The 72,089-nt window shown below is 29.0% G+C and overlaps 1 protein-coding gene across 1 annotated transcript; it reads left to right on the top strand.

Annotated features, from left to right (window-relative positions):
- Nucleotides 1-60,282: 60,282 nt before the first annotated feature.
- Daao2 (D-amino acid oxidase 2) lies at nucleotides 60,283-62,068 on the top strand. The gene is made up of 5 exons (XM_065507209.1): nucleotides 60,283-60,549; nucleotides 60,614-60,823; nucleotides 61,254-61,550; nucleotides 61,605-61,801; nucleotides 61,867-62,068. Exons 1-5 carry the CDS (start codon nucleotides 60,353-60,355, stop codon nucleotides 61,998-62,000), a joined length of 1,035 nt encoding a protein of 344 aa, XP_065363281.1. The 5' UTR covers nucleotides 60,283-60,352; the 3' UTR covers nucleotides 62,001-62,068.
- Nucleotides 62,069-72,089: the final 10,021 nt, after the last annotated feature.

Below are 72,089 nucleotides of genomic sequence, written 5' to 3'. Positions count from 1 at the left end.
CTTATATTCCCCCCAAAATCTTCCCTTGCTTACACATGAATTTTGATTGTTAAAATTCATTTTGCAACTGTAATATTATTAGATTTTTCTGTGTTAGTTTGTTGTTGTTGTTGTTGCTCTGACCAAGATTGATGATTATGTAAATTGAGTACATTTTTGGCCCATAAATACCCGCGTTCATTCCCAAAAACAACAGCACCAACAGTGACGACAACAACAACATACGCTTACACAATGGCAAAACATAGTAAATGCGTGTTGTGGCATTTTAAACTTTGACTTGATGATGAAAATACAATGACGCATATAATTTTACGAAAATAATAAAACAAATACTCTGGATGGCAATGATGACGACGACTTTTCTCTTGAAACTAAAATTTGCACATGTTAAACCACAAAAATACTAAAATTTTAGCATTACAACACATACTCTTAACTGAAAGAAAGACAAAAAAAAAAAAAACAATATGATTTTCTTTTCTATTCAGTAGGATTTTTTTTCTTTCACCAACATTTTAAATGCGGCGACAGTTTTATAGTTGAAACTATAAATTAGAGCTTAAAAATGCATAAACTTATGTTGAAATGTTAGTTAAGTGTAAAAGAGTTGCATATGATACATGTACTTCATAGATGCTATTTAGGGAAACATTTAAATGTTGCTGGAAGTAGGGGGAGGAGTTGCTTGTAAACATAAATGTTATGGAGCGTTTTGTTATGTGACTATGTAGGGACTCTAAGGGTTTATGTAGTTTTGTATCTATAAAGTTGTTAGTTACATGCTTTGGGTGGAGTCTCTTTCATTTGTGTGCAGAAAAAAAATTAAAACATATTAAGGCTAATTGTTAAACAAAAGTTAAATAATGTTATTAAGCTTAACATTTTTTTTTTAAGTTTTGTATGTTATAAAACTTAGTTAAGTTAATGACATTAATTTAATATATTTATCTATCGTTATTTTCTTTAATATATAGAATTGAATCATATCCCACAATTTGTAGTTCTTTAGTGGCTAAAATTAATTTAGTAAACATTTTTAGTATAACAGTATAAACAACTTCTAAACAAAACAAATATTTTTTATAGAATTTGCAAGATGAAATTTAAAGGTTCGTTAAAATTGGCAATAAACTAAAAGGTGGGATGAAATTTGTATATATACATATTCTATATACGTTGCCTTAAGAGATTAGCATAGTCATTAGAAGGGCCTCGACAATCTTTATTTTTAAACATATTGTTAATAAATTGCAATATCAATATCGAATTTAACTGTCTGTAACGGTGTTTGCTGCATTCATAAACATTTCCAGTGCTCGAAACTTCTACTTATCAACAATGTTTATAACAAGCTGTTATTAATATTGTTTGCAAGTATAACAACATTAACTGTTAAATCTGCTAACATTAACATAGCTGCTAAAAGCTCTAGAAATAGAACATTCTAGTTTTGTCCGTTAGGTAGATAATACATGAAACAACTAGAAAATGACACTGTGTATATAAATAGTAACAGCAGGCTACTGATAGCCAGTTTATCATAGGCGCAGTTAGAATTAACATCAACGGCATTACCAGTGTATTCTTGTATATTATAAAGTGTGTAATATACTTGTGTGTATTAAAAGAAATTGACTACACTGTTGGTCTAAATGTCCCAAAACCAGAATACAGGAAGATAGCAATAACGTTGCAAATATGTGTTGTTTCGCCAAAAATTTGCATATGGACATTTTAAGAATCAAGCACGCGACATTCGAATACCTTTGAAGTGAAAAAATTAAGAAATCCTAACAATTTATTTTACGATAACATTTTATTGTAACTATTGGTAGTTTCCAACATATAAGAATTAAATATGGTATCAAGAACGCGACAAAAACTATTACTATATCTGCGAATTGACACATAATTTCTCATGTCGTTTATTTTAATGTCATAATGTCCCAACATTTCACGAATCGGCGGCTCGGCTTAACCGACTCTTAGGCGTTGGGCGCAGATCTCTGCGGGTTGGTTACGATATCACAATAAACATTTGCTTTAAAGAAAATAACAACATGTTTAAACCATTGTAAAATATTAGGACATTTGACAATATGACATGATAAGAGACATTGTGAATTGACCAAATATGTTTATTAAATGTGTGATTATTCTATTTATTCTCTATAATTAAATCGTCGCGGAGAACAGTTAACAAAAGATGATTCATATTCACGAACGCGACATAAGAACATGAACAATTAAATGAAAAGTACATCAATAAGCGATTTTTGTTTGGCCTCTTGTAATTTTTTTGTATTAATTTATTGCTGATAAAAATATTTTAAAATCATGATATGAATAGTAAATACTAACGCCACTAAATGTAGCTAACAGCTAGAAAAAATGTATTTTCAATTCATAACAACAACTAAGATTAGTTTCAAATACAATATTATAAAAATATAAAAATCTTATTTTATATAATTATAGAAAAAAACTTTCGGTACCATTGGAATTTTCTGTGGAAATGCCCATGTTTCAACAATTATTTTTACTTAATACTCACAATTCCAAATAACATTTTAAAACACTTTCTTAATTTTCATAAATTCTTGTAATATTAATTTAAATTCCTAGAGTATGTCCGAAAACTAGTTTTACTCGTTGTTGTAATTATCAAATACAATTTTAAAAACTTTCTCAACAAAAAAAGGAAAAATAAACTTTTACTTAAATCAATTTCTTATAGCCAACATAAAACTTTGGGACTGCAAAAGACAACTGAAAAAGTATGGTAGTAGACAACGATGAATGTAAATAATATTTTAGGCAAAATAAAGTTTCTTTATGTAAAACAAACTAAAAACTAGAGGAGAGAGTGAAAGAAAATAAACTATTACACAAAGAATTATTAAAGAAAAAGTCATTAAATTTAATATGTAGATTAGTGACAAAGAAGTGAAAAAAGGACTGTTTAATTAAGTAAATTAAGATGATCACAATGAATTTGAATACGTTTTTAAAAAGGTAAGTATTAGATATTTTAATGAAGTGTTTGTCCTAGAAACTAGATTGGAATTAAAAAAATATTTTTAATTTTTTTTATTTCTTTCATAAATACCTTATGTAATTATAATTATTTATTTATGAGTGGTTGGGTAATTATTTCGTAAGTGATTTTATTTTATTAATTGTCTATTTCTTTAATTAATTTAATATTAAATTTTAAAGTTAATTTTCCAAGTATTCATATCTAATCTTTTCAATCCCTTAAACAAGATTTTAACAGTTTAAAAATAAGTTTGCTTTTAACTTAATCAACTGCACTCAACTGTTAAAGCAAAATCCTATAATTGCTAGTAAGTGAAGTAGAATTTTTATTGAGCTTGTTAAAATTGTTTTGGGTGGTTTCGGTTTAAACATATTTGTAGTTGGCGGTTTTGTTGGTAAACAAAATACGATGAAAATAGCAACGCCACACATTGAACAAAATTAAAAGGGAGGGAAACAATTTAAGATGCTACAGCAAATGGATTATCACATTGTTATTGTACAATATGGTTTTCTAAAAACCATTTTAAACTACATATAAAAAAAATCAATTAAATTTTATTAATATCTAGGGTATAATCAAAAATTACACAAAACATCGAAATTTTTGAAATTTATGGACAGTATGACAGGGAATAGTTGATACAAAAATAAAATGATAATAAGGTTTCAATACAAAGAAGATCTGAAAATAATAATTAGTTAATTTATTTTAGAGTGAGTGAATTATGCTTAGAGATGCAAATAATTAACTTAAAATTCAGATACTTCTTAGGTCGCCGAAATCGTGAAATATTAGAATATTATGACAATATAACATGACTTTTTCGAACAATTGTCGCGAAAATCGTGGAAGAATAAAATAGAAAAAATTTTGCTTAGTTTTTCGTTCACACAATAACAATGAAAAGTTATATAATTAGTAGACCACATTAAACAATTAGTCGGTCATGTAGTCGGTTTTTGTCCGCAATTGATATATACATTTGCCATCAAAGACAATATCGTCTAATAATATTTTAATTATTTTTGTGTTTTTAGTAATGGGCAGGCTTACTAATATCAAGTTACTTTCTAACTACACATCTCATATGTATCAATTAGATATTTAAATCTTTAAAAATCTTTTAGCATTTAACTTTTGAAAGTAGTTATTTTACTTGCCAGTAGTAAATATTGCAGGTGCAATTTCACTTTGTATATCTATCTTTAATTATTTGTTTTCATTGCAAATTAGAGGCAAATTATTTCCTTCAATACAATTTATATATTTCTGGGTATATTGTCATTTTACTGTATGTTATCAAGAAATAGGTTGTGACATTTCCTTCAAAATTATATTTTACAATAATACTTTTTTCCGAAAAACTTTAGGGATGAACATGAAAAGCGCGGACATTGAATAACTATATTAGGACAAGTTGAATATTGGCGGATTATTATTAGACTGTTTGACGAGGTGTTCCAGAAGCGGAATACAAGAAGGTATCGGAAAAACAATGTAGCAAATTTGTACTCTTTTCCAAAATATTGCATATGGGCACTTCTAGTGTAAAGAATGCGACATTAAATAGAACAAAATATAAAAATCTTAACAAAATAGATATTTAATAGCTCTATGTTTTGAGAAAGATTAAAGTTTTAACGTAATGTTTTTCCTCATATATTAGCAATATACATGGGATGAAGAGCGCGAATAAAGATATAATTGTATCATAATTTCACAGAACATTATTTTTTAAAGCGAAATTTTAACTAAAATGTAATAATGTAGAATTCTGTTGATAGTTGTTATATTGAATTATTTAGCATGCGACATTTATAACGCGACATATTTTCTAGTCACGTTTGTAATTAGGATTGGTTCAAGAAATTTTAAACCAAAATTGCTTTAACTACGTTTGGTATTTATTATTTATTTTTGGTTCGACATACTTTTTATATAGTGCTTACCGGTATAAAGATAAAACTTTTAATTTTTTACGATATGTTTCCCTTTTTTCTTTCAGCAGCTTGTTTTGGGTTTTTGACAATAATCTTTTCACTGCACCTTCTTAGCTGCTTCATCGCCACGTTATTTATACATGAATAAGCTTGTTAAAACAGTTGTTACTATTGCGAACGTGACACACTTTGAAAATCAATATAAAATGTTTAGTGTGAATAATATATGAAGTAACAGTTAAAGCCACTTAATTCTGATTCGAATTAAAATGTTTACACGATCTTGGAGTATTGATTACAAACGGTGGCTTAGATACAAGAACGCGACATTACTATAAGAACAAAATCGAAATTTACCCTTGAAAGAGCTTTCTAATGTTTACAAAAACTCCTAAAATTATGGGGGTATATTGATTTTTCCAATCCGTTTTAAAAACTTCGAAATATTCGTCAAAAGTATTATATTATATTATGGGTCCTTAAAAAATTTTAACACGATCTAGCTATGTCCGTCCGTTCGTCAGTCTATTGACTGTGCCGAATATAACACTATTATCTGTTCTAATTTTAAATGTTTGTCATTAATACTTTGGCAAGTTTCATTTAAATTTAGATCCATATAAAAATTATATAGTTTCTATTATATATTTGTATAGTATTATAAGACAGATAACCAATTAATTTTCTAATTCAAAGTATTTATTATTTGTTATGTATTTAGTAAATGTTGGTAATATGCATTTGATTTTTTTGTGCACGTGTATATTAAAAATCTACAAAATTTAGAGCGAATAATATTCAATAAATAAAAGGAAAGAAATAGGACAATAAATTGGAAATCACAATACATTTATATGTGCATCCCAATATATGGCAGAATATGTCCATAAAATTATTGTTCTTGAAATATTCTCGAAAATTATTATTCGAGTTATTTATTGTAAGAAGTGTTTTTATAATTTTTTTTAAGCAAGAATCAGAATTACTTATATTAATAGCATCTTCATTTAATTATACCCAAAAATTATATATATTCTTGGTGCTCGTACGATTCTAAGACGATTTAGCTATGTCCGTCCTGCTGTCTGTCTGTTGAAAACACGATAGGAGCTAGCTGGTTGAAATTTTTCACTAACACTCTCTGTTGATAAGATTTCTTTGGTATTGAAAATGGGCAATATTGATCCATGATTTCAACCCATATAAATGTCCTCACGAAATATTGTTTCAGCGATCATAAATATATTGATTATGCTGCAATCCTAATAAAATTTTGCACAAATTAGTTCTAAGTACTCCGAAATTATACTGTAAAGTATGGCGAAAATCGGGAAACATTTATCCCTGGCCCCCATATAAGGTCCCTCTCAGAAAATGATTTGAACACTCATAATTGCCTTATAATAATTAAACGTTCCAGAATATCATTAATATATTTTTAAACTCTACAAATCTTCTATCTATTTGTATTGATAAGATGTTTGGAAAGCCTATCAGATAAAAGATATCAATGAATTCCTCAGCCATCTTACGGTCTCAAAATATAATTTTCTATGCCATCAAGGATTTCTACAAATGGCCAGTAGCTCCTTTTACATTTTCCAACTCAAAGAAGTAAGAAAGTATATGATACCCTAAACCGAGTAGAGGATTATAAACAGGTTTCTTTTGATATGAAACTTATTTATATCGAATCTTATTTGAATACCATCATTTTATGATATTTATGCTCGATAAAGTGGTTTTCGGAAGTGAGCCGTATATGGGAGCAATGACTAATTATGGACTGATCATCTCAAAACTTGGTGGGATGATTTGCGTATATATGAAACATATGTGTGTTGAATTTTATTTGGATACTAACATATTTCAGAGATTTGTGCACATTAATGAAATTTTCGAGAACGATTCTTATTTGGTATTTTTGGATATTGTGGACCGATCCATACAAAAAATTGGTAGACGAGTTCAGCTTACATAAAAATTTATTTGTGCTGAATTTGGTTATGATATGTTTATAATTAACATATTTATGAGAGCTTAACTATTTTGGCTTAGTTCTTGGGGAAATATAAAAGCTTGTAATAAATTTTACAAGGTTTACATGGACGGAAAGACGGAAAAATTTTGTACAGGATTTTTATAAAGATCATTTGAAACAAATATAATTTATGCACAGATCATTAGTAGTTAAAAAATCTATATTCTCGATCATTACCAATCTGATAAAATATCCTAGGAAGTATTTTTCTAGCTATCCTAAGGTAATATAATGGAGTTTGTATAATTATAGTCTCGATTTATTGGGTACTAACAAATAACAGAATTCTGTATAAATAGATTTTAGTAACATGATTTTATGATTTTTACCACAATTACATGCAACATATTTAGCTGTAATTATTTAAATGATCCCAAAAAACCAACAATAAATTTAAACAAATACAATAAATTAAAACTAAATAAAATTGAAGATTTTTAAATTTAAAATGGATTTAAAAAACCAATACCTAAAACCGATTTTTTTTAAATATGATTACACTTTGATTGCTATAAAACCATTTACGGTTTGGTCATCCATTGTTTCAATTTAACAAATATTACTGTTTATTAAATGCCAATAAAAAAACACACTAGAAGCAACCCATTATTGCACTAAAGTTAAGTCAAACGGAAATCAATATGTGGTTGTTAAAAATATTTCACAGAAAAAAAAAACTGAGGGATTTTAAAAAACAAATTTCAAAGAACATGAATATTTGTTTATTTTTTCATTTGTTAAAACCTTTTTTATGTTGCCTTCCATAAAAATGTTAACATGAAATATGAATATAAAAAAATGTGTGTATAAAAATATTTCATAGATGGTTTGTTTTTTTTTTCGGAATATTGGCAAAAAATAAAAAAATAAAAAAATCAAGAAAAATAAACGAACTAATATAAAAATTCCAATAACAAACTACAAACAATATATGTATGTATATAAAAATGTTGGGATGCAGGAGTATGTTGGATGTATGTATGAAAAATGCCAGGAAACAGTAACGAACTGTAAAAATAAAAATTTTAACCCAAATAATCTCTAATAAGTAATATAGTCATACACAGATATAAACTACATACAAACGTACAACTAAACACATATAAAACTACCGGATTACATACATGTATTTATTTGTTTATATGTATGTCTGTATATTCAGTGTTAAAAATCCTAATGCCTGAGCTAAATGCAGAGAAGGGAAACATGTAATTTTAGCTATCATTGGGATAACCAAAGGCTAATCTCCGCAGTACATTAGTAACAATTGAATCTTAAATAGAGTTTAATGTAACTACACCGTAGATTACTTAGAGACACTAAAGTAACAATCGACTTCACGCTAGATTACCTGTGACGTATAAAGTAATCAATTGACAACTCTGCAATATATAGTGCACATTCGTGTCAAAAGACCCAAAAATACACAAGGAAAAATTACTGTCTAAAAATTATACATTGACTTATTTTGTAGTCAATGCTGAATATATTAATTTTATTTCAAGAAAACTCAAAAAAATAAAAATAGTACACAGAGAAAACAAATTCGTGATAGCAACCAAATTTGTAGCCAATCGAATGATTGTAACCATAGATGGGCACTTTGCAGTACCAGTAAAATTTCAGTAAAAATAGATTTTTACTGATTACTGAAAAAATTTTCAGTATTCAGTAAAGTTTTACTGATTACTGAAAAAAAACAGTGTTCAGTAAATTTTTACTGAATACTGAAAAAAAAATCAGTAATCAGTAATTTTTTACTCTTCTTAATAGATATGTTATTAGTAATTTTTACCTAAAGCCGTAGCCCACTGGAATTGTAAATCGTTCTAGAAGACATAAACTAAGTGACGCAAATTTTGAAATGTTGGTGTTAAGAAAAGCTATCGGTAGAAAATAAGACTTATGTATTTGAAAACAGAACTTTTTTTCATCAAAAATATTTTTTTAACAATAAATAAAATAAATATTATAAATTCTTTTTTAGGTCTGTTCATTTACTTTCCTAGTAAGAGTGAGTCGAAAATCCTCAAATACATATTAACATGTAATTCATAAAATTTTACCGGTAATGCATAATAGACTTCAATTTAATGATACTGATTTTTTTCAGTAATCAGTAAAATTTTTCTGGTAATGCAATCTAAATTTCATTACCAGTAAAAATTTACTGAATACTACAATGCTTAATGCATTAGAAATATAATGCAGTGTGCTCATGTATGATTGTACCTTAGTGACCGAATTTTACAGTTGTGGCTACAAAATTTTAGAAGAAGTATGTCTATATCTGCAACCGAATCATTAGATTGGCAAGAAATTATGTTGCTACTACGAATCTGTTTTCTCTTTGTAAATACCTATTCAGTAAAAGCTATCTAATGATATACATATCTTTAATGTTATACACATTTTCTATTACCTTGTACATACTGTCTGAATTATTTAGAAGTATCTTAATAATGTGGGACTTCCGAACTTTGACGGTTGTTAGCTGTCAGACTGTTGAGCTACATCTGTCGATTTAGCTGTAATTTATTCAGTTTGTTATGCCAAATCACTATGGATGAATATAGTGTTCAATTACAGGTGGAAATTGGAAAATTGTTTTACCAAAATTGGTGTTCTGTTCGGTCAACGTTCATCCTACCGAGAGGACTATTCGCAGTGTGGTGCATAAACAAAAAAACGCAAGACCTGTGGAAAACATCGCCGCTGACAGTGACAGTGTGTAGAAGAATCCGAGGCAGTCGATTTCGCGTTGCTCTCTGGAACTCGAATTTTTGCAGACAATTTAGTGAATTTTAAGTCGTGACTTGAGCCTGTAAGCGTTCAAAATTCAACTGACCCAGGAGCTGAAGGTAAACGAGTGTTTACTGAATGGGCCCTGAAGCAGTTCAGGAGGAATCTGATCCTCCTTTTCATTAAAAAAAATGTCGAATTTGGGACGATCAGTTTACATTTCTTTTAGAACGATGTTTGCCAGGTCATATAGGTCGATAATTAACAACTTCTTTAGGCCTGAATTGGATGATAAGGACATCAACAATATATGTTATCAACAGGATGGTGCTACGTGCCACACAGCTCATATTACGTTGGACATTCTGTACAAGCGATTTGAGGTCGTGGTCATCTCACGTGGAGGTCACCGAGATCGTGTGATTTGAACCCGTTAGACTTTTTCTTGTGGGGCTTTCTTAAGTCGCAGGTCTATGCAAATAAGTCACAAACCACATCATCCCTCAAATCCAACATAATCCACGCCATCGGTCAAATTAAGCCTGATTTATGCACCAAACTCATGCAAATTTGGACATTTCAGATGCGCGACACCCAGCGAAGCCGATGTGGACATTTACCATTCCATATATAATGGCATCGATAGGCATTTCAAACTCGACAAAGTCGATGTTTTCACTACTGAATGGATTACCAGTAGATCTAATGGCCAGGAAGCTGGTACAGTAGTTTTGACTTACCTGCCTTTCACTTAAGAGCATTTTGCATATAAGTGCACAAAACTTGTGCTTTGCCAAACTCCATATAAATTCGGTAATTTAAGTGCATTGTTCATACCTGCACATTTAAGATAATACAAAATTAAATCAAAACAAAATAAGGAAAATACGATTTTGAAAAAATGAGAAGTTTGCAACTTCTTAATAATTTGAAACGTAGCAAAAATAACAAATTTGTCGTTATGTTTAGACGGAAAAATCACAAAGCTTCATGTAAATTATTTGCCGTTAGCAGCTTTTTTGGGCAGTAAACTTAAATGCACTTACCAGCATCAATGAGCACGTAAGTGCATTAAGATTAACTGCATTTTTATCTTACCTGCACAAAATATCGTGCAATGTTGGTTGTGCAGGTAAGTCAAAATTACTGTACTGAACACTGGAAGTTGATCTTCTCGATCATATTGATTACTGCACTTCCAGACGATATTTCTTGAGGAACATCGGTTTTTAAATCCCGTCCAGTATGGAACTAGATGGTCTCTCCCTTGATATAATGGGACTAACCTTCTATACGGATGGATCCAAAAAGGGAGACAGAGTGGGCGGTGATTTATACAATGGATGTAGTATTCTTCAGGCTGAGGCAATGGATAAATAATGCCTATTATGAACTTGCTCAGACAAGATGTGGAACAACGAACATGACTTAGCAATATGGAGGGGGTGATCACCGGTCATTTCACTTTTGGTACCCATGATTTAACTATGATTTCTGTAGGAATTGTCAAAATGAGGAAGAGGAAGTTATCATTTAACAATTATTTTGTAATTGTCCGGCACTACGTGATCTGCGTGCCAGGTTTTTTGGGAAACGCTCCTTTATCAACCTCTCCAAGTTATCAGGGAAGGAATTAAGATGCATAGATGTCTTCATTAGAAAAATTAGGTGCTTAGTAAGACCGTTTATGCAACCTCACTCTTTTTTCTTTTCTTTATTTTCATCTTTTTTCAGTTAATATAAATGGAACAATCAAATGGATCTACATGAGCTGTATATACCTGTTAACCTAATGTACATTAGTATTTTAATGCATTACTTGGTTATTAAGGTTTACTTTATTAATATCTATTCCAATCTATATAATTGGGACAACAAGGGATTGAACTTCTAACAACTAAGTTTACCAAGTACCTAAGTTTAGACTAATCAGTATTATCTAATTCATATACCTAAATACTAGGTGTGTGGGAATGTGTGTACTAACATACAGCTACATATGTATCTGAATGTTAACATTGTGTTTTAGCTGAGTATAAAACGGTGATGATGTGTAAACATTTGCATGACGTGCTTCAATTTTTTTCATAATAAATTTTTCATTTTAGGTTTTATTTTTGTATATGAAACAAAAAAATTAAGTAATATATGTTTTGATATTGATTCACATGTAGGCACAATTGATATCCTGTTCCGACCGAAAATAAAAAAAATAAAATAACGTAAAGTAAATATCAAGAGAGAAAGCAAGGAAAACAAAAAAAATAAAAAATAAACCAAATTCTACTCTCGCAAAACTAAAGGCACTGAAAACATAGAGGAAACGTGTATCAAAGTATTTGCATAAAAATTCCATGTATTGTTTATCCATGAAATTTACAAGTGAAAATAATAATAATAAAAAAAGAAACAACAATGTTTCTGAATAATATAAAAATTAAATCTAAAACAAGGGATACACACAAAAAGGGAAACAAGGGACCCAAGGAAACGGAAATCAATTGATTAGTTAGAATAACAATATTTCATATAAAAAATTCTATATAACTTAAACTTAAAGCTAAAACAATTATGATGATTACCCTCATCTTTCATTCAATTTAAATTGACATTAAAGTCTGTTGAAGAGCCTTGGAGTGAGCCAGCAGTGCTTCCTCCTCCTTCTCAAGTTTTACAATTTTATTGCTTGTTTATGACTTTGTTGTTATTGTCACTTTTTTTCTTGATGCTCTGGCTTGGCTTATCTTTTATTTTTATTTACACACATACTTATAAATCCCCTTTGCTTTCCCTAGCTTAGCTTTTACTCTGTGTATGTCCTTTCCATGCTAAAGATTCCATTGTCGTTGTCGTTATTATTATTATTACGCTCACACATGTCGTGTACTACTTACTTACTTTGTGGCTGTGTCAAATGTGTGGGTGTTGTCCAATGTATAGATGAAGAAACTTTTTATGAGCATGTAATCGAAAAAGTTTTTCCTTCAAACACACAGATACATACATACATATGTATCAAATACTCTTACAATATCTACTCATGTATGTGTTTAGAACACATAGAAAGTCACACACATAAAAAAGGCTATAGAGGAGGATGTACGAGTCTTGCTTAACTTTATTGTCAACTTTTGCAAACCAATATTTTTGTTACAAAAAAAGAAGAAGGCCAAGTAATGTAATTTGAGAAAAGTTAGGAGGACTTTGAAATACACTACATCTAAACTAAAACCAAATACTAAAAATCCAAATGTTTCGCAGACTTTAGACAACTGCAAGTATTTATGAAAATTTTGGAATTATTATTCCCCTCACCAAATTATACTTTCAAATACACATTTTAAATATTTTTAGTGAAATAAACTAATTTTTTAATTTTTTTTAAATTTTTTAGTGGAAAACATTTTAAAACAAAAAACTTTTTTTGGGGAAAAAAATGCGGTTTAGAAAATAGTTTTCTCAATTTTTACTCATTGTAGGTTTGACTTACTATGGCGTTATATATGTCGTTGCAAGGGCCTTTGAAATATCTATCATCAGATATCCATATAGTCTATATTAGTGACTTAGTAATTTAGATATAGGTAGAAAATCTAGGTTGTCCTTGTTTTTTCTTTATATCTCAGCCATTTGTGGGCCGATTTTCTCGATTTTAAATAGCAACCGAACCGGGTCTATAGCGGATATATTGATGTACTAATTATTTGAGGGCTACATAAAGTAGATTTCAACATACAGAGGGACAGATGGCTATATAAAACTTATATATACCCTTGCTACTCATGGTGAACGGTTTCAGCATGAAAAACTGCTTTTCATTAGAAAAGAAGTTTTGTGAAGATGGTTTCAGACACCTAAAACACTGTATTAGCTCCACCCGGTCCATTCGTGAAGTCGATTTTCGAATTTGCCCATACAAAGATTTTTCCCAATTTTTAACTTTTTGATATTAGTACTTTAAGGGGATAAGCCGGGAGAAAATCGAGTTTTCGTACTTTTTTTGTATCTCATATACAATGGATGTTAGCACATTATTTAAATTTGAACATATAAGGGATCAAATCGATCTCTTTTTTGGTACCTTTTAACGAAATTTTATTTGTTATGTAGGTAAAAAAAAACTTGTTATAAGATCCCTCCATTAATAAATAATTTTTAGCGTAGTGACACACGCCGGGTTTTCGCTAGTTTAATTATAAATATAGTTGAAAATGTTAACTAACTAATCTGGAATTCATTTAACTAGTTGCTCTACGTCGATTGGCACACTCTCCATAATACATCACTATTAAATTCAATAGTACTAATACTTCTGTATTTAAAAAAAATTAAAATAATTTGTCAGAGAGTGGAATTGAAGTCATACTCATATCAACAATTTTCAAATTTGCTTTCATTTAAGTTATTTAATGTAAAGTCAGCTTTTAAAAAAGTATAAATTCTTAATACATCTTCCTAGAATTTTTTTAGATAACTTAAAAAGAAAAGAAGTTAATTATTCCCAAAAACTATCGAAAAATAGATTTTTTGTAGTTCTCGATGAGGAGATTTTATATGTGTAATTTTTTGAAAACGGAACGCAAACGAAGAAATAGTATCGTTTAAAAAATGTAACATATCTCAGGTGTCCTACTTTGGGGACCCCTGGCCGCACCACTGATGGGCCCAAGCGGTTATAATTCAAAACTTAAACTCGTTCTTCTTCTGTCAAATTTCATTTAAATCGGACTAAGGGTTTAGAAGTTACAGTTTTATTTCCCTCTTTTTTATACCCTTCACCTTCGTGAGAAGGGTATATATAAGTTTGTCATTCCGTTTGTATTTTCTACATTTTTCATTTCCGACCCTATAAAGTATATATATTCTGGATCCTTATAGATAGCGGAGTCGATTAAGCCATGTCCATCTGTCTGTCTGTCCGTCTGTCTGTTGAAATCAATTTTCTGAAGACCTCAGATATCTTCGGGATCCAAATCTTCAATAATTCTGTCAGACATGCTTTCGAGAATTTTGCTATTTAAAATCAGCAAAATCGGTCCACAAATGGCTGAGATATGAGGAAAAAACCAAGACAACCTAGATTTTTGACCTATTTTTGACCTATATCTAGATTACTAAGTCATTAATATAGATATCTAATGATAGATATTTCAAAGACATTTTCAACGACGTATATAAGATCATAGTAAATTGGACCTACAATGGGTCAAAATCGGAAAAAAAAATTTTTAACCCGATTTTTTTTTTCAAAAAAAAAAAGTTGAAAAAACCAAAAAAAAATTTTTTAAATTTAAAAAAAAAAATTTAAATAATCGAAAAACAAATTTTTCAAAAAAATGAAAAAAACAACTGGTAAAAAAATAAAATTTTGTTTACCTAAAAATATTTAAAATTTTGAAGTATAATTTGGTGAAGGGTATATAAGATTCGGCACAGCCGAATATAGCACTCTTACTTGTTTTCTATACTACTGTGTGGCGTTTTTATCAAATTGTGAAACTTTTCACTATATTATGTATTGGATAATAGTTTCAGACTTACCATTGAAAAAATAATAATGAAAAACGTTGGAAACTTACCTGAAATGAAAAAGAGAAAGGTTGGAATCAAATTATTTTATAAAATTAAAAATTTATAAAAAGATATAAACTATTAACTAGAATTTACTACAGTAACTATAGAAAAAATCGACAAAGAAGAAAGTATGATATTCTGCAACTATATATAAAAACAAAATAGACCAACTTTCATAAATATTTATATTAGATTTGAATTAACAAACATGTAACCATTCAAAGGTTGAATGAATTTTATTATGAATTTATTCTGAATTTCGTGAACAACTTATTATATATTAGATTATATGTGGAGCCGCAGAACAAAAGGTACTTTTTCGCATATTTAAAATTTTTGGGAAATTGAGTTTTATTTATTTTGCCCCCTTAAAAAACAGCATGAACCTGGAAATGGTAACAAGTTTCTTACTTATCAATTGATACGTCTAAGTGCTATAAGTTACATTAAATGTTAAGGAAGTTTGATATAATACCATTTTAATATCGGAAAAAGAACCTTTTGTTAAAAAATAAAGAAAAAAAGTACGTTTTGTTAAAAACAAAATTAAAAAGTATGTTTTTTATGCGTTGTTTTTTAACGATAATATTTTAAATGAATGTTTTTAATCCTGATCTAATATATAAACAAATTACACATTGAAATTAAATAAATTTTTTTTGGGTTTTATACTAGTGTTGTACGTTTTATTAAGCCCAAATGTTTTTTAGAATCCATTTACTTAGTAAAAAATTTAAAAATTTTTCTGACTTGATTGTTTCTAGAAGATTTCAACCCAAATATTATAAAAATACCAAAAACCCAATTTTTGATAAGATGCGAAAAAGTAACTTTTGTTCTGCGGCTCCTCATATGTAACACATTACAAAACTACTTCTAAGTAATGCAAGTGGTATGAAGTTGTCATTGAAGAGTAAGTTGTTAAGTAATTTTAAGTCATTACCAAGTTGAAATAGTTTCTTTTAACAAGTATATATGCGAACTTAGTGCAATGTTGCAAACCAATGGGCCTGAGTAAATAGACCAAATTCCATGGTATGTCAAATTATATAAAAGAACTCATCGATTGTTGTTGTACAAGGGTTGTTAGCTTGTATTGTTAAATTTGGAAGGTCGTTATTGTTAAAAAGGTTAGATGACTACGTTCTGAAGCTGTTGTTGTTGGTTGTCGCTTTCAATAACTTTTTCTGCATAGATTTTCTAATGCGTATATTGTGTGATTGTATGCTTGTTTAAAGGCATAGACAAAGTTGTATGTATATGGATTTGTATTTCTATGTAGATGACACTTTGGGGTTTTACAAAAATATCGGTTAAAAGAACAAACTTTTGTTTGTTAGTTAAAACAAACTATTGGTTTTTATCACAACTAATCACACAGTTGTTGTTCTAACATGTTTTGTGTAGCTGGGTTAATCTTTTTTTTTTGTTTCAACTTAAGTTGTTAAAAATAACAGATCAATATGATATTGAACTTTAAAAAAAAGACTGCTTAAAAAGTAATAATTAAGTGTATAGATGTATGAAATAAATAAACTTTATAGAATTTAAAATGAATGATATTTTTAAACCAGGAAATACAAATACGTAGAAAATGTAATTATTACTGCTCATATCATTTTATGTTCATCAATTTATAAAATTGTTTATTGATTGTAGTAGTAGTAGTCGTAGCAGCTTAACCACAAATTTAATTATGACAGCATATTGTTTATAATTTTTAACACACTCTCATTCTCATGAATACACATTTGTAGTTTTTGATATCCATACATACATATATGTAGGTATATACGCCACCACCGACATTTACTCGGTATAGTAAATATATATCTATAAATATTTACAATAGGGGTTGCCATTTGAAGGAAATGATATCCAAATTTCGATATATATACCTTTTATAAATAAAACTGTGCACGAATTTTACACTTTTTTTCTGGGTACGCTACATATCCCACTCACATCCCCTTAAGCGACTAAATAGGTCTTAAAGCAATTTAAAAAAAAAAAAATTGTAAAAAAGAGCCCATATTGGAAAAAAATCGATTTTGCAAAAAAAATTACAAAAATTGTTTGACTTGCGTTACAAAATATTTATTTTGATAGATATCCCACTCGCATCCTACTAAGGGACCAAAAATATCTTAAAGGGATGGACATAAGCTTTCTTTTGAGCAAAAAAATTTAAAAAAGGGACCATTTTGAAAAAAAGTTAAATTTTGAAAAAAAGACAAAAATTGTATGTCTTGAGTTACAAAATATATATTTTGATAGATATCCCACTCGCATCCCACTAAGCGACCAAAAGGATCTACAAGGAAAATATCTAAACTTTTGTTTGAGCTAAAAAAAAAATTAAAAAAGGCCCATAAAAAGTGTTTTGATTTCGATATCTATAATTTATTTTGATAGATATCGAATTCTCATCCCACTAAGAGACCAAATAAGTCTTCAAGGAAAATATCTAAGCTTTATTTTAAGAAAAAAGGGCCCATTTTGAAAAAAAAAATTCAAAAAAGTTTTTGATTTCGGAAAAAAATATTAAACTTTTTTTTATTTTTTTTTTAAATATTTTTTTCGAAATATTGAAAAAAGAGCTATCTAAACTATTTGGGCACATTTTGCTAAGAAGAATAGGTAATAAGTTATATGGATAAGAAAAAACACGTGACTGGCCAAAATGTAAAATTTTGACCCCCTTTAACTCAGAGAGTTCTCAACCGATCTTGTTGAAAAATTTTGTCTGAATTACTATATAATAGAACTAATCTTGTTTTCATGCCGATCGGAAAACATCGATTTCAAAAGTTGGTTCACTTGACATGAAATGCCCCATATATATATATATTATTTTTCGAAAAATATGGAAATTTTTACTTATTTTTATTATCTTGAGATAACTGTATGGTCTGAATTGTTGTGTGTTGTTAATCACACAATGGCTTATAAATGAGGAAAATCTTTAGAAAATAAAATATATCTATTTTGAGATATCCTTTGTTCAATATTTCCTGTGCAAAATAAAAGTATTTTTGCGGCAATATATTGAAAATTTTTGTTACTCCCGAAAACAATAATTTATTTTCTATTATCAAATTGGAAAAATGTAATGCAATGGGTTATGTTTGGCTGCCCAATTAATTTTAAATCAAATTATAAATTAAATTCTAAATGAAATTAAGTATTAATATATAAAATAATTTACTTGTGTAATAGCTATAATAAAGACAATGGCAATACTAACCACCAATGTATAGCCTCATATTTGTATAAATCTATAAAACATTATTTAAAAGCAATATCCCTCCCCAATGTCACCACTATCATCGTCTGTCGACGGCAGTGATTTTTTGCCATGATAATATTTATACGATTTTTTGCCTTCAATATTATTCTATTAATTAAATTTATTACAATGTGGTCATGTACAATTAAGTGTTGCAGAGTAAAAAAAGCTTCCAAAATTACAAAAACAGCAAATTGCCGGGATGAGTAAAACCTTGTGTTCCTACAAAAGAGGCTCCACTACAGTTTTCAGGCATTCAGTAAATGACATTCATCATCTCTCTAGCACTAATAGTTGGCAGCCACAAGAATTATGACAAACACAAAAGGTGGCAAGGTTGGTAGTATGAATTTTATGATAAAACCATGGAATATATACAAACATACTTTTATTCACAGATACACACATACATACATACACATGTATGTTTGTGTTGTGTAAAAATTAATAAATGAACTGAACGAACTGAGAGAACAAAATCGAAACTGAGCTGAACTGAAATGAATTGAATTGAAGTGAGGTTTTAAACAAATGCAATTTATAAAAGCACTCAACGGGATAAAAGCACTTTGTGACATTATTAAAAATTTGATCAAATTATTAAGCATTTACTATGGTAGATTGTTTGAATCAATGATTGTGTGTGAGTAGGTTTATTTCCAAGCTTCATTAACTGGAACAATAGAATACAAGTGGTTTTGGGTGAAACTATAATTTTATTTTTGGGCTATAGTTTTTATGTAAATAATTATAATATTTAAGAATATTTATTTATATTTTTACATAGATCTATAATTTGTTCACAAAATATTCTGAAATAAGTTGAAAGGTATTTCAAAATAACAGCTATACGTAGACAATTTTTTATCTTTTTAGTATAATTTTATCAAAAATAGAAGTAAAATTATTGGAAATATTAGAGCCACTCACAGACAAAAATGTTGATTTACCCTTCCAAAAACACAGAAAAAATTATATTTCAATTCAAATATTTGTCACATATTGAACTGGTTTCAATTATTTCATAATTAAATCATGTATTCATTTGCTCAAAAACAAAATTTCTTGATATTTTCTATTGAATTTTGAGTTTTGAAATTGATTATTTTGACAATTGAATATTTATTTTGTGTGTTTCAATTACGAAAATTATCTATTCAATAATTTTTGTATTTGAAATTCAACCAATAACGAAAATTATATATTCAATTGTCAAAATAATCAAATTCAAAACTCAAAATTCAATAGAAAATATCAAGAAATTTTGTTTTTGAGCAAATGAATACTTGATTTAATTATGAAATAATTGATACCAGTTTAATATGTGACAAATATTTGAATTGAAACGGTTTAAGAAATAGTTTTTTCTGTGAACAAACATGGAATTGTTCTATGACGTTTATCAGATAATTTTCGTGAGCTGGGCCGTTTCTAAAATAAACATTTCTTTTACATTCTACAATATGAAATAGGGCAAAATAAAAATATTTTGGAAATAAATCCGTAATTTATTACTGGCTTACGTGATTGACGTGATTGAAACTTCACATATGCGTAATAAAGCAGAGAAGTATTCTTACTCGTCTTATTTATTTTTAAAAGTTAGCGAGTTATACGCTTTAGAAATTTCTAATTTAAGAATTTCACCGTACCATGTTCCGGTTTTTTTTTTTAAATGACAGACACCTTTTTTGACCAATTACATTGAAATTCTGTTTGTTAGTTTAACAAAAAATAGATAAATCATTTACAGCGATATATTTTACGAGTTTAAAAATAATCTATTTTAAATTTGAAAATTTAAAATTGAGAAAATTTTTAATTATATTTTTTCACCGAAAAAACGTATGAATATTATGTTCTTAATGAAAATACCTTAAATAAACTGACGGGGGAATAGTGGGGTTAACCGAATAAAATTTGATAAATATTCTTCTAAAATACTGGTCCGATTGTAAAATAATGTACGAACGGATCATAGAGCAGGACAAAAAATTGATCCCATAAATTGTACAAATGTCAATTCCTTTCAGTTATCTCTTGTACTTCAAAATATATTTAAGTTTAAATTTTGAATTGTATTTATTTTGTTTATCGCAAATTTCTTCGGTAATAGTTGTCCAATTGTCTTAAAATATCCAAATATTTCCAATAAATTCAAACTAGCATGTAAACTGTTTTGTCCAATATCTAAATTCATCATTCGTTACATAACACTTTAACATAAAAATTTAAATTATTTTTAGGTAAAATAACACTGTACAACACAATAAAAAATTACAAGGTCTGACCAATAAATTTTAAAGAGGAGACTAAAAAAAATCGGCGTTTGAAAGTTTAAATCTGTATTTCGTTTGAAGGGGGGTTAAAGTTTCCCAAATCTGGCACATTATTATTGTTAGTCGGCATAAGAAACAATGTGATCCTTACATTTTAAGTATAAAATGTGTTCAGCAAATTTATGTAAAATGTTACGGAGAACATTTTTGTAGAATATGTTTACCCTTCTTTAAAAAAGAGCAAAAACCACCACTAAAGCAGGGATTTAAGGAGTTAAAATGTTCCGCAAAAATATTATCTGTGAAATTTTACTATAAGTCCCTGAATACACCAAAACGGAAAATTAAACCAGAAAGTCAGAAATAAGACACAACAAAAGAGTGCTTAGGGTTAATTTCGCATTTATTAAGAACTTTATTTTAAAGTACCCCAAAAATTTAGAATGAAAAAAAATAGTTCAAATTTAACTAAAAGTCACTAATATCTCTATTATTTTAACTTAGATAGCAAATTTGGATAGGAAGTATTCATTAATTACATTTTTTTAGCTCTAGCCAATTCCACTTCATTATCATACAATGTCCTACACGTGTTTTTTTTCCTCTATCAAAATTTATTGGTTGGACCTTGTAATTTTGGAAAAAATTTGATTTTGTTGTGTTATTAATGAAAATAATTTTATGGCAAACAAATTTTTTTTGGTGAAAAAACTCGTGTTAAAAAATATTTTTCTCGATTTTAAATAGTAAACGAACTGGGTCTATTGTGGATATATTGATATATGAATCATGAATGTAAGTTATTTGGGAGCTACGGAAAGTTGATTTCAACATACAGACGGATATATCGATTTCACTATCCATAACGATCCAGAATATATTTACACCCCACAGAGTGTATATCGTTACATTAAATGCAAACGGAAGTAACTACAAACAAATTCAAAATCGAGTTTTTGACATGCTCACGCAAATTTTTAGACCCCTGCGATCCAAAATGACAACTTTATTAAAGAAATTCGAACGGAAGTTTGACTTTATATTATTGATTGTATAACGTTTTTTGCTTCTTCTATTAAAAAAATAAAAGTGTAGTTACGTCCGTTTGCATTTTAGGTGATGATATATATTCCAAATCGTTAATGAAAAATATAGAAATTTCAAATGGAATGACAAAGTTATATATACCCCTGCGACTCATGGTGAACGTTATAAAAATTACTTTTTTTGGATTGTAAATTGATCTCGACGATTTTTTTGGTTTTTTTGGCAAATGCTCGCATCAAACGAATCAGTTGCGTTCTGTATAGGTACCCCGTAATGGTCTGGCCAGATTTCAGCAGCTTAGAATATATTGGACCCTTTTGCTCCCACCAAATACAGAGCATTACTTTAGCTCCATGGATGTTTGGCTTTAGTGTCGATTCGGCTGGTTGGCCGAACTTCATATACGATCTTTTACGCTTCAGGTTATCGTAATGGATCCATTTTTCATCGCAAGTAATGATTCGGTGTAAAAATGATTTTCTTTTGTAGCGTTTAAGCATCATTTCAGATGTCCAAAATCGTCTTTCATGGTCTCTTAGCTTCATTTCGTATGGTACCCAATTTCCTTGCTTGTGGATGAATCCTGCTGCTTGCAAGCTCTTGTTGAGTTTGACAACAATCTTCATGGAGTAATTATACGAACCAGCTTTAGAAATTACCCCCGCTAGGTTTTAAATAGGCACTTCCGAATTAACATATTTTTATTCTAAATTTATGATTGGCTCATAATTAACAATAAGTCCCATATAAAGCCTACTTCTATTAAAGGTCCAACTTTAATTTGTATATTTCAGAATTTGTTTAGTTTATACAAAAACATTTTTGGTGCTAAATTATTTATTTCATTTCCTCATAACTCAGCCACTTATGAAACGATTTTGTTGATTTTCAATGGAGGAAATCAAGAAGGTTTATCTACACTAGGGTGGTGCCAATTTTGCTCCCAAGGTGTAAATGAAATAAAAAAAATGTTTAATTAGATTTACAACATTAACATTTTCGTTTTCATATATTTCTACTTTGACCCAAAACTGGAATTGTTGAACATTATTTTATTTTGCTAAAATTTTCAGCATTTGGTTTTTATATGACGGAGAACAACTTGAGACCTTGGGAGCTTCGAAAATCTAAGAAGTTTAACATAAGGTCCTCCCTAATGTACACAAATATGTATGAAATGACAAATTTATAAATATTCTTTCACTTACTCAGTAAGTTATCTACAAACACTGGCCATAAGAATATTAAAGAAACTTTTTGAACTCCTCAATATTGAGCACTTCTTTTCCAATTTAATTTGTTTCCCTATTTCATCACACACTTCTTAAAATCCTTAAATCCTTTTTAAATTTTCTTATCCTCTGCTATAAAATTCTACATCTTTGCAAAAAAATTACAAGAAAAAAAACCTGATGCCAACACCAAAAAGTTGAAAGTATAAAAAAACTTTCCGCTTGATTTTCCGCACAAACTTTAGAAAATTGATAAAAAAATGAAGCCAACAAAACTGAAGAAAAAAGTTTTGTACAGTTTAGGTTTTTATTGATTTCAGGGAGTGTTGTGGTAACATGCCTTAACAAAGACTTTAATACCAGCAGCATCTATCTATAAACTCTAAAGAAAACAAAAAAAAAAACTAAAAGAAAAGAAGATTGTAATTAAAAATCTTAAGATTGGCATTAAACTTTATAAGAATTTTCTTCTACCCTCAAACCTACAACAATAGCTATATTTTAAAAAGTAACAACAAAATACATAAATATTTTCCTGCAACACCACCAATATCTACTCTACATAGAAAATCTAGAGCAACCATAAAATCTTGCAGAAACCACTTGAGAATCTCAAAGAAATTAAGAAAATAAAGTTGGTAATTTTTATACAATACTTACTCCCATGTTTCTAGCTAGCTGCCACCAAAAAAATGCAGTTAATTTTCTATAAAACATAAATTATGTACAAAATAAAATAAAAAAATAATAATAAAAACCTCTGCCATAGAAGAAAATTATTAAACAAAAATTGTTAACAAAAAACTATTTGTGTTTTAAAGAAGGCACCAACTATAAAACTTTCAACAAGTTTTTCACCCTCCCTTTCCCCACCAACTTTTTCCTAAAAGGGTGCAGCAATAAAATTGTAAGAAAAAGTAATGAAATAAAAAAAAAATTACTTTGTGAAATTTAGAACAAATATTTGTAAAATAGATTTTTCTCCTCATTTTATTTTCACTTTACGAAAAAGTACCAACCAAGAAGTAACTTGAGAAAGTGATAAAGTGAGAAAATTAATCACAGACAGTTTTCGTATTAAATGACACTCTTGTGTGTGCATGAGACAAAATGTCATTTGCATAAATGGTGTCTGTTAAACAAAAATAAACTTTTTTTTAAGCTTTTTCTGCACTTTTTTTGCCAACTCTGTTTTCATTTCGTATCATGAAAATTGATTTTTAATAGAAGTTTGGCAAATATTTGTTGCAGCTGAAAGTAAAAAAGTCGAAATTACACAAAATATAAAATTAAATTCTTTTTGCCATTTCGCACAGGCAATAAATAAAGGGAATATTTAAATGAGTTGAAGGAAAATGATTGCTAAATTGTCAAAATAATATTTAAGTGGAAGGGGCAAATATAGACCAGTTGCGGGGTCACCCCTACATTAATTTGCTTAAAATGCTAATATATATAACTCTTCACTACATTGACATTTTAACTCATTATTTTAACACGAGCATGTCATTGAAGGCAGTCATACCACAAACACATACAAATAAGAAATTAAATAAGTCATCTTTATTAAATTTATCACAAATTGTCTTTAAAATATGATACTTCATATAAAAAAACAAATTTAATGAAAAAATATTTAAAATCATTATGGTTTTTATATAAGTTTTAAATATGTAACTATTGGAATGAATTTTATTATAAATTAATTCCGAAATTCGTAAACAAGTACTTATATATCAGATTAAATGTCATGCATTACCAAACTACTTCCAAGTAATGCATAAAGTATGATGTAGTCATTGAAATTGTTGTTCAGTAATTGCAAGTCATTGCCAAGTTTTTTTACGTCATTTATATCTGTTTCATATTTTTTACGTAAAATAATATTAATTTTTTATTCTACTTTCCTGATAAAATACTTGTATTCGAATACATTTAAGTTTCCATTGTAATTTTATTACTTTGTTCCTTATAAAAGTAACCCATTATTCTTTTATAATAATTTAATGGTTTTTTCTACCTCACTTTCTATAGGTTACAATAATGTATTTTAAGTAGTTTTTGGTATTTTTTTTTTCAACTATAAATAAAAATTGACTAAAATGCTTTTAACCACACTTTTTGTTTGATTTTCTTTTAGTCTTTTTATGGAAAATACTAATATAATTATGAATATCTTGCCTGTCATCATTATAAATGACGGCCAAAATTATATATAAAAGCACTATGCTACAGTTATGGTTGAGGTAGGAGAAAACTCACTATTATTTTGGTGGTGTAAGGGAAATCTATAAAAAAAACTTGAATTATTGAAAGTTTTTTTTAGAATATTTGAAGTAGATATGTTAAAATTTATTTCTTTGGTTAGAAAAATGTGGCACCAAAAATTAATCAAGTTAATAAATGCTGTATCAGTTATAAACCCACATATTATATGTTACATTTCCGACTGCTAGAGAACATATAATAACAATATATGAATGTTTACCATTTTAACTCCAAGGGAAAATAATTACCCCACTCTATATATATATTTCTTTGGAGATTCCCGGAATTTAGAACAATATCCAAAATTTACACATAAAATTAATTAAATGTGTCAGGAACTGTAAAGGACCGTAACTATTATGAAATTGGACATATTTGTTTTTAATTTGGAATGATAATACTGAAACAAATAAAATTCAAAATGTTGGTAATATTTTTGGATTCGTACAAAATATTGATTTGATTTGTTTTTCGTTTGATCAAAAATAGAAATTTCTAAATAAAAAGGTAAATTTTAGTATATGAGCAATTCCATATCATCGTACGTGACATTTATATGCCTATAGAGTGGAATAGATTTTGCAAAAATAAGAGTATATTAAAAAAAAATTTGGTTTTTATGTTCCATTCAGAGGGTAATATATATTAAAATAATAAAAAATTCTTTCGAAATATTGTTGTCCATAATATTGAGCGAAATAAGGGTATATCGTACGTGACATAAAACGGAACTCATTTTGAGGTACATGTAGAAATAATCAAAAATATTCGAATCGTGAGAGGCGTTATGCTTTCTTTTAATGTCTTACACTAAACGAAATATATTTCCTTTACAATCCATCATCTTATATAAGGAGTGAGATCGAAAAATTCTTAACACACGTTTTTCATTACATTTTTTAACCCAAGTATTATTTGAATTTTTTTTTGATCAAGTTACCTTTGAAAAACATGTCAGTTATTATGTGTAATGTCAATTATATTAATTTTTTTGTTAATCTGATTAAAATGAGTGACCAGAAAAAAGTGCGTACTGAAATTATTAAATATTTTCAACAAAACCCAACTTGGTCTTACAAAAAGTTGGCCAAGCATACAAAGGTCTGCCGTCAAACTGTTTCCAATGTTATTAAACAGTACCGGGAGAACTTGTCAGTTGATAGAAAACCTGGTTCAGGTAGAAGGAATGGTCCACATGATGTTTCTAAAGCCAAAAAAATAGAACGCATTTTCAAAAGAGCTCCCAACACATCCGGTAGGAAAGCAGCCCGGTTAGCTCAGTGCTCGGACTATTTGGTACGAAAAGTTAAAGCTAATGCAGGTTTAAAAACATACAAGGCTCAAAAAGTTCCTGACAGGAACGCTACTAAAAATTTAGAGGCCAAAAACAGAGCACGGAAATTGAAGTCAAGTTTTATAAAAAAATATTCTTGCTGCATAATGGATGACGAAACGTATGTTCTGGCAGATTTTTCGCAACTTCCAGGTCAAAAATTTTATGTTGCTGATGCTCGAGGGAATGTTGAAGAAAAGTTTAGGACCCAAAAGCAGACAAAATTCCCCAGAAAGTTCTTGGTATGGCAAGCAATATGCAGTTGCGGCAAAAGAAGCCACTCATTTGTTACAACGGGCTCTATAAATACCGAAATTTACATCAAGGAATGTTTACAAAAAAGGCTGCTTCCATTCATAAGACTTCATAATGTGTCCACTTATTTTTGGCCTGACTTGGCATCCTGTCACTATGGCAAACAAGCCCTTGAGTGGTACAAGAACAATAATGTGGTATTTGTACCAAGAGAGGCAAATCCTCCAAACTGCCCGGAGCTAAGGCCAGTGGAGAGATATTGGGCTCTTGTTAAAAGAGAATTGAAGAGTACAAAAAAGGTGTCCAAAAGTGTGGTAGATTTTAAACAGAGATGGACTACATGTTCGAGCAAAGTGACAGAAAGCACTATAAAAACGTTAATGGAAGGGTTTCCGAAAAAGGTTCAAAATTTCATCACTAGTGATTAAAACTATAAAAATAATTTTTTTTGTAAATTGTAATAATAATTTCAATCAAATAAAAAAAAATTAAAGCTGTAAGTTTAGTGGTTTCTTTTTTATAAACATATATGTATGTTAAGAATTTTTCGATCTCACTCCTTATAAAAAGAAATGTACATTTTGATGTCACCACTAACTGCGAAAACGGGTCGACCGATTTCAACCAGAATTTCAGAGTACGTTGTGAATAGTCAGCAGATGGTTTATGTGAAGTTTGCACGAAGTCGGCATAGTGGTTCCGGAGATATGGCTGGACCGATTTTTATCAAATTTTCAGTGAATCTTCAGATTTTAGAAAATTTTGCAAATAAAAAAATTCGGAAAAGTGCAATTTTGATACCAAAAAATTATGATGTCAACAACCTCAATGAGCGAATTAATTGAAACTGACTGGCGAAACAATGAAATACAAATCGATTGACATAGTAATGAACGAAGAACAAGTATCAATTATGCTACTGAAACATTGAAGGTTGGATCACAAATAATGTTTCTCCGTAACATAAACGCGCCAAAATTATGCAACGGAACACGATTGACCATCAAAAAAGTAATGAATTCACGAATACCAAAGATTTCCAACGACAAAGCATAAGGCCAATCGTTGACTATTGCTGGCTTACATTTGGAAAATTCATGTTTAGTATGTGGTTTGCTTCCGAGTAAATAAAAAAAAGTAAGGTATATCCCCTGTCCTTAAGATGAATTCATAAATATAATATCCCATTTGCCTTAAATACATTCGTTTCTTTTTTTAAGGGTATATCATGCCACTGTACTTATAGATATCTGTGTTTCGGGTGCGATGTCAGGTCGGTGAAGTCCGTGCTTTTTTTTGTCCGACACTGTATATTCAAATCGAGATGCAATATAAAACAGAATTATTGTAAGGGCCAGCAACGCGGACCGGGTTCAGCTAGTATTTAAATAAAAACAATCTTTGGATGATTTTATAATAAATAAAATTTAATATCGTATCTGTCGTGGAATTGCCCATATGTTGGTATAACCATGTATTTGGTCTGGTGCTTGTAAAATAATAACTTGGTTGATTGGGAATACATACTACATCATAGTATTTAAAACAGTTGTGTGTTTTGGAATCTCAGCATTGGAATTTTTCGGCTGGTTTAAAGTTGTATCATGTTTCTCAACCTTTCTATTTCTGGAGACTTCTAATTGTGGACAATGTTGCTTAACGGCAGTTAACATAACTGTGGACATTATTAATATATCTGTGGATATTATTAGCATAGCTTTGCCTTGATCATTGCAGAACATATTTTATACATCGCAGCTCCTGAGGGGACTGTGTCTATATTGTGTCTATTGACGTAGATGACCATAGCAACATATTTTTGAAAGACAAATTAATCAATGTTGTTGACGGCCAAAATCCATCAACTATATATTTTTGTGGATGCATTGCCATCTGTTGAAGCTCGTGGAGTTTACAGCTTTTTGGCTTGTAACATAGTCATTCATTCATAAATTGTACTTGTTGCCTCTAATGAACACTCATTTTGATAATAAAGTTTTAACAAAATGATTTGAATAATAAACATAAAAGCTGGGGTGTATACATATTGTTCAATTGATTATCATTGATCTCTAGCACAGGTAAGAGAGTAACTTCATCAATCCCAACCATATAATAACCTACACAGAGTAAATGAGTAAAAACATTTTTCGGAAGTGGGCCTTAGATGGGAGCTATGACCAATAATAGACCGATCATCACGAAATTGGATCGCATGATTAGTTTCCATATGAAACTAAATTATGTTAAATTTTTAATGCGATTTATTTGTATATAAAACTTATTTGTGGAAAACGTTCTGTGGCCGGAAAGTGGAAAAAGCACTTATGACCGATGCACTCCTATTTCGGGAGGGCAATGTATGGGAGCTAGGTGAAATAATAGACCGTTTTTTTTTACCAGTTTTACTATTCGTCCTTGAGTTTAAAATAATACATGTGTCAAAGTTTATAGAAATATCATCAAAATTGCTATCTATACATTCACCACTATAGCGAATCAATATTTCACATTAAATTATTTCCTTTTTCCTTGTTTCGTTCATCAACTTCAGATGGAATTTTGTAAACAATAAACAACTGTTAATAACAAAATGACTATTGTGAATGAACAATGAACAGTTTTACGAACCAAATTAACTATTGTGATTGGTTTCCCTTCGAGGGAAATGGATATTTCATGGGAACAAAATTTCACATGTTATTGCCGATAGGGGTGATTAACAGTCAGCTAGCCAGACGGATGGACGGACATCGTTAAATCGACTCAAAAAATTATTCTATGTCGATCGGTATACTTTAATGGGCGTTATAAACAGCAGCACAAAATATATAACTTACTGACTGTTCCACGATGTCGAAAGAAAAATGAGTCGAAAAAATTTGTATGAAAAACACTCAGTTTTTATAATTCTTTCGAATAGTTTTCTTACAAATTTGTTCGAATAATTTTTTTTCGACATCGTGAAACAGGCATTTAAATTGAAAAATTAAGAATGATTATAAATGTAAACAGAATATTTAAAATTTCATCTCATAATTGATTGAACATTTGATAAGCTCTTAGTTTCTAAAATCAGATTTTAAATTTTCGATCACATCTATAACATCTACTAACCTGCTAATTCAGAAACACGAACAGAAAACATTTTTAAATTTTTTTTAGTGAAAACTAAGTAATTTTATTACAATTTTTTTTTTAAATACAGTTCCTGTGTTTGTGAATTACTTAGGTGTACTATTTATCGCAGTACCACTGCTTAATTATCTCTTAAACTATATAAAAGCTAGCAATCCTACAATCTAAAATCTCAATTGTTGCTTTCACTTTTCTTTCATCTTAACTAGCTACAATATTGTCGATGTTTTACAAAAAAAAAACAAAAAATATTTTTTAATATTTATATTTTAGTCTAAGTATTGAAAAACTCCAACAACAACAAAGCAAATCCCACAACGGTAAAAATAAATAATCTGCCATAACTTCAACTGTCAAAACTGACAAATTCTATGTTTTATGAGCATAAGTAAGTAAGACTATGAGAGTGAGTGATTATGTATGAAGTGTGCTGTTGTAGTTGTTGTTGTGAAAATGTAATTTGTTTTTATGCTGTTGTTGTATGCGAGTGGTTGTTTAACGGAAATTTATATCCTTCAAAGTAGCACCTTCAAGCAATCTATAAGTATATTTATAGTAAAAATACAATGATTTCTTTTTCTACAGTCTTCCTTTGGAAAAATATATATGTATGTATGGATATGTAAGAGTATATATGTGTGTGTATTTGTATAGTTTTTTCAATTGTTATTATTATTGTTGTTGTTTAAATCCCAACACATAAGCTGTGTTCTTTTATCCATAAAATGGTTTATAACTAAAAACAAGTCAGGCAGTCAGACAGTCAGGCAGTCAAATAGCAAACCGTAAGACCATCAAAATGTTCTACAAGCATGTTGTACAACAATTTCTTAGTATAAATATCGAGTCAATACACCACACAGTGTTATAAACTACTGGTATTTACAACACACGTAGAACATAACTATACATATATATGTACTTACCATAAGTAAAGTCATTCATTCATTCTTACGTACAAATAAACCTGTTTAAAAAGGGACGTTCATATTCATTTTTAGGACATTTTTATGTATCAGGGATAAAATTGTACTTTTGGAATAATTCACTCTCAAATAGATCCAAAATGGCTTCACGTGCAAAGCAACTGTGAATTTCTTACATAATCCATGAAATAGTGGAATTAAGATAAACGAAAAACTTTTCTTTTCACCAATTTACTTAAACTTAATTTCAAATATTTTCTAACCACCGTACTTTTTGGGTTATAAGTGTCCCAGAACGGTATTACAAATCTTTGTATTTCAAGCGCTACAAGTACTTTTTGAAATTCAAAAAAGTAAATAATAAATGGATGAGTTATTTTTGGTCTATGAGTTTATGATAATTCTATTGAGTTCATTTGAACCTGCCACTCAGAAATGACCAGGAATGTTTCCTCTGATGCAATATCAATGCATTTCACACCCTTCGGCTCTAGGTCAGGTATTCCCACGGAATGGTTTTTAAACACCGGTAACAAACCAAGAAATCACTCCCGCCTTTCATTTTATTATTTTTTTCCATGGTTTTCCAAAATTGAAAATAAAATAAGTTTTAGAGGCTTAAAGGTTTATGATATCCTCATATTTTTTTATTTATGGAGAAATGCTATATTTTTCAAAAATGTTAAAGGTAAATGGTATTATTAGGAAAAAATACATATATAAACCACTGAGTTGCGAGAAAATATAAGTAAATTTTTGCTTAACACATGCATTGACTTTACTTAAATTTTTTAAAAATAAAATTTAATTTTTCTTAAAACATTTCATCTTTAAACATTTCTCTACAAAACTGCATCATTTGATTTTTGAAATTGAGTGATCGAAAAATATGGTTTTTGACAACGAAATCCCTCTGTGAGCCGTATTGAGTATGTATTGCTGATATGGCCAAACCACTCAGAACAGTTAAATACCTTTCTGATAAACAATGTTGCATTAAATGAAGTAGAAACCTTCTCATATCGTACTAAAAATCGAACTTCAGATATTGATAGCCCACAAAAAGGACACAGAAACTTTTGGTCAGCTTACTAAAGTCTTGAAATCGTTATCATATCACATCGTGTTAAAATTAATATTTTTAATTTCAATGTAAATTTATCAGTGGTTTACAGTTATGAAACTTGGATCGCTACCTACCGAAATATAAACTCTTGGCAAGTCTTCGCAAATAAATGTCTTCGAAGAAATCTAAGATTTGTTTTGCCTCCAATTACCATCATTATGTAAAACAAATCAAATACTAATGTGCATAGAAATTCTGAGAAGTAAGTGGATTGGAAATACATTCCCAAAGCAATCATCTGATATTGCCAGACATGCAATTGAGAGCAGTGGAAGAATAGATCGACCAGATCACACATAACGAAGCCACCGAAAAATTACTCACAAATGAAATAACTCATCATGAAATTATTCCCAACAAAAATTAACTAATTCCCAACCTTAAAAATTATATAATTGCTAAAGGGTAAATTGAAATTAAAGTTTTATAATAATAAAAATATTAGTGCCAGAAATGTGAAATAATGTGAATTCAGAACCATAGTTTTTCTTAATGTTTACAAAAACAGTTAAGGTTTTATCCTCAAGGGTGTATAAAAACCGGCTTCATTCAGTAAAGATTTATTTTTTCATTGCGGGCCTTCGATCGGACGCAAAAGGTTTCTCTGGGGTAGAAAGCCATGGCCAGATCTGAATGGACGACCTTATAAAGTTCGACCTTATAAATTAAAAATAATATATGGATACTTATCAGTTAATTAAGTATCAATAAATTTAAACCAGTTGCGTGATCTATTTTCAACGATTTTTAAAATCAAGCAATTTTCACAAATTTCTAGCTAGAAAGCAGTATTGAAGGTACACGTTGGGAAAAATATGGTTGTACATGTTAACCATAATCATTAAAACAGTTTAACAATATTATGGTCACTGTAATTATTTATATGATTGTGTTAACCATAATATATTTATGTTACCATTCATAACGTAATAGTAATTATATATATGATTGTAGTAAATACATATTTTTTTATTGCAATCATGTTCATGATGAATCATTATATCATAATATCGCATTGGTTCCTCTAAAGAGAGTCAAATCAAAATTTATCAATTTTCACTTTTTGCAAGAAATCGATGTACAGTGGTTATATCTACCCACTGTAAAAATATTACTTCATTTTCTAATTTTCTACTCTTTTACCAAAAAATACAGTTGTATCCGTCTTCAACTTTCATTGTAATGTATTAAAAACAAAGACCGAAAATAACGGGTTCACTTCATTTCAATGGTAAATTCTCATTCGCAGGCATTTAAAAGTAATTTTTTGTGATATATCACTGAGAGAGTGATTTATTCGAGAACATTTTAGGTTTGGGGTTGAGAGAAACAGAAAAGAAACAAACACAAATAATCTGGATGAGTGATTTATAATTTATTTTTTTCGTAAAGATGAAAAACTTGAAAAATAAATGGCAAAAATGCATTTGATGCGCTTAAATATATAAAATTTATCAAAAGATTAATAAAAAATTAAACAAAATTCTCATTTCTGTTACTCAGACTTCATTACTTCATATTTATCATATTATTTCCATAATTTTTTAAAAATTACTAACAATATGTTATTGTATGTAAATAAAAGAGAAAGTAACAGTTATTAAGAAGAATAATTGAATTGTTTATCTCACATCAAACCATTAAAAAACAGCAAAAACAAATAAAAGACATACCAAATCATTTAAATAAAAATTATTTCATAACTGTTATTTTCAGTGATTTATTTTTATCACAAAAATATAAATCACAATTTGAGATTTTTGGTATATGGACGAGTTATTTTCGATCTCTGATTAAAAACAGTTTTTTGCCTATACTAAAAATGTTTAAATTTCGAGTTGACTCTCTTTAGAGGAACCGAGAACAACACAATATGGTCAAGTACTATTACACAATAGTTGCCCAAACATATTCTTATTTACTACAATAATATATATGATTTCTACAATCATGTGAATGGTTAGCTGATGGTATGGTTACCGAAATCATATATATATAATTATAGTGACCATACTATTGTTAAAAAAAAACTAGTAAAAATGTTGAAATGGTTATGGTTAACATATCCATTCCTCTGCGTGTATATAGTTTGTTAGATAGACGTTATAGTATAATTTTTCAATTTCATTGGTACATTTTTAAGGTACTTTTTACATTTGTTATCCCTGCACTATATACTAGAATATTTTCAGTATATATATTGTATATTGTTCATACAATATTATTAATGGTTTTTGAAGTTATTGTTGAAGTAGCTATTAAATATTCTACAATAATATAAAGTTTATATAAGCAATATGTATGGCTGTCTGTCGGTCTGTCGGTTTATATTATTGTGTATTTCTGTGTGTCTGAGTTTGTAAATTTTATTGCTTGATTTTTGTTGTTTGTGGGTTAGAAAAGTCAAGAAGTCAATAATAATATTGGTCTTTGTGGGTTCTGTGTGTTTTTTTTTTGTATAAATATTTCAAACATTTGATGTTTAAACTATTGAAACCTTTTACAATGTATAAGGTTTAGGTAAGAGTTTCAGTTGTGTGTGTTGTATTGTTGTGTCAAATGTGTGAGTTTTTTTGTTTTTATAACAATAGTAAATGTATTTTGTATGGTTGACTGAAAATTGTTTACTCTACTTTGAGTGTAGAAGTAATACAGGCTTATAAATCCTTAGGAAAATGTTTTAAAATAATATATTTATTTTTAGTTTAAATTTATGGATATATGTAGCATGTTAATTTGTGTGTTGGTCTATAACATCTAGTGTTAGTTAGATGCTTTCTTAACTCACATACAGACAAATTTAACAAGTTTTTCTGAACGATTTCTGGATAAATTCATATTTTCGAAATATAACTAAATAATATTACTCATACCAACCGTAGTCCACATAGATTATTTGTAAATGATTTTCAAATAGGGACTTTCGAACTTTGACAGCGGTCATATTGTTGAAGCTACATCTGTGGAATTGGCTGTCATTTATTCAGTTTGTTTTTCCTGATAACAGTTGATATAGCGTTCAACAACTCTTGCAATTGATAAAATTGTTTTACAAAATCGTTGTTCTCTTTGGGCAACGATCCGCGCCATTTAATATAAAATGCATAATTTAAGTTTTTTTCATGAAGTGTAAATTCCAATTCGTCATTGCCTATTAAAACAAATACACACATTTGTTGTTTTGATGGTGTTGCTCGTTTGGCTGGCTGTTATTGAAGTGCGAATTAAAAACTTCCATGTCAATAGATGCGTATAAATGTCAGTTTGCCAATCATTTACTCACCATTTGAGTTCACGTTCATGTGTTAGGATGTAAGTAAGAGTTTTTGAACTGGGTGCTAAACCACTTGTCAAAATTGTGTTTTATACACTACAGGTGATTTCAACATGAAAATGGTTGGCTGAACAAAAGGTTTAGGATGGGAAGGGTTTTTAAATTAAGGAAAACTCAAATCCAATAGTATAAGCTTAAATTATAGCTTGTTCATTGTTAATATAGTTTTTTGTTAAGAATTTTGGATTTTATTAAAATGAAATTCCTTTTAAAACATTCTTTGAACTCTTTCAGTGAAGTATTTTTCTTTTATTCTGAATTTCCTAAACACCTCATGACTGTACGTACGGTAACAGCAGGTAAAATTTAATTATTCTTTTAAAAACGAATTTCTATTTCATTTTACTCATTTGCTCAATTGCATTATTGCATTGTAACCTGATTTGAAACTTAATTTGAATAAATGTTCAAAAATACAACTTTTGATTTGTACTCTTCATTTGTACTACTACTACTATATTGTGACATTTTCCAAAATACATACTACTGAGTATAAAATGTGTGTTTTTGCAAACGTTATTGTGCAACTTTTAAAAACATTTACATTTACAATTGTATTAGAATTTAGGTCATTGCACATTGCATTCGTTCACACAATGGTGTGTATTCATTATGAAAACTTTTGAAAATTTTGTTCACTATTTGAGTTTGGTTTTTAGAAAATGTTTTTATTTGGAAAAGCAAACACTCAATAGAATTGTAAACAGTTTTGGTTTATTAAACAAATATTTAAATAAGAAATTTTGAAATAACTAATATAATTGCTAGTTGTCTTTAATAATTAGTTTTAAAACCAGTAACCAAGTGAGATTTTTTGGAGGGGTAATTAAGGAAATTTGCCCTATTCACAATTATTGTCGTAGAGTTGTAGCATTGTATGTCATAAATATTTTTCAAACAAAATTTTCGAAACAAAAACAAAACATTAATAAAACAAGTAAGAAAGTATGGTCGGTCAAGCCCGACCATATAAAAGTAAAAGAGCAAAAACATTTTTCTTTTAAAATTTCAATAATTTATATTTTGAGTGATTTTTGGAAGTGCGCCTAGGGCTAGGACCAATTATGGACCGATCACCATGAAATTAGGTCGTGTGATTTATATCTCTATGAAAGTTTACTATGTTGAATTTTGTGAGCGATTTATGCACGTTAAAGTGATTTTCGGAAGCGGGTCTATATGGGAGCTATGAGTAATTGTGGACCGATCGTAACAAAATTTGGTGACATGAATTTCGTATATATAAAACTTATTTGGAGCGCAATTTGTTGAGATACATTTATAAATTAAACATTTATGACCGATAAAGTCCAATTTCGGAAGGACATTTGTATGGAGCTAGGTGAAATAATGGACCGATTTCAGCCAGTTTCAATAGGCTTGGTCCTTGGGCCGAAAAAATAACATGTACCAAATTTGATCGAAATATCTGCAAAATTGCGACCTGTACCCTGCGCACAAGGTTACATGGACAGCCAGCCAGTCAACCGACCAGACAGACGGACGGACGGACATCGTTTAATCGACTCAGAAAGTGATTCTAAGTCGATCGGTATACTTTAAGGTGGGTGTTAGACTAATATTTTTGGGCGTTACAAACATCTGCACAAACGCATAATACCTTCCCCACTATGGTGGTGTAGGGTATAAAAATTACGACATACAATGATACAACACTACGACACCAATTGTGAAATATTTACAGACAACAATACTGACTATTATTGGATGTATGACTTAAAAATGAGACATTTTTTCAAATGTTTAGCTTTTATTTTGAAACATTTGTACAAGATAAATTTATTCAAAGTATTGGCAATTGTTAGCTATGATCTTTTCCCATCTTTCTGGCTACATATGGATTCCGAGGCCAAAGAACCGCTCATCTTTTGAGGCCAAGAATGAATCAAGCCAGTATCGGATACTCTGTTTCAAAGTGAAGCGTATCCCTGTGAAAGCGTTCGGCCAATAGTTGCTTCAAACAAATCAGTTGTATTCGGTACAGGTTCCCTGTGATGGTCTGGTCAAATTTCAGACGCTCATAATAGATAGACCCGGTTCAGTTGCTATATAAAATCCAGAAAATCAGTCTTCAAATGGCTGAGATATAAGGAAAAACAAGGACAACCTCGATTATTATAATTATATTACAGATATTTCAAAGTATAATGCAACGACGTATATAAGTTGGACCTACAATGGGTCAAAATCGGGAAAAATATATTTTAACCCGAATTTTTGTTCATTAAAAAATTGTTTTTTCTCATAAATTGTTTCACTAATAAATTCCAATTTTTTTTTTTTAATTTTTGATAAAAAATATAAAAAAAAATGTTGAAAAATTAAATATTTTTTAATTCTGTTTACCTAAAAATATTAAAAAAATTTTATTTGAAAGTACAATTTGGTGAAGGTTTTATGCTCTTTTTAATAAAAAAACACGATTTTCAAATGTTAACTGATGCCATTGAATGAAAATATATATGTATGTAAACAAAATTTGAGAAAGCATCTGAAATTATGCTGTGTAAATTTATGTTTTAAAATTTACAAAAAAAACTTGTGCTGGGTTTTGTATATTCAAAAATCATTACAAATGATTTGTGTACACACAATATTCTCATAAATCTTGTATTATTTAAGATAACAAAATAAATACGAACGTTGTTCACTCATTCATTTATTTCTGCAGGAAATAAATGGTCATAAATAATGTTTACATTCAAATACAACACCAGCAGCAATAATTATTAATATTATATGTACTTATTTACAAAATATTAACAAAAATTTAATAAAACTCTTGAACTTACAATAATACATTCACATTTATGTACATGCGAAACGAATTGAAACAATTACTTTGTTTCAACGAGTGACATTTTCTAAAGAAACAAATATTTGTTACACCAACAAACATAACTAATGAGTTCTCTCTCTCCTATTTCCTTTACAACTACATAGTTGTCGTAATTGTTGCAAAATACTGTGAAAAGAATTTCACTCAACTAAACTGAACGAACTCTACTGTGTGAAAAATTAACGTTGCTGCTTTGTGATGTAAAACGAAATACACAATAAAAAAAATAATAAAATTAACTACAAAACAAAACTGTCAATTAATATGCTTATGGCGTGTGTACGTAAATATTTGAATGTTTCCTTCTTAATGTTATTGTAGCTTTCTTTCCTTTTTTAATACTTCTATTACTCTTTAATACTATACTCCCCCCCACTCATTTGACTCAACCCACATCCATGCAATTTGTAATTTACAGTCAAGTCTGAAAAACAATTTAAATTTTCAGTGTTAGAAACTACCAAAAGGATTGTAAGTAATAAGTGAATGTGTTTGTGTGTCGGAGAGTACGTGTGAATTTGTTCAGAGGAAATGAAGGGGTATAAACTCATTTTAGTTTTGCGTATGAGCTTATATATTTATGTGTGTACATTAGTGTGGTACTTATTTAGCACTTTTACGATTTTGCAAAAATCTTATATTTTCTGACATTAATAACTCATTTTAATTTGATTCCAAAACAAGTAAGAGGGCTATATTCGGCTATGCAGAATCTGATATGTCCTTCAACAATGGAAAATGAAAATGTCTGTTTTTAAACATAAACATTTTTACGCTTTTACCTTTAAAAAACGATGGTATATTTCCTTTAAAAAAACCGGATACTCTTGATTGTAAATAAAATAAAAATTGTAACGACTCTTTATTTATTTAAATTTACACAACATTTTAAATAGTCACTGTCTTTTAATGTACACTAGACCGTACCTCAAAAAATGTCCCTGTACACCACCTATTATGATGTATTTCATTAAGGCACGCTACTATTACACACATTAAAACACACTTAACAATGTACAAGTATACAGATGTGTCTAAGATTTACATGGGTAACAGCATAGGCCTAAACCACACGATGGTGTTAACACCAAATAGAAACAATGCCTATCACCGCCATTGAGTGACTTGAAAAGAGCACTCAATTGGCAAAATCTTGAACATTGACTGCACAGATCAAAGCTCCTTGCTTGAGATCTCGGGCTATCTATTCCCAGTCGATAAAAGTCAAAATGAGCGTACTATAACACACACTTTCGACCTCTACCGAGAACCAAGTCTAACGACCAATACATCACGAATGCTACCACACGTACGTTTTCTGAGAACAACGTCAATTTCTATCTGCTACTTTCAATGACTCTGATTTATCGGCAGCAGCATCTAGTAAGATACATTTGGTGGCCCGAAATTTGTAACTAGCCCAAATATTAGTCTTTTAACCAACGATCTTCTACATGTTTTGGATTTTAAACCATAGCCACCATGTGCTCACAGAAGTGATCTCACCAATTATCCTACATGACCGAAGTCCTGGGGCCATAGGATCCCCGTGGTTATAGAAAAGACTCTAGTCAGCTGCGAATTTAATAAATTAAATAAATGAGGTCCGTGCACCTCGGATCCCCGGTTTCACTCCATATTTCCTCTCGAGGTACAACAGCAAGGTGGTGTACAAGTATACATTGGTAATACAGTTGATGTTACTATTAACAGCGCCTATGATAAACTCACTACCTAATGCAAGTGTTTCCAGTACACAGCGCCATCTTCGTTCAAGTAGCTTCATGATAGTTCTATTTCTACAATGATCCACTAAAAGATTTTATTCAATATTGTATGTATGTTCCAAATATTCTGGACATTGTATGGTAATGAAGTGCAATTGCCCAGAGCAATTAATTAATACTCCCTATCCAAATTTGATATCGAAGGTAAAATAATAGAGATATTATTGATTTTTAGTTAAATTTGAACTATTTTTTTTTCATGCTAAATTTTTGGGGTACTTTAAAATAAAATTCTTAAAAAATTCTAAATTAACCCTAAGCTCTCTTATGTTGTGTCTTATTTCTGACTTTCTGGTTGAACTTTCAGTTTTGATGTATTCAGGGACTTATAGTAAAATTTCACGGATAATTTTTTTGCGGAACATTTTAACCCCTTAAATCCCTGTTTTTTTCCTATTTTATAAAAGAAGGTCAAACAAGACCCATGCCTTGAGGATTTAGAGGGTTAACATATTCTACAAAAATGTTCTCCGTAACATTTTACATAAATTTGCTGAACACATTTTATACCTAAAATGTAAGGTTTCTTATGCCGATGAACAATAAGAATGTGCTAGAGTTGGGAAACTTTAACCAACCCTCAAATGAAATTCAGATGTAAACTTTCAAAACCCTGATAGACGTGTCTTTTTTTTTGTCTCCTCTATCAAAATTTATTTGTCGGACCTTGTATTTTTTTTTGATGTTGTACAGTGTAATCATTTTCAATCTTTTCAGCTTATATCTCAGCCATTTGTGGGCAATTTTAAATATCAACCGAACCGGAAATTTATGCAAGTATTTGGGGACTTGGGGACAGACTGACGGGTATGGCTATATCGATTCCGCTATCTACCAATATAAGCATCCTTATCGGATTTTTTATTAAACATCTATTGTTGAATAAAAAGAAAATAATTTTTTAATGAATTTTTTTTCCAACATTTTTTTTTTTTTAAATATTTCTAATTTGACTCTAAATTCGAAATTTCAAAGAAAATTTTGAAACCTTTAAACACTAATTTTTATGATTTCGGATGACGGAGAATAATTTTATACCTTGGGAGCATTGAAAAACCAAAAATTTTAAATAAGGGCCAGCCTAATATGTTTGTATGTATATAAATATTTTGTGTGTAAAATAATAATCATTTAAATATTTACCCAGTTATTGCGTGCATTTTAAACAGTATAATGAACATTTGTTTATTTTAACGTCAACGTTTCTACTAAAAAGAGTTATTACAAAATGTTTTTTGCAGTAATGGCAACTGTAGGTGTATTCAGCAGAGAGTATTTACTGTGTGTGGATAAGTTTATAGTGGTACAAATAATACTTCATACTATCTTTAAAATGATTGATTGTTTAATGCCAAAATTTCAATTACAAATAATTATAATTTATTTAAACATTCAATTAGAATTAACGAATTTAAAAAGAAGAAATTATACAAAAATAATGAATAAGATATATAATATTGCGAGTGCATGTTTTCTCTCCAGCTGAATATTTTAACTTTATGTGTAACATTTTGTATGTCACATGTTGGAAACTAATATTTGAAAATTGTAATTATGATTTCAAAATACATATTTATTTATTTAGATATTAATGCTGTATATTTGAACTAAATACACACGCACTAAATTTTAATACAAAATTTTGGAAATATAAAATATTTGATATTGGTACTAAGCTTTTTAGTTGTAAACGATAACTTCAATGTGTTAAAAATTAAATGCAATATGAACAAAAATGTATCACTCCATCGGAAGATGTAATAACTATAGCAAATAGCGGTAACTCTCACTTTTGTTTTCAAATTAGTGAAGTTAACGAAAAATCTGTAACGGCATATTTCTCAATATACTTTTCTTTGGCCACTGGATGATTTCACCTACTTTTAAATCCAATTTCAAAGGATAAACAATTTTCAAACATTTAAACAAAATTATTGAATTAATTACTATTGAAGCTGGTTGATATCGGTCCATATTCTTTCAATAAGTCCGCATACAAGTGTCCTCACTCTGGTTTATATAGGTATTCATACAAATTCCTCTTCAAATAAGTTTTATATAAAAGGAAATAAAACTTATAATAATTTTGCGAATCAATCCATAATTGACCAAACTCCTATATAAATAAGGCAGTGTCGATTCCTCATTGAGGTCTCAAAATGTTTGTAATTGTTTTGTATACATTTTTTATACAGCCCAATTATGAAGTAAGAAAGTATTTTCGGTCAAGTCCGCCCATATAATACCCTGCACCAAGTAAATGAGCAAAAACATTATTGTTTCAAAATATCAATAATGTATATTCGTGAGTGATTTTCGGAGTGGGCCTTATATGGGAGCTATGATCAATTATGGACCGATCACCATAAAATTAGGTCGTTTGATTTATGTCAATATGAAACATCGTAACAAAATTTGGTAAAATGAATTTCGTATATGGGGCATTTCATGTCAAGTGAACCAACTTGTTATTTGTTGACTTTTTTTTTTCATAATGGACCCTTTTTTAATATTTTTTTTTTTTAGCTCAAACAAATTTTCCTTGAAGACCCTTTTGGTCGCTTAGTGGAATGCGAGTGGGATATCTATCAAAATAAATATTTTGTAACTCAAAAAATACAATTTTTGAAATTGTTTTGCAAAATCGAAATTTCTTTCCTTTCTTAAAAAAAAATATTTTTTTGCTTAAAAGAAAGCTTAATTCTTTTTCTTTAAGATCTATTTGGTCGCATAGTGGAATGCGAGTTGCTGGAAATTTCATCACGATCGGAAGACATCGATTTCAAAAGTTGGTTCACTTGACATGAAACGCCCCATATAAACCTTATTTGGAGCTAAATTTATGGAGATACATATGAGCAATTCCACTACCACGACTGAAAAAACAAAAAACCATTGAAACTTTTTTTCAAGATGATTTGAATAGAAGAAACTAATAAAATGTTACTATTTGAAAGTATTTAGATAATATTATAACATTTTAAAGACAAAAATAATAGTCTAACTGATTATATTTAATTTTTTAATGTTTTAGTCTAAAATTGTGGCGAAAGCTAGGCTCTGAATTAGCTTGCAGTATGAAATGAATTTGACTCTGATTGTGTTTTTGCTATTGTCAAATTGTTTATTGAAACCGAATGTATATTTTCTATTCATTTTTTAGGATATATATTGTTTTATTATAAGAGAAAAATCTGTCACGTATGGTATGTCACGTACGATATTAAATTTTATTTATTATAAAATCATCCAAAGATTGTTTTTATTTAACTGTGACGGATTGTAAAGGAAAAATATAATATTTTGGAAAAATATTTCATTTAGTGTAAGGAATTAAAAGAAAACATAACGCCTTTCACGATTCGAATATTTTCGTATATTTCTACATATACCTAAAAATGAGTACCGCTTTATGTCACGTACGATATACACTTATTTCGCTCAATATTTTGGACAACGATATTTCGAAAGAACTTTTTATTATTTTAAAATGGAACATAAAGACCAAATTATTATACCCTTCACCATGAATGGCAAGGGTATATATAAGTTTGTCTTTCCGTTTGTAATTTCCACATTTTTCATTTGCGACTCCATAAAGTATATATATTCTGGATCGTTATAGATAGCCATGTCCGTCTGTCCGTCTGTGTGTTGAAATCAACTTTCCGAAGCCCCCAATTAACTTACATACACGATTCATACATCAATATCTCCGAAATTTTACCGGCTCGGTCGCTATTTAAAATCGAGAAAATCGGTACACAAATGTCTGAGATATAAGGAAAAAAACTAGGACAACCTAGATTTTTGACCTATTTTTGACCTATATCTGGATTACTAAGTCATTAATATAGACAATATGGATATCTAATGATAGATATTTCAAAGACCTTTGCAATGACGTATATAAGACCATAGTAAATTGGACATAAAATGGGTCAAAATCGGAAAAAATATTTTTTAACCCGAATTTTTTTTCATCAAAAACTTTTTTTTTGTCATAAATTCTTTTTCCAAAAAAATTAATTAAAGAAATTTAAAAAAAAAATTTGGAAAAAACTTTTTTTAAAAAAAAATAAAAACAATTTGGAAAAAAAAAAGTTTTTTTTAAAAAATTTTAAAACATAAAAAAAAAAAATTTGATTTTGTTTAAATAAAAATATTTTTAAGCATAATTTGGTGAAGGGTATATAAGATTCGGCACAGCCGAATATAGCTCTCTTACTAGTTTTTCAGATACTCTTATTTTTACGAAATGTATTCCACTCTATAGGCGTACAAATGTCACGTACGATGATATGGAATTTACCATATATCAATTAAACATAAAGTCCAATTTCGGGAGGACATTTGTATGGGGGCTAGGTGAAATAATGGTCCGATTTCAGCCTTGGTCCTGCATCGAACTAATTATATGTACCAAAGTTGATCAAAATATCTTCAAAACTGCGACCTGTACTTTGCACACAAGGTTTACATGGACAGACAGCCAGCCAGCCAGCCAGCCAGCCAGCCAACCAGCCAGACGGACGGACATTGTTTAATCGATTCAGAAAGTGATTCCAAGTCGATCGGTATACTTTATGGTGGGTGTTAGACCAATATTGTGTTACAAACATCTGTACAAACGCCCCACTATGGTGGTGTAGGGTATAAAAAAGAAAAGGGAAAAAACTCCCGGTGAATTTTTTTTCATAATTGGGCTGATAGTTAATGTAACGTTTCGTATTTAAAATTAAATTTTCTCAAATTTTTAGGATCTTCGAAATTCAGAGTCGATGCGACAAAATTATCTAATCAACCTAATATTTTGTAGTGTTTTTGCAATTAAAATAAGACTTCTAGAGAGATTAGAGATCACAATTCTCAAATTAATACCTTTGGAGTTGTCTAGTTAACGTTAGCGTTTAAGAAATTTAATTTTATATATTGGAGCAACATTTAAAGATTTAAAAAATTTTTGGGAAATTTAATTTTTATATAATCTCTTACATTGTAGTACTAGTACTTTAGTAAGTACATACACTTTAATTGATTTTTGTGCATAGTCTTTTTAAACAACATTTTATTGGCCCATATTTATGAAAATTTCTCTAAGCACAAATATTTATATAAACAGCACAGAAGACAGCAATTTAATTTTCCCTAAATTTGTATACCTCCACCAAATGTTTATTTAACAAAAATTAAATGAAAAGTCAAAAAACATTTAATAATACGACGAGTAATAAACTCTCCTTTGATAATTTACATTACAAGCAGGCCATAAAAGCAACAACATCCACTCATATCTATGAAGTACAAATACTACAACAACAATAATTTACTAAAACTGCTAAAAAGCAGCCGCTCAGTGTCTGCAATAACAACAACAATAGCTGAAACTAAATGTTGAACTCTTTGCTTTACTGGTTTAACTTTTTCCGGCATTGAGTTATTAGCGCAACAGCGGAAGTAACGATAACACCAACAACAACAAAAAGGAAATGAACTGTTTTTTTTTTTTTGGGGAAAGTGATGGGGGCTAGTAAAATTTAACAAAAAATATGAGAATAAACTAAAATAAAAAAAACACACTTTGCTACAACAACTTCGAATGCTTTGCTACTTTGTCTTTACTATTCCTTGAGCTGAAATTAAAAGAAAAACTGGTGGTTTTATTTAACAGACTCCTCTTCTTACTTTTGTAATTGTTGTTGTTGTTGCTGCTGTAGTTATTTCAAAGGCAATATTAGCAGGAATTGCAAGAGCGATACGAGGCAGCAGCAACATTTTCAACTGTGGCAGAGAAACTTTGTTCAACACACAGAGCGTGTATAAAGTTCATTGAAGCAAATGGGAATATAAAGTGGCAGTAATGATGGTGGTAAAAGCATTGAAAACGAAGGCGTTTTATGCCGCTTAAATGCGAAAACACGTGAACATTTTAAAAGGCTGAAGGGAAATGAATTAAATGAAAAATGTATTTAAAATTAAAAGCTTTTTATAACGAAATTTCTGCCAAATAACTATTGTAAATAGTCTGTCTTTAAATTTAAAAGGGAAAATTTAATTTAATGATGGTTGTTAATGAACTGAGCAATGTTGTGGATTAAGTAATTATTTCGATTACTGAATTTGATTAATTTTTTTCTTCTTAATTTTTCTGGTGCCAGATTAGATGAACTTATCGAATAATTTGTATAACTTGTTTTATTATTACATAATTGTACGCACTATAGTACATACAGGAATTAATCTAAACGAATAAATTTCATATATGGGGGATTTATGTCAAGTGTCAAGGTCTTCCGATCGGGATGAATTTTGCACCAACATTGATAGTAATTCAGACACAATTTTTTAACAAGATCGGTCAAGAACTATCTGAGTTAGATGGGGTCAAAATTTTGCATTTTGGACAAACAAGTGTTTTGTCTTGTTGATGTAACTTATTACATATTGTTCTTAGCTAAACTTTTAGGCAGTTTATGTTTAGAATAGTTTAGACAGCTATTTCTTTAACTTTTCGAGAACAAAAATTTAAATTATAATAAGGACTGAGATCGAAAAATTGTTAACATATATATATGTAGTTAATAAAAATTAAACCATTAATTTTTTAGTTTTGAATATTTTTAATTTGATTGAAATTATTGTTACAATTTGCAAAACAAAAAAAAATATTTTTATGGTTCTAATGACTACACAGAGAAAGCAGATTCGTGATAGCAACCGAATTTATTGCCAATCGAATGATTATATCTTAGTGACCGAATTTTACAGTTGTGGCTACAATATTTTGGAAGTGGTAACTAAAGTTGGGTCGTCTCGGCTGAAATTCTTCTTTATCAACTGACTTTCTGTTGTTAGTACTGAAAAATTTTATGTGTGCAACCGAATCATTCGATTGGCAACAAATTCGGTTGCTATCACGAATCTGTTTTCTCTGTGTAATGATGAAATTTTGAACCTTTTTCGAAAACCCTTTCATTATGGTTTTTATAGAGCTTTAGTCACTTTGTTCGAACAATTTTGGACACATTTTTTGTGCTCTTCATTCAATTTTAACAAGAGCACAATATCTCTCCACTGGCCTCAGCCCAAGGCAGTTTGGTGGAATTGCCTCTCTTGGTACAAATACCATATTATTGTTCTTGTACAACTCAAGACCATTGTTACCATAGTGACAGATGCCAAATCGGGCCAAAAATAAGTGGACACATTAAGAAGTCTTATAAGTGGAAGCATCTTTTTTTGTAAACACTCCTTGATGTAAATTTCGGTATTTATAGAGCCCTTTGTAAGAAATGTTTGGCTTTTTTGACGCAACTGCATATTGCTTGCCATACCAAGAACTTTTTGGGAAATTTTGTCTGCTTTTGGGTTCTAAACTTTTCTTCAACATTCCCTTGAGCATCTGCAACATAAAAATTGACCCAGAAGCAGCGAGAAATTTTCTACACGTACATTTGGATGGATGACGCATTATGCAGCAGGTATATTTATACCCTTCACCATGAGTGGCAAGGGTATATATAAGTTTGTCATTACATTTTTCATTTGCGACCCCACAAAGTATACATATATATTCTGAATAGTTATAGATAGCGGAGTCGACATAGCCATGTCCGTCTGTCCGTCTGTGTGTTGAAATCGACTTTCTGACGGTCCCAAATAACTTACATACACGAATGATACATCAATATCTCCGAAATTCTTCCGGCTCGGTTGCTATTTAAAATCGATAAAATCGGTCCACAAATGGCTGAGGAAAAAACCAGGACAACCTCGATTTTTTACCTATTTTTGACCCATATCTGGATTACTAAATCATTAATATAGACAATATGGATATCTAATGATAGATATTTCAAAGACCTGTGCAACGACGTATATAAAACCATAGTAAAATCGGAAAAAATATTTTTTAACCCGAATTTTTTTTTTTTCACTAATTATAAAAAAATAAAAAATTTAAAAACTAAAAAAATTTTTTTTTTTAAAATTAAAAAAAAAATTACTAAATTTAAAAAAAAAATTTTAAAATTTAAAAAAAAAAAATTAAAAAACAACTGGAAAAGAAATTAAATTTTGTTTACCTAAAAATATTTAAAATTTTTATTTTAAAGTATATTTTGGTGAAGGCTATATAAAATTATATAGCTCTCTAACTTGTTTTTGTATAAAATTTTACTTGAATTTTTAGCAGAGTTCCTGTCAGGAACTTTTTGTGCCTTGTATGCTTTTAAACCTGCATTGGCTTTAAATTTTCGTACCAAATAGTCCGAGTACTGACCTAACCGGGCTGCTTTCCTACCGGAGGTATTGGGAATTCTGTTCAAAATGCTTTCTATTTTTTTGGCTTTAGAAACATCATGTGAACCTTTCCTTCTATCTGAACCAGATAATATTAGAAACAGTTTGATAGCAGATATTTGATTATTTGGCCAACTTTTTGTAGGACCAAGTTAGGTTTTGTTGAAAATGTTTAATAATTTTAGTACGCACTTTTTTCTGGTCACTCATTTTAATCAGATTAACAACAAATGAACATAATTGACATTAAACATAATAACTGACATGCTTTACAAAGGTAACTTAATAATAAAAAATCAAATAATACTTGGGTTAAAACTTATAATGAAAAACGTGTGTTAAGAATTTTACGATCTCAGTCCTTATGACTCATGTCGGATTATGGTAACCACAATCAGGTTTTTTTAGCATGAAAATAATTTATTAGATATGATTAAGCAAATGGCTCTTAATCGTATTTATTATCTTTGTTATGAAACTTCTTGATTCTCCTAAATCATTAAATTAGCTAAATTTTCAAGACTTAATTATATTTAACTTTGTATTTAATTTCCCTCAAAAATTCATTAAAGTAGTTTTAAACAACAGGTTGAATGAACTTCTTAAAAAATCTGTCATTTGTAACTTTTTGCCTTAAACAATAATGTATTCATACATTCATAATAAATGTGATGACAATAAGTTTCGAAACATGTCTTTTCCGTGAGATTCAGCTCTACCATCTTGTCTCTACCAACGCCACTATCATGCCCGGCAGCAGCAAAAACTTTTCAATGAGCACAATAAAAACGACAAAATCCGTATTAAAATAGAAAAACTTGCCAGTTTTTGTATGTATTTAAACTAATTTGCATTTTGTGTGCGGAAGAAAAAAAAATTTTAATTAACTATTATACATTTAATGAGTGTCATGCATTATGAATTCATAAAAACTATTTTTGTGTTTTTGTGTTTTTGGTTTTATTTTTTATTTTTTTGCTACAGCAGAGAAATAAGGTTGACATAAAAGATGACAATGTAAAGACGACATAGAAAAATTGTTTCACATACAGATAGATACATTCATAGGAGTTTATTCCAATTTTTTTATTTCAAACAAACTTTCCTTTTTGGTGGAATGAATTTAAATAGAGACAGTTTTGTCAAAATATATGTATATATTATATAAGGAGTGAGATCGAAAAATTCTTAACATACATATATGTTTATAAAAAAGAAACCACTAAACTTACAGCTTTAATTTTTTTTTATTTGATTGAAATTATTATTACAATTTACAAAAAAAATTATTTTTATAGTTTTAATCACTAGTGATGAAATTTTGAACCTTTTTCGGAAACCCTTCCATTAACGTTTTTATAGTGCTTTCTGTCACTTTGCTCGAACATGTAGTCCATCTCCGTTTAAAATCTACCACACTTTTGGACACCTTTTTTGTACTCTTCAATTCTCTTTTAACAAGAGCCCAATATCTCTCCACTGGCCTTAGCTCCGGGCAGTTTGGAGGATTTGCCTCTCTTGGTACAAATACCACATTATTGTTCTTGTACCACTCAAGGGCTTGTTTGCCATAGTGACAGGATGCCAAGTCAGGCCAAAAATAAGTGGACACATTATGAAGTCTTATGAATGGAAGCAGCCTTTTTTGTAAACATTCCTTGATGTAAATTTCGGTATTTATAGAGCCCGTTGTAACAAATGAGTGGCTTCTTTTGCCGCAACTGCATATTGCTTGCCATACCAAGAACTTTCTGGGAAATTTTGTCTGCTTTTGGGTCCTAAACTTTTCTTCAACATTCCCTCGAGCATCAGCAACATAAAATTTTTGACCTGGAAGTTGCGAAAAATCTGCCAGAACATACGTTTCGTCATCCATTATGCAGCAAGAATATTTTTTTATAAAACTTGACTTCAATTTCCGTGCTCTGTTTTTGGCCTCTAAATTTTTAGTAGCGTTCCTGTCAGGAACTTTTTGAGCCTTGTATGTTTTTAAACCTGCATTAGCTTTAACTTTTCGTACCAAATAGTCCGAGCACTGAGCTAACCGGGCTGCTTTCCTACCGGATGTGTTGGGAGCTCTTTTGAAAATGCGTTCTATTTTTTTGGCTTTAGAAACATCATGTGGACCATTCCTTCTACCTGAACCAGGTTTTCTATCAACTGACAAGTTCTCCCGGTACTGTTTAATAACATTGGAAACAGTTTGACGGCAGACCTTTGTATGCTTGGCCAACTTTTTGTAAGACCAAGTTGGGTTTTGTTGAAAATATTTAATAATTTCAGTACGCACTTTTTTCTGGTCACTCATTTTAATCAGATTAACAAAAAAAATTAATATAATTGACATTACACATAATAACTGACATGTTTTTCAAAGGTAACTTGATCAAAAAAAAATTCAAATAATACTTGGGTTAAAAAATGTAATGAAAAACGTGTGTTAAGAATTTTTCGATCTCACTCCTTATTTAGGTTAAAATAATTAAATAGAAAACTTTAAATATAATTGAAATATATGACGAGTGTGTGTATAACTTTTTAAACAATTATGAATTAAATGTGATTTGTTTCTATATTTAAATTCTCATTGAATTTTTTGCTAAATACTTTTGAAAGGAAATGAGATGTTGTATTTGTTTCTCGTCGTCATAAATACTATTAATGATATTTTAGTGTAAACAGTTCGTTTAAATCATTTTATTTATAAATCCTTTATTTTGTTACATTCAGCGCTAATCCTGTTCTTGGTTTTAAACCACATACTTTCATTATGTTTGTAATAGGATCGCTGTATCTTGAAATCACCTTTCCGTGATCCCCAAAACACTTACTTACATGATTCATAATCAATATATCCGCTTTAGTTCCGGTTGTACTGGTACTTAAAATCGTGGAAATCGCCTTAAACATGTTTGAGATATAAGCCACGACTACCTTAATTTTTTATCTATATCTGGATTAGTCATTAATATAGACAATCAGGCCTGTCAAACATTTTGTTCGGAATGGTTTCAATTCCGTAGATTTTATTCCGATGGATTTCGTTTTAGGTTCTTCAGATTTCGTGTAATTTGTTAATTTAAAAAATGTTTAATAATTCTGTATTTCAGATTTTAATTTGATATCGTTTTTTATATTAAAAAAAGTAAAGTTTTTGGTACAGAAATTGATTAAAATTTTAAGAAAATCAAATAAATACAATCAAATATCAATTCCACTTTGAAAACTGAAAGTGGTTTCATTCCGAAAGAAATTTTCGTTTTACTTTTTGTGAAGAAGTAAATTACGGAATTAATTCCACTTTCGATCGGAATGGAATTCTGTGACAGTCCTGAATATAACCAAAACCATTCCAATGGCTTTTATAACGCCATAGTAATTCGAACCTACAATGGGTCAAAATAGGCAAAAATATTTTTTACGTCGAGTTTTTTTTCAGCAAAAAAATTCAACAATTTTTTTTCACTAACAAATTTTTTTCAGCAAAAAAATTAAAAAAAAAATTCGTGAGGAAATATTTTCAATCTTTATCTTTGGTGAAGGGTATATATATATATATATATATATATATATATATATATATATATATATATATATATATATATATATATATATATATATATATATATATATATAAGATTCGGCACAGTTGAAAAAGGTCTGTTACTTGTTTTTTTGAGCTTATAAAAACTATTGATGTGTAGTTTCCCCAATAAAGCTGATCATATTGATATTTGTTAATGTAACACAGATTATTTTAATTCCATTGAAAAAAACGATTTTATACACATTTAAAATTGTATTTATTGAGAAAATTATAGAAAAAAATCGATTAAAAATTAAGCGAAAGAAATATAGAAACTAGTGGCTTCTCATTTACATTAACAGAAAATTCAGAATACATATTATAACAAAATATAACAATGGCAATGTGCACAACCTATCTATTAGTTAAATTGGTTTAGCACCCTGCGGTTTTCGAAAATGAAAAATTTAATTTCTGTGATTTTATTTAAACACCTTATTATACCCTTCACCAATTGTATTTTATTTTGCTCCATATTATTATTACCACTGTAGCTGTGTATATTGTATTTTTTTGTAATTGTATCAATAGTTGCCCATTGTATATAAACTATTTACTTAATTAGTTTTATTTACCGTATACTTTTTCCAACAATTAAAAAAAGGTCTAATCAGCTTTAAAATAATAAACCACAATTCAAATGAATGACCGCAAATAAAATTTGAATTGAAATTATTAATGAAAAAAAAAAAACAAAATAGACAACTAATTTGTACGACTAATAATTTAATTATTACTACTTACATACATATATATGTATATGTTGTTATAAATAATAATCTCAGTGTTTAGTAATCATAGTAAATAACTATATAAAGTAAGTAGGGATTAGTTATTTATGGTTGAAAATTTTTAAAATTTTATTTTATTAAAGTTTGAAAATTTAAAAGGAATTAAATATTTATGTTTAATTTTGTTAAAGTTTGTATATTTCATTAAGATATTTTGTATTAAAATATACTTGGTTAAAACAATTCAACCATAGAAACGATTAATTTCAATTATAATCAAAAGTTGTAAGTAAATAATAAAGAATACGGGATAGTTTAAATCAGTTATCGGTACCAGGGGCTATCACGATCATATCACGGTCATATATTTGTAAACAAAACGAATGTCAACGAAGTTCAATCAAATTATCAAATAATAAACAAAAAAAAAAAAGAAATCAATTGACAGAAGTGTGGATGATTTTTTATACCCTTCACCATGAGTGGCAAGGTTATATCGTCCCCTCGATGAAACAAAAGTGTATTAGCATATACACCATTATTGCATAATAAGAATCTACATAACTGATTCTATATGTTATCAAAATTTGGTGAAATTCTACTTCCACAAAGTTGGTCAAAAGATCAATTGGAATATTAATTTTGTTCTAGATGTCTACTAACACAAATATTTTAAACTCAATTATTTCGAAATGGAAAAAAAAAATTAGACTCTATTGTTTTATTAATGGGATGATATATAAGTTTGTCATTTCTACATTTTTCATTTACGACCCCACAAAGTATAGATATTCTGTTGAAATCAACTTTCCATAGCCCCCAAATAATCTACATTCATGATTCATAAATCAATATATCCGCTATAACCAGGTTCAGTTGCTATTTAAAATCGAGAAAATCAGCCCACAAATAGCATTTTTTTATATCTAATGATAGATATTTGAAAGACCTTTGTAACAACGTATATAACGCCATAGTAAGTTGGACCTACAATGGCTTAAAATCGGGAATAAAATATTTTAAACAATTTTTTCAAAAAAAAAAAAATTTGTTTGCCATACATTTTTTTTCAGTAATAAATTAAAGAAAGATTTAAAAATGTCTTCCTTTATTTTCCTTTATATCTTGAATTTTTATTTTAAAATTAGCGACAGCCGAATATAGTTTTCTTACTTGTTTTATTTTCTCTTCGTTAAGTCGTATCGTCCAAAGCAATAATATCCAAACTCAGCCCTGATGCATGAAGATAAAACGGCTTTTTACGTAAACATATCATGAACTCTTTTTGGTTGACTCTGGTCTAAAGCGAGCTTTAAAATTTTGTAAGTTTTTTAAGACAATAAATTTACATAAATTTATCATTCATTTTAGTACAATCACATCTCTAGTGTTCTAGGATATTCCATTGAAACTAGTTCCTAAAGTTCTACATTAAAGATCCATTCGGAAAAAACTCATTCACACTATTCCAGCCAAAAGTTATCCTTGGTCTAACAAATAATTATTTTTTTAATCACGTTAGCTTTTAAAAATATATCAGATATTATCTTTTCAAAATGGTTACCGGAAAAAAAGTACGTGAAAAAATAATTAAAACTTTTCAAAAAAATCCAATTTGAAGGTTCATGACCACACGGTTTCAAATGCCATTAAACAGTTAAGGACGACATGATCATTGAAAGAAAATCTGGATCAGGAAGAAAAGAAGGTCTAATAGATATTGGTAAGGCAAAAGAAGAACATTTTCGAAGAGCATATGATGACACTTCTATCAGAAAAGCAGCTCCTAAAGTTATTTAATTGATCTGATCCTATTGTGCGCAGAGCCAATGCTAATGCTGGGTTGAAGTCGTATAAAGTTCAGAAAGTTCCAGATCCCAATGCCGTAAAGAACATAGAAGCAAAAGAACTAGCGAAAAAATCTAAGTCAAATTTTATAAAAAATTATACCTGTTGTATGATGGATGATAAAACTTATGAACTGGCAGACTATTCACAACTTCCGGGTCAAGATATTTATGTGGCCGATGGACGAGGTTCAAGAACAATAACGGACAAAAAAAATTCAACAAAATTCCAAAAACGTTTTTTACCTTTCTTAAAACAGCGCAGAGTTTTTTCATATTTTTGGCCCGATTTGGCATCAAGCCACTATGAAAAAAGGCCCTTGAGTGGTATTCAAACAATAACATGAATTTTGTACCACGGGAGATAAATCCATCCAACTGTCCAGAACTTGGGCCTGTGGAAAGCTATTGGGCTCTTGTTTAAAAGGAATTAAAGAACACAGGAAAGTTATCCCAGGAATTATCCGATTTTAAGCGTAAGTGGACCTCTTCGTCCAAAAGGGTAACGGAAGCAACTATAAAATCTTAAAGGGAGAATTTCCGGAAAAAGTAGATAAATTTATAAATACCGAGTAATATGTCAACATGTTAATGTTTCATGAATTTGTACAATACTTGAATAAATTTACGTGTTTATGAGAATTTTTATATTGGGAGGATCCATGTGAAAGCGGACAGCAGTCGGATTTAGCATCTCCGATTTTAATGAAATTTACCACATACTTAATATATCCAATATGTTCCTTATATCAGTGACTTTCTCAATGGAAACTCATTCCTATGTAAAAATATCGCGATTTGAAATTTGAAAAATTTTTTAAAATTGTCTAAAAGTATATACACTTAATTGTCTATAACTTTGAAACTACTCAAAGACCAGCATCATTTTTGACTCCATTTTAAAGCCAAAGATATTGTCCTTAAAATGGTGTGAATAAAATTGTTTACTTCCAAAAGGTTAAAGGTAAATTTTCGGAGTATATATTGCAATGTAAAAAATATCAAAAATCGCGGTGTTAAAAAATAATAAAGAACGCGATATGAGGATAACTAAACTCTCTACTATATTCGTACAGAGAAATTTCGATGGAGACTCGATTAGTTCAGGAGTAATAAAGAAAAACGTTACTAAAAGTAAGTTTTTTCATATGTGGTAAATTTTATTAATATCGAAGATGTTAAATCCTAAACTGTTAATAGCAGTTTTCTGTCCGTTTTGATATGGATTCTGCCTATTGAATTTTTGTATTATTTAACTTTATTAAAGTATAGGGAAGAAGGGGGATCATTCGCCATAGGGGCACAGCTGCCAACACCGAATAACTTAAAAACCGAGTAACCGATTTTGTTACATTATCATGTTATGTTTTCGTTTATCAATTATTTACCATCCCTGAAAGTTGGAAAGTTGAATTTTAAAGTTACATATTATAAAATTATATAAATATTTGCTTTATCTAATTTCTATAATGCATGAGAGTTTAATCATATACTGACTGCAAATATATAACATGCAAGATTTTGCATTTTTTATATGGGTCAACTGCACTTCATTCAATATCCCTTTTCTCTTGAAAAGCGGAATCCAAATTCGCGATGCTGTGTTTTTTTATAAAAGTTGAATTTCAGTTATTGCAAATTTTTTTATTTTAGTTTGCAATATAAAATACTACATAATCCTTTTGATAAATTAGAAAATATTTGAAATTGTTTCTTTATGTTTCATTAAAAATACAAAAACGACAACAATAATGGCAACAGCGAATATAGAATAACAAAAGCAATAACATATTTATGTCAAACCTCAATCATAGTTACTGCCAGTACAATGAGACTATGAACGAACAACAACAACAACATTTGCAAAAAAAAAACAATAACAACAACAGATCGGTATCAAAATCAAACTACAAAATATTTGATGTTGCTTGATATTAATGCTGCCTCTTGTTCATTTTTATACTTTTTTTTTCTTATACCAAACCAAATTTAGTTGAGTTTTTTTTTTTAGATTTTCCGTATGCATGTATTATTGTTGTTGCTGCTGCTGTTGTTGTTCATTTTAATTTCCGCATAACAATGCAAGTTATTAAAATTTTTCTGCAGTTTATACTGTCTTCTTTTTAGTTTTGTTCTTTTTTACATATTCTGCCATTTTGATGTTTTTTTTTCGTTTGTTTTGCATTCATTTTTTATTGTTTTGGTTATTATTGTTTTTGGTTTTTATTTTATTGTTGTTGTTGTTACTGTTGGTGGCGATGCTTCTCTTTGTTGTTATTGTTGTTTACATAGTAATGCCTCTGGGTGATAAAATTCTTTAAAATGAATGAGTTTCTTCTCTGTGCTCTTATGCATGCAAATGCACACTGGCAACGAAATGAGAGTGAAATGAAAAATGATCTGGTCGATTACAAGGTAAATGGATAAAGATCAGAATATAATATTCCAAAGTTTACCATTCCTGACAAGACATTTGCATTTTTGAATTTTTTTAGACAACAAACTAAAACCAAAAAATAGATGAAGATATTTCATTTTCCAAAAATTTACTCATTGATTTTCCGATGTTAGTGTAACTCCATGGCTCAATAGAAACATACAATTCAACATATAGAAAACATGGTATTTTATTATTGTTTTTATTTTTAATTCTTTATTTCTTTTGCATTATTTTTGTATAAACTGAATGTTTTTCACACTTTCATATTGTTGTTGTTTTATTCATAGTGAGATTGTAGTAGCTGTAATTCTTTTCGTTTCTTATACATATACTACATATTTTTTTGGGCTAGTTTAGTAGAACAATTCATCACAGCATTCTTGGCATATTACGAGCAGTTAGGCAAGCAGGCACACTGCAGTTGTAAAACATTTTCAGTTCAAACAAAATACTGTGTTCTTGAGTTCGGTTTTCTTTTTTTTTTCTTTTTTGTTGCATCCACTAAAACAATTTGGTCAACAGTGCAAAACCGAAAAACCCAAAAATATGCATTTGTTTATGGGTCAGCGCATATTTTGCTCTCAACAAATTAAATTTAATTAATTTGAATTCTTAGAAAATAGAAATATTCTGAATTTTGAGAAAGAAATGCTGAAGAAATTTATAAAAAAGCTAAAGCAAAAAACTGCAGTTTTAGCAACATGATGAAAATATTGTTTAATAGAGAGAAGATTGTTTGTGCAGTGGTTTAATTTGTTGATGAAAGTTTTGTGATATTATGTATTAATAGAACAATTTTCTGTGTTCTTTAAATTTGTTTATAACGGATTTAATTTATGGCAGTTTATATTAAATTATGTTTTCTAATTAACCACAAATTTAGTTTCATGATTAAAGATGTGCCCGTAAAAATAATTTTCTATTAGAAATTCAATAAAAAATAGTATTTTCTGTTGGAAATTTTTATTTGACTATAGAAAAGTTATCAGAAAATTTGGTTTTCTATATCAAAATTATAGATTACTTTTACTTCTATAGTAAAGTTATCGATAACTATAGAGAATTTATCGATATTAAATATTTTTTAAAGAGTGAGCCTAAGTTAAATGAAACTTAAACCGTTCAATATAAAAATTCTCAGAAATACGTAAAATTATTGAAATTATCAGAAAATTCATTAAATATTAAAATTTTGGTATATTACTCGGTATTTATTAATTTATACAGTTTTTCCGGAAATCGACCCATTAAAGATTTTAAAGTTTCTTCCGTTATCATTTTGGACGAGGTGGTCCACTTACGCTTAAAATGGGACTTGTCCTGCGATACCAATTCTGTGGTCTTTAATTATTTTTTTTTAACAAGAGCCCAATATCTTTCCCCAGGACGAAGTTCTGGACAGTTGGGTGGATTTGCCTGCCGTGGTACAAAATCTAATCGGGACAGAAATATGAAGGCACTCTGTGCTGTTTTAAGAAATGTAAAAGCCGTTTTTGTTGACACTCCTTAAAATTTTGTTCGGTGCTCTTCAAAAGAGTTGTTTGACGTCTTTGCCTTCCAATATCTGATAGACCTTTTTTTCTTCCTGACTCGGGTTTTTCTTCAATGTTCAAGCCTTGCTAATACTGTTTAATGGCTTTCGAAACAGTGTGACAATGAACCTTGAAATATTTTTATATTTTTTTTGAACGTACATATTGGATTTTTTTGAAAAGTTTTCATTATTTTTCCACGAACTTTTTTTCGGTGAACATTTTGATCGCAATAACAGTTGTAATTTTTTTTTGGCTGGAATTGTGTGTATATGTTTTTTGGACTCACTCTTTAAAAATGTAATCGTCAACTTTAATTTTTTGTAGAAAACTTTTTTTTTTACGTTTTGTTAAACAAATACTTTTGGATTATTTAAATTGTTTATTAAAAAATATGTTGAATTGCCAAATTATGTTAAAATAATATTAAGATTATAGATGTGATAAGATTTATTTCTAGAGTAAAACTATCGATAACTTAAATTTTCTATAGAAAAGTTATCGATATCTTTTATTTTCCATAAACATATATCGATAACTTAGTTTTCTATAGAAAACTTAAATTTTCCCTAGAAAATGTAATCGATAACTTTAATTTTCTATAGAAACGTTATCGATAACTTTAATTTTCTTTAGAAAAGCAATCGATAACTTTTATTTTCTACTGATAAGTTATTGATAACATTAAATTTCAATATAAAGGCCATCGATAACTTTTATATTCTATAGAAAAGTTATCGATAAGTTTTTTTTTTTTAGAGAAAAGCATTCGATAATTTACATTTTCTATATAAAAGTTATTGATAAATTTATTTTTCTATATTAAAGTTATCGATAACTTTAATTTTCTATGAAAAAGAAATCGATAACTGCAATTTTCATTAGGAAAGCAGGTAATAACTTTTATTTTTATAGAAAAGTTATCAATAATTTAATTTTATACTGATAAGTTATTGATAACTTTTATTTTCTATCGAAAAGTTTTATTTTCTAAATTTTGTATAGAAACGTTATCGATAAATTTATTTTTCTATATAAAAGTTATCAGTAACTTTAACTATTTACATAAAAGTTATCGATAACTTTAATTTTTTCGATTTTCGATATATTTTATTTTCCATTTGGTAAGTAAAAATAACTTTTGTTATCGATATCAATTATTTTCCAATAAAAAAGTTATAGATAACTTTGGTTATTCTATTATAATTCTATGAATTATTTATATTAATTTTAAATTTCTGTAGATATCTGTAAAAATTATTGACTCTACTACAAAATTTAAAATTTATTTTTAACATACTATAGCACAGACATATAACACCCCATAGGGTGAATATTACAAAGCAAACGTGCAAGTTTCAATTATGATCTTTATCTCACAAATGCGATTAAATATAATTTTTTTATACTCAATGTTTAGTTCTTACAGTAACTAAACAATAACACAAATACTAAACAGCTGTCTTATCAGCATTGAGTGACTGAAATGAATGGAAAAATATTTGTATTTTAATTGAAGTATTAAATATTTGATTATTGGCTGCAGTTTGTTGTTATAATTTGTTTAAACTGATAACAAAAATTATAAAAAATAAAAAAACTATTCTGAGATTAAAAACACACAACAAATACTCAATCAGTAGTAATCGGACTTTTGCATTAAGAGGTTGTATTGAAATTTAAATCATCATATTTAAAATGCATGTTTGTATTTTGGGAGGTGGCATCAATGGCTTCTGCTGTGCCGTAAGAATCTTGGAATTCTACAAAAAGCAACAGAAACCAATTGAGGTAACTTTAATTTCTGATAAATTTACACCTAATACCACAGGTGATGGTTCGGCCGGTTTATGGGGTCCCTATTTATTGGGCGGAACACCTACTTCCAAAGTGCAGTAAGTGAAATTTAGGAAATTAATAAAACTTTATGCATTAATATGATATTGTTATTATTAAAAGCAAATGGTCTAAAGGCATGCATGATTTCTTGGAAGGATTATGGCTGTCAGAAGATGCCGGTGAGGCTGGCATTTGTCTAATTCCAGTCGTACGTTTGACAACAGCTGATACGCCTGTAGATGACTTTTGGAAAGATATTGTTTATGGCTGTGAACCAATGTGCGATAAGCTGTTGGCTGAGTACAATGTAAACAGAGCAACAAAATATACGTGAGTTTATTTTTTTTTTGTTTTGGATGACTTGATTAAATTTTTTATTCCTAAGACATTTTTGAGTGCTTTAAATAGTAAAGTGTTTAGAAGCGATTGGCTGTTATCAATTGAAGTAAAATGTTTATGACAAATTGAGATTAGACAAAAAAAAAAAGATTTTCGATTAAAATTTTGATTATACATAAAATAACGGTTCTTTATCTGAATTTATTGAGATATTATTTTGAAAAAGTTTTATTGTTTTTCTCAATTAAAAATTCAAATTATTGTAATTTTTAATTTAACTTATAAAAGATGTTTCAGAAAGAGGAATATTCAAATTTGATTGTTCAGATTATGACAAGAAATTAATTTTTTGTTTTAATATATTTTAAGAATATTAAGTCACATCTTATTAATTAAAATATGTCTGTATATCTCGTTACAGCTCCGGATTACATTTCGTCACCTACACCTCGGAACCCCGATTATTACTTCCCTATTTAATTAAGCGTTTTAGAAAACAAGGAGGCCAAATTCTTAATGAAAAAATTGAGAATCTACAACAATTCATTGAGACCACTAAATACGATGTGGTCATCAATTGCACCGGATTGGGTTCACAAGAATTATTAGGAGACAAAAGCATGTTCCCCGTACGTGGTCAAGTTGCCAGAGTAAAAGCACCCTGGCTGTACTATGTGGTTTTGGATGAAAGTGATGTAGGCAACTATATTATACCAAAGTAAGTGTTTAACAATACATTAAATATCAATATAAAAGCTGAATTTAATTTTAGCATGGAATCTGTGGTTTTGGGAGGCACTCACCAGGAAAACGATTTCAATACCAAAGTCTGTCCCGTGGATAAAAAATTCATTGTTGATGGTTGCCGTGAAATTGTGCCACCTTTGCATCAAGCCAAACACATGTATGATTGGGTGGGTTTAAGGCCTGGCAGAACCAATTTGCGTTTGGAACCTGAGCAAATAAAAGGTATTATTCTAATTTTTAATGTTTAATGTTCCCGTTACTTACATAAGTTTTATTTAAAATTTAAGGTAATAAAATATTAATCCACAATTATGGTCATGGCGGCAGTGGTGTCACTTTAGCTTGGGGTTGTGCTGAAGATGTTATTGAGATATTGGAGAAGTCGTTGGAACAAAAACATAAAATTCCCGCCAAATTGTAACACAATAATGTAAAAATTACTTAAACACAGTTAATAAATTAAGAAGAAGTAAAATGTTATTAAAAAAATTACTGTACTCATTCCGAAATGTTTATAAACATATGAATGTTGCCGTTTATGTTGCCAGCAACATGAAATGTTTGCCTTGTTTATATGAATTTCTTTTGGGGTTGTTGTGTATAACTTCGTTTTTTCGACTAGTTCTTGTTGTTGTTAAACTCAATGTTTTGATAACACTCTTTAGTATGCCATCGGCTTTTGTGGATAAATGTTGGCAAAGGATAACGAACGCTAAATATAGCTGGTTTTTATAGTGCTTATTTTCAAATATTTAACGAATTCTTGAAGAAACTCAAAGTCGGAGTTTATATATTTAATTTATGATGAATAATCTCAATAAAATTTGAGAGTGTAGTTTATTATGAACATGTTTTGAAAAAAGAAAATAAATAATTGAAATCGAGCCAAAATAGAATGATAAGTTTGATCGTTAATAAACGAATTGTATTTATAGAGAGCATTAAACTTCTACAGTGAGGTGTTGAATATAAGACTTCACGATCTCGAGTGGGAATTAGGCAACGAATATTTGAATTTTTGTTTTTGGTCGGTGACTTTATTTTGGTATTTACAATTATTTTCTAAGAAATTATTTCAATAATATTTTTTGAAATTGTCTTTATTCACCTCAATGTTCAAATTCTTTAGAGTCAATATGTAAAAATAACTCTAATTTGCTGTAATTTTTTACCTTATTGTTTCAGATTTTAAGACTAATGGTAAACAAATTTGTTCCTGCTCACAAAAATATTTAAGGAAATGAAAACTTAATTTTTGTACCTTGGAAAGTACCATATGTCTAGTATAGGATCAAATGGTGAATTTTTTATTTTCGAAAATCCAAGCTTTTTTAATTTGGAAGAAAGTATTTTAAAATAATCTATCACACGCTGGTATAAAAGTCGAAAAAGTCGATTAACTAAAGAGTCGACTTTTCATAAATTACCAAAAGTCGAAAGTTCGAAAAGTCGACTTTTTAAAATCGGAAAAATTCGAAAGGTCGACTTTTTGTTTTAGCTATATAACCCTAGTACATATCTATATCGACTAAAATTTTTCTTATTAGTATTTTTCGAAGCTTGCTCTTATCAAATATGTAATAATAATACAAAGTCTTTCAAAAACCTTTGAGAAATATTAAAAACAATAAAGTTCCATTTTTGTCAAAATTTAGCTATTTGATTATTTTTTACGACTAGGCTGATTGAAATACAAAACATTTTACGTTTATTAGAAATAAGAGGATATTTTTAGAAAATATTTGAACATCCGAAATTACCATTGTCATTAAAGTACAGTTGCTGAAATAATCCAAATTGGCGATCTGAAATAATTCGAATCGGTAACCAACCTTGGTAATAATTTAAAGAATACATTGAAATTGTAATTTAAAAACTTAGATGACTGAAACAAATTTTCTGTACCACTACGCGTATTTAATTGTCTATGATTTATTGTAATCAATTTAGTGTCCAAAAATCCATACTAAATTGGAATTTTCACAATTTGTGGAGTATAGTGTTTCCAATTTAAAAAAAAACAAGTAAACAAGATTCATGATCGTTATGCTCGCAAAAGTGATTTTTTTTTGCATTAAGATTTTTAAATCTGATTTATTTTTATATGAAATGTATTTGTGAAGAAATTTTTGTGGATTGGGGAGGACATTGGTATGGTGGTTAGGTGAATTAATGAACCGATTTCAACCAGTTCCAATATTCATAATAGGTTTCGTTCTTGGGCAGAAAAAACGTATGTAGCAAATTTTTTCATAATATCTTTAAAATTGTGACCTGTATTTTACGCACAAGGTTTACATCGACAGCCAGCTAGACGGACGAATGTACATCATTATAAACATCAGCACAAACATAATATACTCCAATATCACAGAATTTCATTCCTAATGAAAGTGGAATTAATTCCGCATTTTGCTTTTTTAGATAAAGTAAAACGAATTTTTTTTTTCGAAATGATACCACATTCAGTAATTATTTGTTTTTCTTATATTTTGAAATAGTTTCTTAACCATAACCTCGACTTTTGTTTTAATATACAAAACCATAGGGTACAACTAGAGGCGCAACTGAGAGTAAGCTGGAGTAACAATAATTCCTCTCTTCGCACGTACTTGTGATATGTGAATTCAACATACTTGTGAGAGAAATTAACACATTAAAATACTTGAAATTTTACCTTTGATTTTCCGACTAAATACAGACCGAACCACTATTTTATGATTTTTTTTTAACAATCTACAGCATATTTTATTTCCGAAACACGTTAATTTTGCTCAAACGAAAAAAAATATTTTTATTAATTTTTGACACTTAATTTTATTTGTGGTGGAATTTAATTTATTGAACAGAGTTTCAATTTTTGGTATTGAAAATAGAAGAAAATTTACATAAATTAAAATTTAAACATTTTTATACAACTCAGTGTGTCTGGTGAAAATTAAAAAGGCACCAACACAATCTCAAAACTTTGTACTAATACATTCTCACGACTTAGGTTTTTGACAACAGACTTAGGTTTTTTCCATCTCAGTAACGCTTCTATGGATATATTATTCTATGTACAAAACATTGCTAAATTAAATTTGGAAATTGAGAATTATAAACTATTTGGGAAATTGACAAAATCAAACGGAATCTGAAGAAGGTAAAACAAAATCAATCGGAAATGAGGGAAATGTGTGACAGGCTCCTCCCTACTATGGTGGTTTAGGGTATCAAAACAGTTTGATGGATGACAGTTTAGGGTTAGTAAGTTAGTAGAACAACACCTTTTTATTGTTGAACAATGTACATTTTCATTTTAAACTGAGTACAGTCCCCATGTAATTCTTTTATTATACCCTTTACCATCAGTGGCAAGTTTGTCATTCCAATTGTAATTTCTAAATTTCTCATTTGCGACCCCATAAAGTTTATATATTCTGGATCGTTATGTATAGCGGAGTCGATAAAGCCATATATCCATAAGCGTAGCTAGACTATTATTCTAGGGTGGGCAAGTGCCCTTCCCAAATAGTAAAAATAAACAATTTTTTTTATAAAAAAAAATAATTTTTTATTAAAACAAAACTAAAATATCACAAAAATTCAGTTTGCTAACATAACTATTTCATTTTCAATATTCAAAACTGCTAATTTATTTTATAAAATATTTTTATAATTTTTTTTTTATATTTAAATGGGGTTTTTTTAATTTACCTCTTGATTTAAACTGTTATTTGTTCCTTATTATATTAGTTACACAAAATACAATTTTTGAGTTGAAAAGATTTATTTATATCTAAACTCTCTATATTTAAAAATAGAATATTGTATACATATATATTAGAGTTAATTTGTGACCAGGTCACTTCATTTGTTTTTCGGGTATCATCATTTTGCTGAAGGTTTTTGCGTAATTAAAAATAATGGCGTCCTTTTTTTTGGAAAATTTTCACCCCTTGTGGTTTTTCAACGCATCTAAAGACGTGGATTTTGAGCACATTTTTCTGTAGAACAAAAACGTTTGAATATATTGCAAATCTGTATATGTATAATTATTTGTCATTTCTTTATTTTTACTATAATATTTTATTTTTAATGAGATCAGATTTTGCTACAACTTTTAGAATTTTTCAGATGACGGAGAAAAATTTTAAAACTTGGGAGCATAAACAATAGCAAAATAATAGCCACCCTAATATATAATTTGGTTCAAGGATTTTAAAAAAGTTATTTCCAACTCGATCTACCACAATGTGCATTTTATGGAATTTTCTTTTCTGGCATAAATTATGCCTTTATTCTCCTTTTACCCTTATTTGTGTTCTTTTCTGAAAATTTAGTTTGATAAGCGTATAACTTGTTATTTAAAAATAATGTTTGAGATTTCTTTAGTTGGGAAATTTTACGTATTTTACAGTTTATTTTTCTATCGATTCACAGTGCTGTATTAATTTTGCATTAGAATTACTGAAACTGATGTTACTGAAATAAGATTATTTGTAAGTTTAACTCAATTTTGCAGAAATCGATTATAAAGAAATTTGTATAGAATTTTCTGCTTTAAATATAAACATTTTAAAACATAATAAAAAAAACTAAAAGTTCATCAGACATTTCTCACTTTTGCCAAAGTTTATGCGTAAAATAGTAAAAACTTATAGTTAAAAGTAAACAAGGAACCCTTTTTTCTAGAACTCTAAAATTCCCGCATATTTAAACAAGTGTTCAGTTCAGTTTAGTTTTTTTCTTCTGTTTATAAAAAAAAAGTTTAAAATAAATTTAATTCTAACGGATACGCAGGCAACATGACATTAGTTGTTTGCAGTTGTAGTAGCGAACTGTTGTAGTTGTTGCTATTGTACGCTCAAAAGGGAAAATAAACCGATTTTATGCAAACAAGGAATAATGCCATCATCAACATGATGGCAGAAATATGTATGTAAGTGTTAGAGGAAAAGGGAGAAAAACTTCAAAAAAAAAAGAACAAAAATTTCTAAATATATGGCAGTGGAAAATAAGTACATGAAAATGTATCGTAGAACTTAAACGGGAGTGTGAGAATGTGTATTTTTGTGTTCCTTATCAGGAAACTGCAATGACAAATGGGTTTATATTGCCAAGAAGACACAATACAATGCGGAGCAGCAGCACCACTTGACAACAACGAAAAGTGGTATAATGCAATTTCCTCAAGTGGTAAATGTAACGTGTTGCATGTTTAAATAGTTTTAGTTGTAAATAGTTTGTTTTTTGTGTTCGTTATTTCTTAAACAATTTCAAATTGTCTTTAAATTGTGTAAAAATAAAGTTTAATTTGAAAAATGTTGTTTTAAATAAAACGCACATTTATGTATGAATTTTGTTTTTGTTTGATTTTAAAAGTCTGCAGGGAAAACTTTCGAAAGAGCAAAATCTCAATGTATGACAATTTAAACCATTGACTATTAAGTGTCTCGTTACTCTCTCTCAGTGTGTGTTTGTAAGTGCAAATGTATGTGTTTTGTATATAAAATACTATATATATCGTGTTATGAATATTTAAAAACATTTGATTCACTTTTATCAAGTGCTTTTTCTTTTTTGTTTTTTTCTTGAACGAGGTTCTTTTGAAAAGTTTGTAAAATTGTGGTAATATAAAATTATGGTTCTACTAATAATATTTTTAAATGGATATTTCTCATATTTTTAATGGAATTTTGGGAAAATTTTGCTATTTTGTCCGAAAATCCGAAACTGCAGATTTTTTTTTTTTTAATTTTAATTTTATTAGTGAGAATAAATGTTACGGAAAAGAAAAATTTTAGGTGAAAAAAATCTGTTTAAAAAATATTTTTCGTTATTTTGAGCCATTGTAGGTCCGCATTACTGTGGCTTTATATACGACGTTGGAAAGGTCTTTGAAATATCTATCATTAAATATACATAACTCAGTCATTTGTGGGCCGTTAGAAACCATACCGGGACTGTAGCAGATATAATTGAGGAGCCGCAGAACAAAAGGTACTTTTTCGCACATATAATTTTTTTTTAGGAAAATGAGTTTTATTTCGCCCCCATAAAAAACTGCATGAACCTGGAAATGGTAACAAGTTTCTTACTTAGACCCCTTTCACACTAGGCAATTTAGTTGCGAAAGTCTCTTGCCCAACAACAAAACAGCTTGCTAAATTTTCTTCTCCTTAACCCGGGCTTCGGAAAGTTGATTTCAACATATAGACGGCCAGACGGATATGGTTATATCGACTCTGCTATATAAAGCGATCCAGAATATATATACTTTATGGTGTCGAAAATGAAAAATGTAGAAATTGCAAACGGAATAACAAACTAATTTATACCCTTGCAGAGTGAGCAGAATCAAAATTTTTTGGAAATAAATCTAACATTTCTAAACGGCTGGTCCGATCGGAATAATATTTGACGAGGGTGTATACCTTCGACATGTAGAATTTTTAAACACGTGCTATTTTTTTGTTTCCCATCCGATTTCAAGTGCAATATTTTCGAAGGACGGAGTTTTAAAGTTGCATATTTTTCAATCTGATTGAGATATTGACTTGACATTTTTTTGTAGGACCAAAAATTAACTTATCTAAACAAAAAAATTAGTTCGGAATTAATGTGGAGCAAATTAATATTTGCAATCCTTTTAAAATTTTGATACAAATTTTAGTTTTGGAAACTCAATAAATATGCAATATGTAATAAAATCTTTATTTATTAACAAAACTCAATGAAATTTTCAATGTTTTTTAAATTTATCATTCTAAATAACAAAGTGTAAACAAATTTGTCAAAAGGTCAGAAGGAATCCCGCAATTTCTAGAAATTGGAGCAAAAATCCCAAAATTGTATATTTTACAATTTTATCCCATTTGCCCATAATTCCTTAGGGGCTGGGAAAGAACTTTGGCGATAAATAGGGAACCGATCAAGGTTTAAAAAGCTGCTATCCGTTTTCTGGTTCCAGCTTTGGGATTTTAGAAAATGTGGTCCAAAGTAGAAAATTTGATAAAAAAAATAGGTAAATTTCCGAAGGTTTTAGGGGTGACATATTCTAAAAAGAGAACATCTTTACGGAAAACATTTTGGTATAAAAAAACCAAAATGTTTTCCGTAAAGATACCTTACAGAAAACATAAAACTGTTATATGTTCTTAAAGGAAGTTTTTTTTTAATAAAAAAAAGAGTTAACCCTTTTATGCACGAATTAAAATGGGTGTGGCTAAAATTTTTTTGAGTAGACATATAAGATAGAGTAGACCTCAATATCAACTGACAAAAATGTCAATGTCCTAGATGTCCTGGTTCAATAGCTACAGGATGTTGCGTATATTCAACATTGGACAATGGTGTTATAAATTTAAATACAAGTTGATTATTTTCAAATGCCGTTTATTTAAATTTATGTATGGTAGGATACAAAACAATTTTTTTGAGGATTGGAGCATAAGTGCACATTGCATTTACAGCTTGGAAACCCAGTGTTGCATAGCCTACTTCTGCCCCTTGTTCCCCATTCCACCCAATGATTTTAAACATCAAATCGTAGGTATTTTGCTGGCTCTGCAACATATTATCTTTTATAGGGGTTTGATTTAGAACTCATATAAGGAGCTGGTGATGAAGTATCTGGTGATGACGGAGTCGATGGGGAAGGTGATCCTTGTCAAAAGGAGTGAATATGGACTATTTCCCTTTTTTCGACAACTGTATTTTGACTTGCGTTGAAAAGCTCGGTAGCAACATCCAATTGGAAATTTATGAGCGGCATATGCTTCAATACGCCGTCTGTATGTGTGATGTCTCTGAGGTACAAAACTACCACAATAGACCAATGTTGCATATACGCAAAACTATATTTACAAAGTTATTACAGACAAACTAAATAATATTTTCATGCCGGGATTTTTTTAAATTACTCACTTACCTTTTATTATTTAGTTGTTGAACTTGGTTCTAAGATAAATTAATTATTTAATGTTTTTTACCACTTTTTTAAAACAACGTTTTAAACTTTGCTCTCGGGAGAATAGCTAATAACTGAACACGTGCATAGCTGACTACCAACCAATTAGCTGTAAGCTTAAACAACACATGAGGCTATATTTTTGCGAAAGGTTCAAAAAAAAAAATTATTTAAAATAGCGGTACTCACACAGAGAAAACAGATTCGTGATAGCAACCGAATTTGTTGCCAATCGAATGATTCTATCTTAGTGACCGAATTTTACAGTTGTGACTACAATATTTTGTATGGGGTAACTAAAGTTTGGTTGCCACAACTGAAATTCTTCTTTATCAACTGACTTTCTGTTGTTAGAACTGAAAAATTCTATGTGTGCAACCGAATCATTCGATTGGCAACAAATTCGGTTGCTATCACGAATCTGTTTTCTCTGTGCAGACGCTCAAAAACACAATGTTACTTATACGCAACATCGGGCATGTTAGGGTTAAGTCACCTTTTCGCCCAAAAAAGAGCAAAAATCTACTATTTTTTGAATTTTTTAATTGAAAATCGTATTTTTTGGATTCATAATTGATATTTCTCTGAAATCTAAAATTCGTTCCAAAAGTACGCCCTATATTTTTTAAAAAATTGAACCAAGGTCTTTCAAAATTTCAATTCGGATGGGAAACAAAAAAATGGCACGTGTTTCAAAATTTTTCATGTAGAAGGTACCCTACTTTAATACCATAAACTCGAATAATCCTTGGCTATCCCCGTGTTAAATTTTATACCAATCGGACCAGTCGTTTAGAAATGCCAGTTTTATTTCCAAAAAATTTTGATTATTCCCCACTGTACCTTGCCCAGTCTCGGATCCAAGAATATAAAATAGGAAAAAAAGCAGAATGTAAAATAAATTTTAATTTCCCACTCCCAAATGGTTGACCTAGATCCGCACCTGCCTTTGCCGCTCATGGTGAAGAGTATAAATATGGAAATGAAATGAAAGACTCAAGGTAGGCTTCCGATTCGAAACGGTAAAAAGGTAATGATAATTTCAACAAATATTAAATTATTAATAAAATTAAATATATGTTGAAATAGTTGGTATTTTATTATATTTGAAATTGTGTAGATTTAAATAAAATCAATTATTGAAATAAAAAATTTGTATTTTTACAATTTAAATTATTTATGGAATATCTGTAAAGGTATTTAGAGGTAACATTATTTATGTTTATATCGATATTGGTATTTTAGCGGTAACGTTTCTCATAAAAACAGGATATATCAAAGAAAATCGAGCTTGAACAAGGGGTATCTCAAAAAACATATATTTGCCAAAGATTTTTCGACTAAAAATAAATATTTTAAATTAAAAATATTGCTCTTTTCAGTCCAACTTCGTAAAAGCGATTGCCATCCAATAAAGTCATAAAAAATCCACTTAAATGTGTCTCACATTTATATGAATGTTTATACATACATATGTACGTACATGTATGTTTACGTATGCATGTTTGTGTGTGAGTTGCGTGTGTATGTGTAAACCTGCACTGTATGAATTTTAAATGTCAAAAGAGCTTTCACTTTTTCTGTGTTTCACTTTATCTGTGTTTATGTGTAAGAATATCCTCTTGTGTGTGTATTTTTTTTTAGTTTTAAGTTGAATATAATAAAATGTTATGTCTGTAACTCTCTGTGCATGTGTACAGAAATATTTATAAGATTTTATAGACTAAAAAAAATAAATAAAAGAATTGTGAATGAAATAAAATAAATCCTTTTTAAAGAACTTACGAACTTTTCAAATTCTTCTGTTGTCATTTTTACTTTTGATATTACTCGTAAAATAACTTTGGATTTAATTTTTGAAAATCTCTGCACTACAAGCAACATTTTATGTTACAAGGGAAAATTCTAAATTTTATATAAAAAATCTATTTATTTACTTACCTAACTCAAATATTTCATTAGTTTTGCATTATTTAGTCGAATACGATGGATAGAGAGGAAAATATTTTCCCGAGGGTGTTATTCTCAATTTCATTATTTTTCCTCGTAGTCTATCATTGATTTTCATATTATTTACTTTTAATAAAAATATTGATTTTGAGTTTTCCAACTTTTCTAAATTTGTTACGGTTTTCCTTACTGAGCTCAATTATATTTAGGATTTATATTTCATACTGTAGGTTGATTTACAGTCAACTTATTCATAATAATAATATTTATAGTTATTTTATATGTTCATGAGAATATTTAGAATAAAAAGTAAAAGGGATTATTGTCATATTTTATATTGAAATATTCAAGTGAACATTTTTGTTACTTTTTTCTTTTATATATCATATACATATGTACTTATGTGCAAACTTAAACTTGAGTATTAGGTTGGCCCTTTTTAAGGGTTCTAAATTTTTATTCCCATTTTAGTTTTTACTTTATTTGAAGAAACTATTTCATAAAGTTGGTGAGTTCATGGGATACAATTTTTTTGTGTATAAGTTTAAAATCAAAACAATTGCGTTTTTACTTTAATCAAGGTTAGATTATTATAAAAAGTAAAAA

The sequence above is a fragment of the Calliphora vicina genome, chromosome 4 (genome assembly GCF_958450345.1).
Source record: "Calliphora vicina chromosome 4, idCalVici1.1, whole genome shotgun sequence".
Taxonomy (NCBI): Eukaryota; Metazoa; Arthropoda; class Insecta; order Diptera; family Calliphoridae; genus Calliphora; species Calliphora vicina.
The sequence above is the reverse complement of the archived record's forward strand: the minus strand, read 5'-3'. Positions and strand labels throughout refer to the sequence as shown.

Excerpts from the sequence above, each read along its gene's own strand:
- Daao2 (XM_065507209.1), top strand. The coding sequence starts at position 60,353 with ATGCATGTTTGTATTTTGGGAGGTGGCATCAATGGCTTCTGCTGTGCC. Across the intron at positions 61,551-61,604 it reads GGCAACTATATTATACCAAA|CATGGAATCTGTGGTTTTGG; the intron begins GTAAGTGTTTAA and ends ATTTAATTTTAG. Across the intron at positions 61,802-61,866 it reads GGAACCTGAGCAAATAAAAG|GTAATAAAATATTAATCCAC; the intron begins GTATTATTCTAA and ends TTAAAATTTAAG.